Below are 51,671 nucleotides of genomic sequence, written 5' to 3'. Positions count from 1 at the left end.
CGAGGCTAGGGACGACACAAGCACTAAGGCTGAAAAAGATGCGTAAAGATGAGTTTTGGTACTTCTTTAAGACCCTTTCTTTTGGAAGTACAAACCCAGATGAGCATAAGGAGCTAATACCAATAGCCATGAAGATTGCGGTGCTGATCAATCGTGATTTTATTGGTGCACATGTATTTTCAAGGTTACTACGAACCAACCGTAATGCGCAGTTCTGGCGCCGGATGTTGTTATTTCTCAACAAAGTAATAGAGTGTAACTTGCATGTATTTGGAGAACATGTATCTGACAGTGTTGGGAGCAACCGTCCTTACTATGTGTTGTCAAATCGTGATGATGCCCCACACATTTGGTGTACCAGCTCGAATACAATTCCAGGGCATTTGGTGGATTGGGGCTCGACGATAATAACCATGGAAGGCATAATGAGTGAGAGTGTCGCTCTCCCTACCGAAGGAAACTTTCAGGTGATAAGGTGGCAGTCTCCAATAGCCCCCTATTACAGCTATATATCCAATTGTGAAATTAGGAAAGTTTCCCAGGTTGTTTCTGAAGAGAAATGCCCTAAGAGAAACAGAAGGTTATAAAAGAATACGGAGTATGTTATTTTGTAAAACTCTGGTTCAGAATAAAAATCGCTTGGGCGTTAGTAAACATGTCATGTTACACTAATTTTTGTTTCGTGCATTTGCATGCATGTCTGTTTCTGATTGCATTGATCCTGAGGCGTTCTCTATTGGGACAATGTTCTTGTGCCAAATGATACTAGTAGTAGCAACTTCACCTCCCGGAAATTTGTACTGCCTAATTGATACTCTAAATGATATCAAATAAAAATATCATTAATAGATATAAAGTTGTATATCTCACCGAGCTCTAGAACTTGTAACGAGGTTTGGGAAAAAGTTTAAAAGTTTGTTTTTAAGATAGATTTAAGAACTTGTAACGAATATTTGTTTCCCTATATGATCTCAAATAAAAAACATTCAACTGCAAAATTTTAAATCTCATTAAGGACCACAATTTTCATAATTATATTCCACAAAGATTGTCTATAGAGGAGATTCTTTACACCTGTACTAGTTGATTAGTATGCATGTGGAAACCATTTTTCTTATTTTTTGAAAATGACTAAGCTTTGAAATTCATAGAAAGTTGACTGTAAGTCCGATTGAGGTGAACAAAAGTTCTCAGTGATCGTTACAATATTGACTTTAATTAATATGCTTAGGTCAATATTTACTTAGAATACTTTGTTTATAATATTTCACTTATCTCAAGTTGTCTATATGTAAGTTCACATGTTATGCAACGAAATTGAAATTAATGAATGGCCATATTAAAGGAATTATTGTAAGAAAATATTAATGTCACCATATTATAGAAAATTCTTTTTCACAAAGTCAACTGCCCTCGCCGGGACAAAATGGCTGGTGAGTGAAGGCCAGGAAAAAGCCGGGTCATCGAAATTTCCTGTCATAAATATGCTTGTCATGGTGTAGTACTGGAAGATTAATTTCTTTGGAGGAATTTTGGGTTCATCGATCCAGTACAATGTCTTGAAGTTCAAATGCATTGAATTTGTTTCTCGAACTCCAAAAATACCTAGCGTATATGCATGTACAGTTACATATTTGAATAAAATTGTCCACATATATTTCAGAGAAATTAAATCACACTTGATAAGGACAGCTTTACTGTTCAAATGAAAAGATTCAAGCATTCTATTCAATTAGTATGCCAAGTCATATGCCTTGCTTTCGGGACTTCCTCACCTTCTTAGCTTTATATTAATGTGACTTAGCACCAAAAAAAAAGGTGAAATGATAAATTCCCCAAACAGAACTTCTAGCTATCGTCGTACTTTAATTTCTTTCTTCTGGCAATTTCTGTATCAAGTAGACATGGATATATAGTTGGATAAACCGTGTTATTGCAAGCCATACGTGTCATCTCCTTCATTGTTGCAAAGTATCAGAAGAAGGCCACCATGGACAGGTTGCAACTTACATCTTGTATCAGCTGCACCTTAGAGCCCACACAATCATTGAAGAAGTTGATGGTAGGTATGTCTCCAACCAAACTAACCAAGGGATGCTCTGGCAGCTAAAAAATGTTGTATATGAGGGTCATCATGTGCTTGACACCTTCAGGCAACACCCCGAGGAGAGAAAAACTTTCAACCTGAACAAAATCCATCAGACTATAGAGAGTTTATAATCTAACATAAGTCTATGGGCTTCCATTGCAAAGGTTTTTTCTACAACCACAAGTTTAATGTGTTGAATAGTCCCACATTGGTTGTGGAAGAGTAAAGGACCTAAGATATAAGTAGAGGAGCCCCTCACCTCAAAGGCTAGCTTTTGAGGTGGGAAAGGCCCTTTACGATCCTACAATTGGTATCAGAGCCAAGCTAGGTTAACATCTCTGGCCCAATGGACACGTGTGAAGGCCTGATGGACCGTGGGTGCCTGCGGAGCCCGTATACCCGATGGACCGTGGGCCGGTGGGGGCCCGGATACGGTGAAGGGGCGGTGAAGGGCTAAGGGACACCAATGTGTGAAGGGGGAGATTGTTGAATAGTCCCACATTGGTTGTGGAAGGGCAAAGGACCTAAGATATAAGTAGGGGAGCCCCTCACCTCAAAGGCTAGCTTTTGAGGTGGGAAAGGCCCTTTACGATCCTACAATTGTAAAATCAAAGGTGTTTTTGATTATTATTCTGTGATGAACAATTGGGCATTGGAGATTATTGGTTTTGTTATTTGGAATTTATTCACGAAGTGGTTTTGGAGATGATTGGATTCACAGGTGATCGCAGGATTCATTATTTCATGTGACCGGTCAGACCGGGCTCTGGTAGCCGGTTAGACCGGCGTGTAATGCGCGGTCAGACCGGCGCAGCCCGTGGTCTGACCGGCCGACACTGTGTCGGTTTCAGTTTCGGGTTGTTTGTTTGGATATCCGTGATTACTTCATGATTATGACTTCTAGATGGATACTATACGTATGTAATACTGTTGTTTGCTACTAATGAGTCAAGTTGGAGATAGTTTGGTCTCGGAATATGGTTTCTTTGTTTATTTCATGTGTAGGTGACTCAATGTCTCGGGAGAGTATTCGTGGTGATGGACTGGGAGTCGGCTTGGGGATAAGACGACGTCCGTGGTGGTCTGAGATCATGCGGGATACTTAGGCTAGAGTTGATGCACGTGGTTGATGGAGATTCCATATGGCATACGATGGAGGTATTGTGTGCGTATGGGATGCGGAGTCGAATTTGGAAGGAGTCCAAATTTGGTACGATTGGTTATGTAAAGTTTCTTTCTTGTACTAGTGGGTTTCCTAAGGTGTTTAGGACTCCTAGTATGAGTTTGGTTCGTGGCTTTAGGCTGCCTACCTTATGTATAAATAGAGGGGGAGCGTGAGGCTTCCCGGTATCGCTTTTGAGAGCAATTGAGTTGAGTTTTGAGTTAGGGTTTCGAGTTTAGTCGAAATTTTTGTAAGGAGTGCTGTCAGTGCAGTTTGTAAACATAGAGAGAATCAATAAAGTTATCATCTACTTTAAGAGTTCTTCGATTTGTGTTTACCGGGTTTCGGCGGTCAGACCGACAACGAGCAGCAGCTGATCTCAGCGGTCGGACCGGAGATATAACCGCGGTCAGGCCGACGGCAACCAGGCGGTCAGACCGGCAGGACAACTTCGGTCAGACCGCGATCCGTCGATTTCGAGGGTAACTTTTATTTCCGCTAAAAGTTTTCGGTTTTTGGGTATACCAACCATTCACCCCCCCTCTGGTTGGCTTAGTTCTTATGATTCGATCCTACAAGTGGTATCAGAGGCTTGTTTTCTTCTTTGGATTTTTATCGATCTAGAGTTTTTGCCATGGCTACTCCCGCTAGGTTTTCAACTAAGCCTCATGTTTTCAATGGAACGGATTTTTCTCATTGGTGTAGTAGGATGCAATCTTATATTATGGCTGAAGATTATGATATTTGGAGAAAAGTTTCTCATCCTTATGTGATTCCTGAAGCTATTAATACTGCTGCTGAAAAAACTGCTTTTGAACAAAATTGCAAAGCTCGCAATATTCTTTTGAGTGGTATTTCTCGTTCGGATTATGATTGTGTTGCTCATCTTGAAACTGCTCATGAGATTTGGACTGCTTTGAGTAATTTTCATCAAGGAACAAATAATATTAAAGAACTTCGTTGTGATCTCTTCAAAAAGGAGTATATTAAATTTGAGATGAAACCTGGAGAAGCTTTGGATGACTATCTTTCTCGGTTTAATAAAATTTTGAGTGATCTTAGATCTGTTGATTCTTCTTATGATGCTAATTATCCACAATCTGAGATTTCTCGCCACTTTTTGAATGGTCTTGACATGTCTATTTGGGAGATGAAAGTTACATCTATTCAGGAATCTGTTAACATGTCTACTTTGACTTTGGATTCACTTTATACAAAATTGAAAACACATGAGATGAATGTTCTTTCTCGAAAAGTTGATTCTAAGTCGATTGCTTTGGTTTCCTCTTTGGATGTTGATGCTTCTTCATCTAAGTCTTATTTTCTTGCTGTTTTTAATGCCACATCCGATGATCAACTCGAACAAATCAAGGAGGAGGATTTGACTTTGGTTGCTAACAGAATTGCTCGAGCTATGAATAATGCCAGGAACAGGAAAAGAGGTGGTCCAAATCGTTGCTTTGATTGTGGTTCAATTGATCATCTTCGTTCGCATTGTCCTAAGTTTGGGAGAGGCAAAAGAGAAGACAAAGATGGTGAGAAGATCAACAACAACAAGCCCAACAACAACAAGTCGAAGGGTTCATACCAAGGGAGGAAGATGGAGAATCTTAGGAAGGCTTTTCAACAAGTTTGCGCCGCCTTCGAGCCACTAAGTGATGTAGATGGTGAAAGTGGAGATGATGATAAGGGAAAGAACATCTCCGATGTTTGCTTCATGGCGCTTGCTGAATCTGACACAGAGTATGAAGATAATGAGGTGAGTGCTTTTGAGGAAGCTATTAATATTTTGAGTGCAAAAAATAAGAAGTGTGAGAAGATGTATAGAAAACAGGAATTTATCATTGAATCTCTTAAATCTGAAATTGATAGATTAAAATCTCTTATTCCTAATGATGATGATTGTGAAAATTGTGAGGTTTTAATGAATGAGATTTCAAAAATTAGAGATGTTAATAGTGCACATGATTTGAAAAATAGATCTTCTCTTGCTTGTAGTTTTGCCTTGCATACACGCACTTTGGATGAATTGTTTTTAACTAAAAAGATGTTGGAAAAATATCAAGTTGCTTTTCATACTAGTTTGATGTTTAACATGATTTCTGCTAAAAAGTTAAAACAACCTCATGATGTTTTGGATTGCTCAACATGTAATTTGAATAAATTGAAATTGAAAGATGCTTTAGGTCATGTTGAGTACATGGAAGATGTTGTGAAAAACAATGAAGTGCTTTCTTGCCCTAAATGTCGTAAAAGCAAAGGTGTCATGGTAGATTGTGAAAATTGTGCTAATTTTGAAAAAGAGGTCTCTTATTTGAAAAATTCTTTGCTAAGATTTTCTGATGGTAAAAAGAACCTCAACATGATTTTGGATCAATCAAAGGTTAGCACGCATAATCGTGGTTTAGGTTTTAATCCTTATGCTCATAATTCTAGATATCCTCCTGTTGTGTTAGGTGTTGGTGCTAGAAGTGGTGAGATTTTGGTTAAACCTGATACTAATAAAACTGTGTTTAAATCTGCTGGTATCATATCTACTATGAATGCATCTTCTTCAAAATCCAATGTTGTGCATGCAAAATCTCCTATTGTTGCTTGTGTTGTTAAATCTTCTAATTCTACTAATGTGTCTAATCATCGTGAAAAATATACTTGTTCTTTTTTGGCAAAGATGGACATATTGTTGGTTTTTGTTTCAGATTAGCTCATAAACATAAAAAGGAGAGAGAGATTGCTTTTGCAAAATCAAAGTGGCAAAAATCGGGTTTTCCCTCGAGGAAACCGGTCAGACCGCAGTGGGTCCCGTGGTCAGACCGGCGACCGGTCAGACCGGCTACTGAGCGGCGGTCAGACCAGTGGTACAGAGGCGGTCAGACCGGCCCCGGTCAGACCGGCCACTGTACCTCGGTCAGACCGGCCTCGGAGGAATTTTTCTGAAAATTCTAAAATTGATTTTGCACGTGGATATATGCCTATTGGATCTTCTGGTCGTGTGTCTCAGTACTGGATTCCTAAATTTTTATTGTCATCTAACCCCAACACTGAGGCTTCGACTTTTGCTTGTGTGTAGGCTTTGGTGGCAAGGAAGGAGAACGTGTGGATCGTGGATTCCGGTTGTTCGCGGCACATGACCGGTGATAAAAATTGGTTCTCCTCCCTAAAGAAGGCATCTAGGACTGAATCGATTATTTTTGGTGATGCTGCTACAAGTGCCGTTCTCGCTACAGGTATGGTTAAGGTAAATGAAAAATTTGAATTGAAGAATGTAGCTTTGGTTGAGGACTTAAAGTACTATTTGCTTTCAGTTTCACAAATTGTTGATGAAAATTTTGAGGTTCACTTTAAGAAAACTGGAAGTAAAGTTTTTGATTCTTGTGGTGATTCTGTGTTGAATATTTCTCGCTATGGAAGAGTGTTTAAAGCTAATTTTGAAAATCCTGTTTCACCTGTGATAACATGTTTGGTTGCTAAGTTTGATAAAGATGTGATGTTATGGCATCGTAGACTTGGACATGTTGGTTTTGATCATCTCACTAGGTTAAGTGGTTTGGATCTTGTTCGTGGTTTGCCTAAACTTAAGAAAGATCTTGATTTGGTTTGTACACCGTGTCGTCATGCAAAGATGGTTGCTTCTTCACATGCTCCTATTGTTTCTGTGATGACGGATGCACCGGGACAGCTATTACATATGGACACTGTTGGTCCAGCTAGAGTGCAATCTGTTGGAGGAAAATGGTATGTGTTGGTTATTGTTGACGATTTTTCTCGATATTCTTGGGTTTTCTTTATGGCAACTAAGGATGAAGCTTTTCAACACTTTCGTGGTTTGTTTCTTCGATTGGAGCTTGAATTTCCTGGTTCTTTGAAAAGAATTCGAAGTGATAATGGTGGTGAGTTTAAAAATGCTTCATTTGAACAATTTTGCAATGAAAGAGGTCTTGAACATGAATTTTTTCTCCTCGTGTTCCACAACAAAACGGTGTTGTTGAAAGGAAAAATCGTGTTTTGGTTGAGATGGCTAGAACGATGTTGGATGAATATAAAACTCCTAGAAAATTTTGGGCTGAGGCAATTAACACAGCTTGTTATATTTCAAATCAGGTTTTCTTGAGGTCTAAACTTGGAAAAACTTCTTATGAACTTCGATTTGGACATCAACCCAAAGTTTCACATTTGTGTGTTTTTGGTTGCAAGTGCTTTGTTTTGAAATCTAGAAATTTGGATAAGTTTGAGGCACGTTCTACCGATGGATTGTTTCTTGGTTACCCCGCACATACTCGTGGCTATCGTGTACTTATTTGGGGACTAACAAAATCGTGGAGACTTGCGAAGTTTCTTTTGATGAGGCTAGTCCAGGTACTAGACCCGATATTTCAGGTACACTGTCACAGGTTCAGGGGGAGGATGGTCGTATTTTTGAAGACGAAAGCGACGACAACGACGACGACGAGGTCAGCTCGGCCGATCAGACCGGGCGCCAGGCCGGTCAGACCGCCGGCACACCTCCGGTCAGACCGGCTCATGAGGAGCGGTCAGACCGGCCAGGTTCGTCGGGTTCCGGTACTGTTGATGCTGATCGAGATGGTCCTCCGGAAATTACTACTTCGACCAGTACTGATACAGAACGTGGATCAACTTCAGAAGTTGTTGCTCCTTTGCACATTCAACGACGACATCCGCTGGAACAAATTATTGGTAATATAGGTGAGCGGACTACGAGGTCTAAGGTAACGACTCATGATGTTTGTGCAAATTCTGCGTTTGTTGCTTCTTTTGAACCCAAAGATGTGTCACATGTATTAACTGATGAATCGTGGATTAACGCCATGCATGAAGAACTTGAAAATTTTGAGAGAAACAAAGTTTGGACTTTAGTTGAACCACCTTCTGGACATAATATTATTGGAACCAAGTGGGTTTTCAAAAATAAACAAAATGAGGATTGTTTGATTGTGAGAAATAAAGCTAGACTTGTTGCTCAAGGTTTTACCCAGGTGGAGGGTTTGGATTTTGATGAAACTTTTGCTCCTGTTGCTAGAATTGAGGCAATTAGACTTTTGTTGGCTTTTGCTGCTTCAAAAGGTTTTAAATTGTATCAAATGGATGTGAAAAGTGCTTTTCTAAATGGTTTTATACAGGAGGAAGTTTATGTCGAACAACCACCAGGTTTTGAAAATCCTGATTTTCCCAACCATGTTTTTAAATTGTCTAAACCTTTGTATGGTTTGAAACAAGCTCCTAGGGCATGGTATGATAGGCTTAAGAACTTTTTGCTTGCGAAAGGTTTTACAATGGGAAAGGTTGATAAAACGCTTTTTGTTCTTAAGCATGGTGATAATCAACTTTTCGTTCAGATTTATGTGGATGATATCATCTTTGGTTGTTCGACTCACGCTTTGGTTGTAGATTTTGCTGAGACTATGCGCAAGGAATTTGAGATGAGCATGATGGGTGAGTTATCGTACTTTTTGGGATTGCAAATTAAGCAAACAACTCAAGGTACTTTTGTGCATCAAACGAAGTATACGAAGGATCTTTTGAGACGGTTCAAGATGGAGAATTGCAAGCTAATTTCAACACCAATTGGTTCTACAGCTGTGTTGGATCATGATGAAGATGGTGAAGCTGTTGATCAAAAGGAGTATAGAAGTATGATTGGATCTTTGTTGTATCTAACTGCTTCTAGGCCAGACATACAATTTGCTGTATGTTTGTGTGCATGCTTTCAAGCTTCTCCTCGTGCTTCACATCGTCAAGCGGTCAAGCGAATAATGAGGTATTTGAATCATACACTTGAGTTTGGAATTTGGTATTCTACTTCATCTTCTATATGCTTGAGTGGATATTCCGATGCTGATTTTGGAGGTTGTAGAATTGATAGGAAGAGTACTAGTGGAACATGTCATTTTCTTGGTACATCATTGATTGCATGGTCTTCTAGGAAACAATCTAGTGTTGCTCAATCAACTGCTGAATCTGAATATGTTGCTGCTGCTAGTTGTTGTTCATAGATTCTTTGGCTTTTATCTACTTTGAAAGATTATGGTCTTACTTTTGAGAAAGTACCTCTCTTTTGTGATAATACTAGTGCTATCAATATTGCTAAGAATCCTGTTCAACACTCACGCACAAAGCACATTGATATTCATTTTCACTTTTTGAGGGATCATGTTGAGAAAGGAGATGTTGAATTGCAGTTTTTGGACACAAAGTTGCAAATTGCTGATATTTTCACTAAACCTTTGGATTCTAATCGCTTTGCTTTTCTTCGTGGTGAATTGGGCATAATTCATCCTTTTGGCATGGTTTGAGGGGGAGTTTGTACCTCATGGTTTTATCAAGCAATAATATGACAATGGAAAAATTTTGAAAAGAGAGCTTTGTTTATGCATATGGTATTTTCTTGTGCATGCTAGCAATACTTTGAAGGTTTATTTGTCTCTAGCATAGCTTGTATGTATTCTAGTCTTTTCATGAGATTTAGATTTTGCTTTAAGGGAGATGATGCATGACACTTAAATTCTATACTTGAATTAAGAAAATATGCAATGTTGATGCTAGCATATGGTTTGATCTATAAATGCTCTATATATATGCTTTATTGAATTGTTATTCCTCAAATAGCTTTAATTGCTCATTGTGAAAAAGAGAATAAAATATGAAAAAAATGAATACCGAATCCTTGGAAACAGTCTTGACAACAAAGACGTATTCGATGTGAGCAAAATAATGGGTGCCGAATCCCTGGAAACAGTCTTGACGACAGGGACGTACCCGGAATAAAAGAGAAAAATATGAGCAAAAAGGCTCAAGAAAAGAAAAAATTGAAAAAAAAATTCTCTTGGTTATTTTGTGCTAAAGGTTATTTGAGAAAGAGTGATAAATGCAATAGGTATATGTGTTTAGTGTTTATTCTTCAACCTATGTGCTTGTTAAGATGTTGCATTATAAATCGTATGAAATCATGAATTTCGATTGTTGATTCAAGCTTAATTGTAAAATCTTTGGTTCATGGTTCTACTTTAATGCATGCTTGTTCTGTTATAGATGGGTTCATCTTCTTTTTATTGCAACACATGACTTGATATGCTATATGTATGCTAAGCTCTTGAACATTAATGAACATAATTCCTATGCTTGATGAAATCATTGTCAAAAGGGGGAGAAGTAATGTGAAAATTTTTGGATTTTTGGAGAGGCAAGGTGGATTTTTGGAGAGTTGTTGAGAAGAGCATGTTTTTGGTTCAATTGGGAATTTCTTTCTTTTAAAAAGGGGGAGAAGTTTTCTTTTGGATTTTTGAGCACGATGTGTACGTTTGTACGAAGTGTGCTTTTTATCACTTTTGTTTTTATTTTTCTAAACACCAAAACATTTTTTATGGGTTTGCCAATGTGTTCATCAAGGGGGAGATTGTAAAATCAAATGTGTTTTTGATTATTATTCTGTGATGAACAATTGGGCATTGGAGATTATTGGTTTTGTTATTTGGAATTTATTCACGAAGTGGTTTTGGAGATGATTGGATTCACAGGTGATCGCAGGATTCATTATTTCATGTGACCGGTCAGACCGGGCTCTGGTAGCCGGTCAGACCGGCGTGTAATGCGCGGTCAGACCGGTGCAGCCCGCGGTCTGACCGGCCGACGCTGTGTCGGTTTTAGTTTCGGGTTGTTTGTTTGGATATCCGTGATTACTTCATGATTATGACTTCTAGATGGATACTATACGTATGTAATACTGTTGTTTGCTACTAATGAGTCAAGTTGGAGATAGTTTGGTCTCGGAATATGGTTTCTTTGTTTATTTCATGTGTAGGTGACTCAATGTCTCGGGAGAGTATTCGTGGTGATGGACTGGGAGTCGGCTTGGGGATAAGACGACGTCCGTGGTGGTCTGAGATCATGCGGGATACTTAGGCTAGAGTTGATGCACGTGGTTGATGGAGATTCCATATGGCATACGATGGAGGTATTGTGTGCGTATGGGATGCGGAGTCGAATTTGGAAGGAGTCCAAATTTAGTACGATTGGTTATGTAAAGTTTCTTTCTTGTACTAGTGGGTTTCCTAAGGTGTTTAGGACTCCTAGTATGAGTTTGGTTCGTGGCTTTAGGCTGCCTACCTTATATATAAATAGAGGGGGAGCGTGAGGTTTCCCGGTATCGCTTTTGAGAGCAATTGAGTTGAGTTTTGAGTTAGGGTTTCGAGTTTAGTCGAAATTTTTGTAAGGAGTGCTGTCGGTGCAGTTTGCAAATATAGAGAGAATCAATAAAGTCATCATCTACTTTAAGAGTTCTTCGATTTGTGTTTACCGGGTTTCGGCGGTCAAACCGGCGGGAGCACGGCAGTCAGACCGACAGCGAGCAGCAGCTGATCTCGGCGGTCGGACCGGAGATGTAACCGCGGTCAGGCCGATGGCAACCAGGCGGTCAGACCGGCAGGACAACTTCGGTCAGACCGCGATCCGTCGATTTCGAGGGTAACTTTTATTTCCGCTAAAAGTTTTCGGTTTTTGGGTATACCAACCATTCACCCCCCCTCTGGTTGGCTTAGTTCTTGTGATTCGATCCTACATAATGGGTAAGCTCTCATGGAAAGTATAGTTTGCTCCAAAGCAAAGCATGCACTTTGTTAAGGTGATAGTGCTGGCTCGATTGGCGATGCAGCAGCCGTGCTCTTCTGGTGATGGTGAGCAATGACAACAGCATGGAGACAGAGTACAAGCGAAGTGGTGGAGCTCCAATCCAGCAACATCTCGGCGTGCGCTAAAAGAACGGTGGACGAAGCAGTAAGGAGACAACGTCTTGAGATGAATAAAAGGAACATAAGAGAGGGATCAATAAAGGGGTGGGTATATTTGCTTGTGATTTGAAGAAGGCATCAATTTTTTGGAGACAAAACGCAGCAGTGCTATAGTTTGACAGTGGACGGTGACGTTTAAGGGCATGACGTTGGCGAGCGTCGATGGGAACAGAGAGGACAACAAACTAGACAGACACCGGCTTTTATAGAGGAGATGGGAGAGGTGTTAGGGAGTATGAAACATGGACCCATCTCATCAATTTGATTCAATTTTTGCTATTCAAAAAAGAAGTTGATTCGGAAGGGGACGACAATGGATGGTGAAAACCAGGAACTCACCTGTGAACAAGGTCTCAACATGAGGATGAAATGGTAACAGCAGCTCAAGTACCCCGACGGCGACGCCTCCTCTGCGTGCATGTGATGGCTACCGCACATGGAGGGTGAGTCACCACCGATGATGATGTTGAAATGGTGGCTGTCTCAAAAACAGAACAATGATGATGCGATTTGTGATCTGCGAATGGAACCAAAATGACATGCTCACACTAGATGATGATTAGGGAGGAAGAACGACGAGAATGTGGAAGCAGCGCAGGTGCTTACCACGATAAAGAGGTGGAAGTAACGCCGATTGGTTGACATAGAGTCGATTGCGACGGTGTTTGGCTTTACGAAAGATGGCGCATGAGGCAGGGAACAGTGGCGGACGCAACTTTAAAATATAGATGGGGGCGGAGAATAGAGATGTTCACTTCATAAGAGCAATCGAATATAACACATATTCGTATTAATAGTTCAATCGCATAACTGCCTCAATCTATTGTGCGTTCACACCTTGTTATACCTAATTTTGATGGCCCATGACTAATATATAAGGGTAGGAGGTCTTGGGGGTGTGGAGCGACACGAGTCATAACTGGGTTTTGGGTCGGTCGATCCACCCTGCCTAATGGGTAGATTCGCCCCTGCAGGGAAGACGACGAACTTGGATGGCAAATGGTGTGACAGGTTTGTGCTCATTCGGTTCTGTGACCAGGGTTTGCAATTTCGAAACCCTAGCTTTTGCCGGTGGGGGCTGGAAAAACCAAAATCATCGAAAATTTGGTATTTTTTTGGCTGTTTTTTTAACATATTTTGACTGAATTTGAACAAATTTTGACCAAATTTATATTTGACAAAAAACTGAAAATTTCAGGGAGATTTGTGATTGTTGGTGGAGGCCGAAATAACCGAAATTTCAAACACTGTCTGTGACAACCGCGTCTCCTCGATGTCCCAAGGCAGCAGCCCGTGCCCTTCGGAGGCCGGAATATGGTGAGCACTAGTAGCAGCAAGACGAAGACGACGTAGTTCACGACAGCCCAGTGGATGGCGATGGAGAGAGAGGCGATGGTGCAAGTTCGCTGCGAACGGCTGGTGGCGGGGATGCGGGGCATGACACCGGAGGTGAGGAAGATAGGAGGTGTGGCATGGACGGTGGTGTGGTGAAGGTGGCAGAGGAGTTGATGTCTTAGTTGAGCGAAAAGAGAAAACGAGGAGGGAACTGCTACTGCTTTTCGTAGAGGAGGACAAGGAGACTGAGCAGCTAGGAGATGAGGAGTCACCGGTTGCAAAAATGGATCATGGTCATAAGGTGGTTTAATTTTTGGTAAGAATGTGAGGGAGAGATTGATTAGCGGGAGGAGGAACTCGAGGAGACAGCTCGGTTTCCTGGAGGAAGATAGAGAGTCGAGAGAACTGACTGGGAATCGGAAAAACAGATTTGTCTGTGATCCCATTGGAGATAACGCAGTGGAATATGATTTGGCTCTTGGTCTGCTTTAGAGCAGGTAAAATAGCAGACTATAAGCCAGCTATAAACATATTATAAAGAGATAAAAGAGAAAAGAGAAGAGCAGCCAGCTATAAACAGGTCTGTAGTCAGCTATAGCACGGACTCCAAGATATAATGTATGTATGGCAGGTGGGACCAGATATTAATAGTATAGTAAGCATCTATTGTATGAATTGGCTATAGATTATTTGTAGCCGGTAGTTGGCTATACTATTAAACTTGCTCTTAGTTTCTTAGCCGTTCCCGTGCGCCGCCGCCGCCGCCGCTCCTCCTCTTCTCACTCCACCGCCGACGCCGTGCCACCGCTCCTACACAGACACAGTACAGGCCCCAAATCGTCATCCTCAAGGATATCTCCCCGTCCGCTCGCCACTCCGACTGAGTTCGCCCCGCCGCCCGCCGATCCCCCCGCCGCATACTGGTGAGAATCCATCCGTTCCGTTTACCCACGTCGAGTTTGTGCTAAACCCTAGCTTCTGTTCTACAAATTTTGCCTTCACCTTAATACTAATACTAACAGTTTTCTTGGTTTGTTCCTAAAATTTTTTTTGAACCCCCCATGTCCCATGTTAGATCCGCCCGTGTCTGAAAACTTGTCCGTTATGTGTGAGAAATTTCAGATTTTAAGAACATGAGCATTATTTTCTTTCACTGCTCAAATCCAATGCGCTAGCTTCTTGACAGATAAACACTTTGAGGGGGAATAAATCCAAGAAACATATGGCCAAGAAACGCGAATCCTGCACCCCGGACGCCAGAGGTACTCCGTGGAAGGGGCGGCTACGTTCTCACCACCCGGCGCTTCCCACCTCGCCCTCATTGCTACCCTCTTCCTCAGCCAAGAACCAGAAGAAGAAGAGGGAGCAGGAGGCCCAATCGTTCAAGAGGCGAGCTGCCCCGAAGAAAGCCAAGGATACGGGTAAATGCGGCAGCCGGAGTCAGGACGCTGCAGAGAAGCCCCTGTTGCCTGCTCCTCCCCGTCGGTCCCCACGCCTCGCTGGCAATCCCCCGGCTTTGGTCGACGGGGTGTGCAAGGTATCCTCCATTGTCTCCTCATGGTTGTGGATTTGTTACATTAGGGCATGTATAAAGGTAGAGTCAGATATGAGCTCTACGTTATCTAGAGACTAGCATCCTACAACAGTTAAAGACAATATGGTCTCTAATCATTAATGTATAAAAATACTTTTTCTTACTCTTCTTTCCTTTCTTTCACCACCATCGACTCTGAGCCGTTGTCATGCACTAACAACCATACTCCTTTCTCTTTCTTCCATATCATCAAATTTACTTGCATGACAATAGAGAGAGACCACTAATAAAGACCGTTGTACATGCCCTTAGTTGTGCCATCTGAAACAATAATAAACCAGTAGCAGTTTGTTTGAAATAGCCATCAAAGTATCCAACAAATTCAATATTCAAAGCTCTTCATTGAACTTATGGCTAGGTTATGTCCATTTTTCAAATAACGGAGGTAATCTTGGCTAGGTTATGTTAATGGTTCAAAACTTGTTTTGAAATTGCTTAACCAGGACAGTTATTTTGAAGTTAATAGTATATGGGAGATATATGGGACCATGTGAGATATGTGACATTGTTGCTTACTTCCTGATTTTTTTTGTTCCATGTTTTATTCCCTATTTTCTGACTTGATAGACAGAAAACCGCAATTTCCCCCCCCCCCCCCCCCCCCCCTAAAATTTGTCATTATCTCTTGTTTTGAGCATTTCATCAAAATTGAACACTGAATAGTAACATTCTCCAGTAGATCATGCCTACCAAGCAAAATCTTGTTCTACCCTACCAATTATCATGTTCCTGTGCTTATTTCTTAATTTCTACTTTAGATTGGTTGGATCCTTATGCCTGTCCAATCCTAATATTAATGGTAATTGGAATGCTTAAATCATTTTATGTACCATTTATGTCTTCAGAGAAACAGTGTTGTGATTTCTACTACTTTCAGGAATCTATGGTAAGGGGAAAGCAGTCAGCAATTGTGCCTTTCCGAAGATCCCTACGGCTCCGTCATAATCAAAACAGTCAAAATGCTTTTAGTATGGACCAGAATCATGAGAGTTCATCAAGAAGGAGCCAGAAAAATACCGTGGTAAAGCTTTCTATGAGGATGGTAAGCCACAAGGATTCACAAAAAATATTTTGTCAAGATTCCCAGGGCATTCCTCCCAGGATAAGGGTTCCAGATCTATCATGCAAAAAGACTCAGAAGGAAGAGCTGAATTCCAATTGTTGTGAGAAGCTGGCAAGAAAGAGGAAGAGAGGAACAGAAGAAAGAATGTCCTCATCAAAGAGGCAGAGTCATAAGGATCCCAAATCATTGTCCCTAAAATGCCAAGAAAGTACACCTACCAATAAGCCTAGAAACACCAGTCACAAAAAGGGTGAAAATAACTCTTCTTCAATGCCACAGCCTAAATTTTGTGATGGAAGGTTGATGAATGCTGAGAGAAACAATAAAGAGCTAAATGGGAGTGAAAGACGAGAAACACAATGTGGTTTAAATAACTGGACAGAAGAGCAGGACATGGCATTGCACAAAGCTTACTTCACTGCTCGACCATCCCCAAATTTCTGGAAGAAAGTTTCAAAAATGGTATTGCCAATCCTTCTGTTTTGTTGCTTTAGTGCTTCTATCATTTATTTGTAATTGCAACAGCTGATTGATAATAATATGCAAAGAGGTGCCTGAAGAAACATGATTCTTTACTGGAGTTGAAATGCTGCACTCAAAATCATTTTATATTTTCAGGAATGATTCATCAATGGACCTTAGTTATTCATGACTCATTACGTGTCAATTCTGTTGCAATTTGCCTTCAGTTCTCCCTTCTTACAGAGACTGCCGTACGGCAGACATCAAATAAAAGGGTAAACACATGTTGAAAATCTACCATAGTCTCCAACACACTATTGGTGGGTGATAAATAAGCTAAACAATAGACTATGCATTTCCTGATTATGTGATGGGTTGTTACAGGTGTAGAGTTCACTTGTCATTTGTTTCTTAATTACTCCCAAATTCCCAATTGATCTTGCACTGTAGGAAAAAGCAGTAATGATGTAGTAGTTTTTTGATCCATACAATATCTAAGATGCAAAGTTCATGTCAAATAACTAGGTACACAGATTTGACAATTGTTAAATAAGTAAATTGTATATGCTGGTCCGTAGCCCAGTAACACGGCATGCATTGCAATTAATAGCACTTAGAGGAGATTGTTAGTATCTCCTTTGTTTTCAGTATACACTGACACTCAAAGGAATGTGGCAATTAAAGTCATACAGCAAGGATTTTTAGTGTCAAACTATTTTTTTTTTCAGTACTTCTATCTAGTGTTGTTGCAACTAGATTTAGTACAACTTGTTTTGCTTTCAGTTAATTTTCCAGTGCTATTTAGCTTATGTTGTCATAAATGTGGCAGCAGTGCCCAGTGGACAATCCTAGTTGGACTTCTTTGAAATACTTCAGTGGCAAGCTTAATGTACATTTCTACCTTAATCATTTATTAGTTCAGCAATCGCTGACTTAAACCATTTCAGGTTCCTGGAAAATCTGCTGAAGAGTGCTTGAGCAGAGTTCATGCTGATCTTTCAACACCGACTCCAATTGCTCCTCGTCCTAGAACAAGTAAAATGAAATTTTCTCCTCTTGGACATTTCACATTGTCTGATCCAAAACATCCAAACGTCCTGGAACCTTCCTTCAGAAGACGGACTGCCAAGCAGAAGAGCCTAGCAGCACAGAAGACAGTGAGACATTTACTGAAGAAGCAGTGCCTCACTGACCAAACTCAAGAGGCTGATCACTTCTCAATTTTCGAGACATCACCAACTGTTCTACCGGTGGAATTCTCTTTTGAGGATTCTCCTGGGACTCCTAACAGTTCAGGGAAAAAACTGTTAGCAAGGTTGGAAACTGTAAAGAATGTTGGCATAAACCCCGCTGAACCGAGCCCAGCAGTTCTGAAGCCTATAAAAAATGTTATCTTACATGAGAAATATGTTGACCGATTGTCCCGCAGAGAAGGCACAACAAGGCCTCGTAAAAAAGCTGCAGGGTCCAAAGCTCTGGATTCTGTCAAGACTCAACAGGCAGGTGGTGTGAAGGCTGCAAGGAATGCTCTCATCACAGAAGCAACAGACTTTATAAGCCATTTCAAGAAGATGCAAGCAAATCCCCTTGCGCATGTTGTAGAAGACGACGAAGATGATGAGATTGATGGTATTGAGTGTGATACTAGCAATCATTGATACTTGATTCGAAGCTGCCTGTTGTACATAAAGTTTTAAAACTGCAGCTGGATAGCATCTTATCAAGCTTTAGTTCTGCAATGATATGCATATGTTTTGCCTCAGCTGTTTTATATGCTCTGGATCAGAATAGAGTATCTCTCTTGCAGCAAGAATCCTATTTTTCTTGGCGGTTGACTGGTCATCTCTTTGGATCCATCCAAAGGCTACTGATAAAAAGGTGGTCGAGAGGAAAGCTTGGAGGTGTGTTGTTCAAGTAAGGTCTGATTTTGCTATAAATTTAAGGGAATTGCTATATATCACTTGTGAAAATTTTCAGGTTTTCACTCGAATTTCTGTCCCGTTGAACTTTTTGGGTATGATTCATATCGCTTTTCGGGTCCACACCCCATTCGAGTTGAGAACCATTTTGTCTTTCCAGATCGGAACAAGCCCCAAAGCTGAGAGGTGAGAGCTAGTTCCACTAGCAGAGCCCCTTTTGGGGTAGCATTTTTAGTATTAGAGTGTTTGGTGATACTGGTAGTACTAGGAAGCATCTAAATTCAATTCGCAGTGACCGGGTTAGGGATCTACGGCATGTTTTTGCATCTCCAAGTCAGTCTCTGTGTCATTTTAAGAATTCGTTCGGCACGTTTGCCAGACTCGAACTGAGGGGGAGATTTTTCAATTTTGTACCCCGGGTCACTAGTATCTGTCGCTATTTTGAATCACTGATATATCAGTAGATGGTGCCATCTGTTATTAGTTGCTGAAGAGGAAAAGGAAATACAGTCTCTTGCTTCTGAATATTTTGTCAATGGCTGAGGTTCATCTGGATCTTTGTTATGGGCAGGCTGATTTTTGCTTTGCCATTTAATTTGTGCAGATCACAAGCTGTTAGGCAGCAAAAAGCTATCTGAAGAAATCAACTTTTTCTGCCTTCCTGTAGATTAGTTTGCAGCATGCATACATATGATATGCCCTTTTACACTTCTTTGACACCTTGGTAGTATGTATGATTGGTCAGTAAATTTTCAAACTCTGTCTACCAATATGTTTTATCTATACAGGTTGGGTACATGGAGATTACACTGGTAGATTTCCTTTGGAAAAATACACTGAAATGATTCAGCATATGCATGACTGCACAGTTCCTTGAATGCCATACATGTATAGAAAGCTAAACAGAGGGAGTGACTGCTACATCTCATGTGTCTGATCCATCTGCTGAAAACTAATGTAAGGTGACACTTAGTTTTGCAGTTCTGCTTGTTTTCCGTCCTTACCTGTCAATCTTCTTTGTGACCATTCATTGTTGTCAGTCATGACTTGTACATTATGTCCAAAGCACAATTTTTAGAATTTATAGCAGCCAAAGCAATTTCTCCAACTGAAGTCTATATCTACAGCAAGTTCTCTAGTATCTGTCGATCTATGAATGTGTTGTTCATCAGTCAGAATTGGTGCAGATATCTGGTGTGTGCCTTTTCAGTTTGGTGTTTCCTGATGAATGCGGCTTGATGCGGAACTGAATCCGTTTGTAGCTTGCTTATATTTACAGTAAGTAGCATGCTTGGCTCAGATTTTCAGCAGTTTGTAATGTATGTACTTACCAGGTAGTAATATCTAGCAAGAATGATGTTTGCTACAGGACATCCAAATTTTGTGTAATTGGCTGGGGGACATCGCTAGATCGTGTCAATGCCGGAGGAAAAAAAAAGTGTAATTAGCTATAGGATACCAAAGACATTATTTTATAATTACCGAACAAAAATTGGAGAGAATTTTTTTAAGAAAATACAAGTTCACCCCTTCGTATTAATTGCACAGCATAGACATAAATCCAGTGCCGTGGAAGTGGGTGTTCCACGTATGTTTGTTATCCACATCGTGCAAACCAACTAACAAATGTAAAAAGAAAATCTAGAAAAATGTACATATACTTCCAATAGTTATGTATATATGTGTGTAAAGTACCAGTTTTAAATTAATTATATTTTAGCCCTAATAAAAAATAAAAAATATAACAATTTTAATAGTATAAATATGTTAGAATTTTATCTCTCTCTGAATTTGATGCTAAGACTTCATACATAAATGTAATATTGTCAGAGTACTTGTGCAAATTTAACTAGGTTTTTTCATGATATTTGCTAGGTGGGTGTACTGTGAGTGCACCCGAAGCTTATGTGGAGTATGTTCCCAGCTAATGTGGAGTATGTTCCCAGCTACAAGAAGAGGAACAGATAAGTGGCGGAGCCATCGCCCGGCTAGCCCGCGCTCACCGGCGAAAACTCCATTAAATTTATAAAATTGAATATTGATGAATAAATTGATGGTGAAATTTATATAGCAAATGCTATTTATATTGAAATTTGCTCGGGCTCGAAAATCTTTCTAGCTACACCTCTGGAACAGATAGTGATGATGCTCCCAAGTTTCCTTCCGTACAGTTTGTTCAGGGTACCCGGCTACCCGCCTTCTAACTACAAGCATCAAAATCTCAATGCAAATAATTCTAGAAAGCTTGGCATTGTTTTTTCTTAAAAGAAGGTAAAAAATGAAATAGGTGATTTTTCAGAATAATTTAGGTAGATTTTTTTAGTGATGTTTTTAGAAATCATGAAAAGCAAGGCTGGGCGATAGAAGTGGCAAAGAACAAAACCCTAAATTTAATTTTTTAAAGATCAAATTCTAAATTTAAAATGAGATGCTGCTTTTCAAGGAAAAGCAGTGCCAAACATACAATACCGCTCTAGGTTCTCTTAAGTCTCATTCGGTTAATCCCTTTCACAAGGGGATTAAGGGGATTGTGTGGAATTATTCCTTTTCAATTCCCTCCAATCCCTCATTCTTGGGGATTGACTAAGCAAGCCATTAGGGTGCCGGTCCCCATCAATTACTAGAACACATACTTGCATTAATTATTCAACCCCCATACTACTTCACTTCGAATAAAAAAACTGAAAAAAAATCTGTAATGTCCATTGTTAGTCAAGTTCTATATGTCAAATCATTGCCATAAAGCATTATTGTCATTCTTTGATGTTGACAAAACTTTGACCAAAACGAGACCATGCAGCAATCAACCCCAATCAAACACATGCTTTACTATATATTCATATATTGCTCGCTCTCAAAGCTAGGATTCGAACCTATTCCCATCAAGGCATCCGTTTAACTTCGAATCGATTTGATTTCCACTAGAAATGGACACACTCTTATCTGTAGTTGCCAGTGACATTATCAGCCGCCTCATCTCCTCCCTCATCACGAAGTACAGCAACCAAAGCACCGCCGATCATAAGCTTGAGCGTCTGCAATGGCTGCTCCTCAGAGCAAGAACCATCGTCGAGGAAGCCCATGGCCGGCAGATCTCCAACCAAGGTATGCTCCTACAGCTCAGGCAGCTAATGCAGAGCATGTACCAAGGCTACTACATTCTCAACGCCTTCCAAGAACAGCACATCACCGGTAAACGAAGGCGATCATCATCATCCCTCAAACTGAAGAAGCTTCAGGCTGCCATGGAGGATTTGGAAGCTGCCACCGATGACTCGAAGGAGTTTGTTGTGTTCTTGCTAGGCTGCCCATGCTTGCCTCAGCGACCATACGACACTCACCTGTTCAGGGAGAAGTGCATGTTTGGTCGGCACGAAGAGAAAGAGCTGATCCGTGAATTTCTGCTTCAACCTTGTGATTCTCCTTTGCGTGTTCTTCCAATCATCCGCCCCCGAGAAGTCGGGAAGAACACGCTGATCGAGCACGTCTGCAACGAGGAGAGCGTGCGCGAGCATTTCTCACGGGTTGTTCGTTTCAAGAGCGATGATTTGAACAATGAAGAGAATCAAGAAAGTTTCTTCAAGACAAGTGAGCTGGTTGCTTCTAGTACCATGTCTCTGGTTGTCGTTGAGCTTGTCAACGACGATATCAGTGACGAGACATGGAGAGGATTCTGCTCATCCATTGCAAATGGTTGCAGCAAAATGATAGTCATCAGTAGATCGGAGACGATCTCAAGGTTAGGGACAACACAAGCACTCAAGCTCAAGAGGCTCAAACGCCACGAGTTCTGGTACTTCTTCCGAACCATTGCCTTTGGAACTGCAGATCCGGAAGAACATCCAGAGCTACTGCGTATCGCCAGGAGGATTGCAACACAGATCAAAGGTGCTTCCATAGCTGCTAACATATTTGCAAGATTGCTACGAGCTAACCTGAATGTAAAGTTTTGGAGTTACACATGGAGGTTCATCAAGAAAGCAGTGGAACTTCAGCTTCTTGCCTGTGGTGAGTACTCTTGGGAGTTGGGACATTGTTAGCAATAGCCGCCACTACTATCTGTCTGGTCACAGTGATGGCCCTCTCCATCTGTGCAATGATGGGTACAAAACTGTTGCAGCTGGTTGTTTGGTGAATGAACTACCAAGAATAATAGCAGATGACATGCTGATCAGAACCAATGCCTTTTCTGAAGGCAGTTTTGATATCCTACGATGGAAGTCTCTAATACCCCCCTATTATTGCTACATAGCAAACTGTGTTGTTAAGAAGGCTCCACAGATTGTGCAGCCTAAAGATAAATCTCTGAAGAGGAGGAGAGGAATATGAAAGTTTAGTATCACTCTATGTACACAACAATTTCTGTATTTGATGTTGACTATAGTGATATTAGCTTGGTTATTTGTACTTTTTTCACTTTTACTTCTACACTTCTACTCTTAGCACTCTGAAACTGATACCAAGTGATGACAGCATTAATCCAGTGGACTCTAGCGAACCAAACAGAGGCTGAGTTTGTTTCTTTAGAGTTCCCAACTCCCCTCCTTGTTTTCCACGTGTACGCTTTTCAAACTACTGAACGGTATGTTTTTTTACAAAAATTTTCTATAGAAAAACTATTTTTTAAAAAAATCATATTAATCTATTTTTCAAGTTTTTTAAGTTAATATTTAATTAATCTCGCGTTGGTTGGGAACCCTGCAAACTCAGCCAAAGCAATGTTTCATTCGGAAAAATGATCTCTTTTTTTTTCCTTTTGGCCCCACGTGCCAAAACTCAGTACAAGGGGTTTCTGGAACCGGCTCCTCGCATCTAAAGTCAGGGAAGCACAGTATTTTAAGTCTTGTGCTACAATGCAAAACAGTATCGTGCATTTTATTACTGTAGCAACGGTATAAAGCAGTGGATTTTACTGTACAGAGATATTGTTCACCAAATTACTGTACCGATCGATCTTGTTCGTTTGTGGTGGATCGGACGGCTAAAAATAGCTCTAAAGTTATGGCACTATAGCTCTCTAACTTTACATGAAAGTCAGAGGATCTCATCTCGGGGTTTCTTCTTCTAGGTCATGGGAACTTCAAATAAGGGCACAAAGTTCAATGCTTGCTCGCATAATTTAACAGGACAAGAGTGGAATATAATGGGAAAAACTAAGTATGAATAATGGTAAGCAAGTAGACTGGGTAATTGTGAGTGGCAAATAATGAATTTTCTCGATTAAAATTTGGTACGGTGAAGCACTAAAGTCACCCATAAATTAACTCCATTATCTAAAGAAAAAACTCCATAAATTTTCTTGCCCGTGAAATAAAAGGGAAGAAAATGTGTCTTTACTTATGCTAACCGGAGGCCCGCCTAGAAGCTTCCTCAGGATTATATGGATCAAAGACACTCACGAGTCAACACTAATAGTTGTAATCTTGGACGATTCAAAAGAAAGAAGAAATTAAACATCCATGGCTGCGGATGAGATCCATGCATGAAATTTGGATCGAACTACCGGACAAAGCAAAGTCAATACCATAATATTTAACATGGTGAATTACAGAGATAATTGATACTCCCTCCATATTTTAATGTATGACGCTGTTGACTTTTTAACCAACGTTTGACCACTCGTCTTGTTCAAAAATTTTATGTAAATATAAAAATACTTATGTCATGCTTAAAGAACATTTGATGATAAATCAAGTCACAATAAAATAAATTATAATTATACAAATTTTTTAAATAAGACGAAATGTCAAACGTTTGTCAAAAAGTTAACAGCGTCATATATTAAAAAACGGAGGGAGTACATAGGAGGGAGGCAGAGTTGATGAGTACAATCAAGAGAATCATGAAAGTTTCATCAAGGGAAGGGAGCTAGTCGCTTCTAGTGTGATGATGTCTTTGGTTGTAGTTGAGGCTGTCAATGACGAGATCGACGATGAGTCTTGGAGAGGATTCTGCTCATCCATTATTGACAGTGGTTGCAGCAAAATCATAATTATCAGCAGAGTGGACACCATCTCAAGGTTGGGGACGACACAAGCACTCAAGCTGAAGAGGCTCCGTCAGCATGAGTTCTGGTACTTCTTCCGAGCCCTTTACCTATGGAAGTTCAAATTCAGAAGAGCATCAGGAGCTAATACAAATCCTCAGGAGGATTGCAACGCAGATCAAAGGTGCTTTCCTAGCTGCAAACATGTTTGCGAGACTGTTACGAGCTAACCTTGATGTGAAGTTCTGGCGTTACACATTGGAGTTCATCAGGAAAGCAGTGAAATTTCAGCTTCTTGTCTGTGGTGAGCATTCATGGGACGTTTCCAGTGATGGCCCTTTCCATCTGTGCAACAGTGGGTACAAGACTATTTCTGGTGATTCGGTCAAAGATGGGCTGCGAAAAATAACAGCAGATGATGTGCTTAATAAGACTAGTGCCTTTTATGAAGGCAATTTTTAGTTTCTACGATGGAAATCACCAATACCCCCCTAGTACTGCTACATAGCAAACTGTGTTGTTAAGGCTCCACATGTTATGGTTAAGGATAAATCTCTAAAGAGAAAAAGAGGAATATGAAAGATTAAGGTCAGCCTATGTACTCAATGGTTTCTTGTACTTGATTATGACTATATTATGGTATTAAATTCCTTTTGAAGTTAGCTCTAGCACTTTCTGAAAACCTTACTCTAATTATTAACACAAATATATTCCATATTTGTTTGTTGTTTTGCGATAGAGTTCCAGTGAGCTAAGGTACTTGGGAAATTGGTACAGTATTTTAGCGATTCCCTTTTAAGTAAAATTGCAGAAAGTCTGGTCTTCATTCCACCACATAATCACTTCTCCCAGCACATGCCCTTCAAATAGAGTATCCAGAATGCCATCTCTTAACACTACCTTAGATTATGCTCCATGAGAAGTTGCTAGAATTAAATGGGCTAGGCTCAATTTAATCCTAGTAAATTTTATGAGCCATAATTAATGTTAAGAGAATAATACCATTTTGAAAACCAACATGGGGGACCTTGATTTAAATAGCTTGCTAATTGAGAGCACATGCTGAGCGTTTGAGGTGGTCATGGGACTGCTATGCGTGCGCGCACCGAGCCGAGCTGGCCGTGGCGGGGCGGGGGTTGGGCTGGCTGCTCTCCTCCCCTTCCGAGCGTTGCATTATTGTGAGTAAAGATGATATAACTGACGGGAGCCATTACGACTGTAACATATAGAGCAATTAAGCGTCTCAATTACTCCTGAAAAAATAACTGATGGATAGTCATTACGGCTCTAATGTATGGAGCAATTAAGCATCTCAATATTACTGCCGAAACGTCTCTCTGTTAACCTTCCATCACCGAGATAGACATAGATAAGCACTCTTTTCTTTATTCGTCCTTCTCGTATTCCTCTCTTCTCACGGTACACATCCCACCCTTTTGTTCCTCAATCCATCTAAGAACCTGCACGGGTAAGTAGGCGATCAAGATTTTGGGGAGTGGTTCTTCGCGCGACTCCTCTCGGCACTGCATCCTCTACACCACGGTCTTCTTCCTCTGCATCAACATATCGTCCAACCCAATCACAGGCAATGGAGGAGGAGACAGCATTGGCAATGGAGAAACAAAAAACGTCATCAACGGAGGCAACAACAACAATACCTCATCATCATCTGGAGCGTTTTCTGGGTATATGATTATCCTCATCTCGGTGTAAAACATGTTTTTAGATGCTATTATTCCTATTAGCATATTCATGTTTATCACCATGCTAGAATCACTCACTTTAGCATATGTCATGTTTAGGGCCCCTTTGATTTGGAGGAAAAACATAGGAATTTTGGAGGATTTCAATCCTATAGAAAAAATTCATACGTATGCCTTTGAATCAATGGATCGAATTATATCCAATACTTTGAAATTCTTATGGAATGGACAATACTATAGAGATTTTGGAGGAAAATTAGCAAGAGCTCAAAGCTCTTGGAAAATTTTCTTTGAGTCTATCCCTCTCATCTATTTCCTGTGTTTTTTTGTATGATCGAATCAAACGGTTATTTCTGTGTTTTGCAATCCTCTGTTTTACACTTCAAATCATGTGTTTTTCCTATTCTTTGTTTTTCATTCCTGTGATTCAAATGGGCCCTTATTGTGTTATATTAATTTCTAGATTAAAATATGCCGAATTATGACTATATTTCTATCGATCCAAAAATTTGATAGATCTTTTTTAGTAGCTGGCTTTGCTGCATCACTTAAATCACATGCATTTAGTTTGTGTTTGGCAAATGGGATATGGGAGGTGGGATTGGGAAATGGAAATGGATGAATGGTTAGGATTAAATGAGATGTGAAGAATAGATGGCAAGGATGCAATATTGCCCTTTTGATGGTGGGATATTATTTCCCAATCCCATTTGCCAAACAAAGTATTGATAGTTCAAAGTATAAGTCTGTCTCGTTTGACCGTGGTCTTGTCTACGTGGCACACCACGTGGCGCTGACGGGAGGGAGGGGGACGGCGGCGCTGACGGGAGGGGGGGGGGGGACGGCGGCGACTCAAGGAGGATGGTGGCGCTGACGGAAGAGAGGGGACGGCGGCACATAAATGTCCTCCTCGATCTCCTCCAGGGTGAGCGCCACCAAGAACGGCGCGCGCTTCTGGCGTCAGGATGAGGATGACACGGGCACTGCCGCCACCCACGACATGGAGGCGGTTGGGCGCCGCCACGTCCGATGTCGCAGGTTCCACAGTCTCGCTGCACCGTCCGCTTGCGGCTGTGGCAGGGGAAGAAGTGGAGGCAGAGGCGGCGCCTTGAGCTCAGGCTCGGAGTCCATCTCCACTGTTAGGCTCTCGGGCTTCGTCGTCGTCGTTAGCGGCGGCGGCGGCGGGGGTGGGGGGCTAGGCTGGGGCACGTAGAGACGGTCGGCGGGTCCAAAAAACAAGGGAGAAAAAATTCCATGCCATTGTCCATGTGGCGTGCCACGTAGGCAAGACCACAGTCAAACGTGGTTTTGGACCAGGATGATACAATAAACTAAGTTTAGGGACATTGACGTGTACTTTGCAAGTTCGTGGACCTAAGTGAAACCTCCTATAAGTTTAAGGACCGCGGGTGCATTTTACTTTTTTTTTTAATCTTTCTGCTGTATAACCAGGAAAAAAGAATCATTCGGACACCTCTCAAAATTTTGAGCGAACCACCGCAGAACATGTTAATTTTTTTTGTCAACTATACAAACACCAAGGTATTTAAGGATTTACACCGACAAAAAAAGGACCGTAAATGTACCGTGTGAATTCCACCCTCTCCTGTGACTCTAAAATAACTGACACGGCCTCCCGCTAGCTTAGCTCTCCGCCGTTCTCCACGACGCGCCCACCACCGTCGGCGAGCCGACGTTGTCCTGGGCGTGCGCGGCGGCGTCGGCGGCGGCGGCGCTCATGCGCGCCTCGTAGGCGTGGCCGAGGTTCCTGAGGCGGTTGAGCTCCGGCAGGATGACGGTGGCGAGGTCCGGGCGGTCCCTCCGGCGCATCTCGGTGCACTTGAGGGCGAGCTTGGCGAAGCCGATGGCGTCGTCGACGGGCCAGTCCTTGACGGTGACGTCGAGCATCTGGGCGAAGGTGCCGGCGTCGATGGCCTTCTCGACGTGGTGGGTGAGGCCCATGGGCGGCCGCGCGGTGAGCACCTGCAGCAGCAGCACGCCGAGGGAGTAGATGTCGGACTTGACGCCCAGCTTCCCCGTCTGCTGGTACTCCGGGTCGATGTAGCAGAAGGTCCCCGCCGTCGCCGTCAGCCGGTACTGCGTCACGCTGTCCGCCACCGCCGGCGGCACGAGGCGCGCCAGCCCGACGTCGCTGATCTTGCTGACGTAGTTGCGGTCGAGCAGGATGTTGGCCGGCTTCAGGTCGCGGTGCACCAGCGGCTCCGGCTTGGTCTGGTGGAGGAACAGCAGCGCGGTGGCGATCTCCGCCGAGATCCTGAACCGCTGGCTCCACGGGATCGGCGGCGTGCCGCCGCGGCGGAACAGGCGGTCCTCGAGGCTGCCGTTGTCCATGTACTCGTAGACGAGGCAGCCGTAGTCCGGGCAGGCGCCGAGGAGGAGCACCATGTTTGGGTGGCGGATGCAGCTGAGCACCTCCACCTCCTGCTGGAACTGCTTCCGGCCCTGCTGCGCGTCGGGGCGGAGCACCTTGATGGCCACCGGGGTGTGGTCGAGGGAGGCGCGGTAGACGGGGCCGTAGCCGCCCTCGCCGATCTTGAGCTCGTCGGAGAAGCGCTCGGTGGCGAGCTCGATGTCGTCGATGTTGTAGCGGCGGTAGCGGAAGTCGTGGCTGGAGATGGCGTCCAGGGCGCGGACCTTCTCGTCGGCCTCGCGGCGGGCGCGCACCTCGGCGTTGCGCCGCCGCTGCGCCTCCAGGTCGGCCAGCCGCTGCGCCGCCTCGGCCGCCTCCATGGCCGCGCGGCACTTGGTCTTCTCCATCTCCGCCATCGCCAGCGCCGCCTCCTCCGCGTGCCGCGCCTCCTCCAGCCGCCGCGCCTCCTCCAGCTTCAGCAGCTGCAGCTCCTTGGTCCGCTGCTTCGCGTTGATCGCCTCCCGGCACGCCGCGTTGTACATGTCCATCGTCTGCTTCAGCTCCAGCCTCAGCCGCCGCATCTCCACCTCCACCTCGCGCTGCGGCTGCACACACACCCACGTCAGCAATGGCGTCGCAGCAATGGCGTCGCAGTCGAAGTGGTCCAAGAACGCACGGCGGAGAGAGGCGAGCTGCTCTCCCGTGGGCTGGCGGAGAGCGACGACATGTCGAGGCTGTCGCAGAAGTCCATGGAGGAGAAGCGCGAGCTCTGGCCGAAGTCGAGGTCGCCCACGAAGGACTCGTTCGACACGGACCGCCTCGTGGAGCGGTACGACCCGTCGACGCCGCCGCCGCCGCCGCAGTCGGGCGCCGCCCTGCTGGACAGCACGACGGGCTTGGACGACGAGGACGGGAGCGAGCGCTCGCGGAACGGCGGCCGCGTGGTGAGCTCCGGCAGGGTGCGGCTGTCCACCGACCGCCTCGACGAGTCCGGCGACGGCGTCGCCGGCGGCAGCTTCCCCCTCGAGCACCTCCTCGTGTACAGGCTCCTGATCGATGAGTCGCCCTCGTAGCCACCACCACCGCCGCAACCGCCATCGACGCCGCACTTGGCGAGCCTCACGTTCACCGACTTGCCCTTCGCCACCACGTAGATGTTGCAGTAGTCCGGCGCGCCCTTCATCAGGCTGGACGGCACGTCGGCGTTCTTGAATTTCCTGACCATCAAACAATGCAGCACCACCATCACCACCAAGAACAACACCTTAAAATTGGATCGAAATCGGATCAAAATCAAAACGAAACTAATTATTGATCTTTGATTGATTTACTTGGTGAATGCATTTCTGTTGGATGCGCCGAGCGCGATGCTCTGGATCTTGTTCACGGTGATGAACTCTATTAAGGCCTTTGACACGTCTGCCTCTTCCAGTACCAACTCCGATACATGCACCTGATCGATCAACAATGGAAAACAAAATGCGTTCTCGTAATTAAGTATTTTTTTTGTTCATGTCTTTGATCTGAAAGAATTAATTTCTTGTGTTGATCTGAAACTAAATATTTGATTACCCCATTCCTGGTGCAGAATCCTCTGAAGGGGACAAAGATCTCCCTCATCTCGGCCTCCAACGCGCCATGCGTCGCCTCGGCCATGGCGAATCCATCTACGTCACCAAAAAAAAAAACAAAAAATGCACATCAGTTTTACGATCTCTTGCAGTTGCAGCAGAGAGACACATGGCAATGGCTGATCCGGCGATCGACGTACGGTTGGCGGCAGGGGGGTGGACGGCGATGTGGAGGAGGATGATGTTGGAGGCGCCGGTGAGGAGGTGGTCGACGACCCACTTCACGGCGAGCTGGCTGTTCCGGTCACGGTCCACGGCGACGACGATCGTCATCGCCGGCTGGTGGTGCATTATCCCCGGCGGCGAGGTGGCCCGGTGCTCGTCGGGGCTGAGTGGCCCTCCTCCTTGCATCCTGCCCGCCTGCACTTCTCCGGTGAGATCTCACCCGCCTTCGTCGTCGCCGCCGCCGACGCCGACCGTAATGTGATGGATGGATGGAGGTGATATCGCCGGCCGGATCAGTGGATGATGCGACGGTGAGTAGGATGGTGGTGCAAGGAAGGAGAAGAAGAGAGAGGGAGAGAGAGGCTGAGAGAGAGAGAGAGAGAAAGGGTTTTCCTTTTCCCTCTCCTCCTGCTCTTCCTTCTCCTCTGTCTCTCTTCCTTGCCTCCAACCTTCCTCTCAAACTCTCTGCAATGGCCTCCTCCTCCCTCCCCCCTGCTTCTGGGACCTAAATGCCATGGCAATGGAGCAAGGATAGCCTCAGACTATTCTTGCACCATCTCTTTTTTTTCTCTCCTCTTTTCCATTTTGTTCCTTTTCTAAAATGTTTGTGGAACATTTTGGCCGAGCTATCTAAAATAGGGTGTGTAATCCGGCATGTCGAAAACCGGATAGAGGTAAAAATGGAAAGGGGAGAGAGATGATAAGACCTAAAAATGGCTATAATGCAACTCACTACAAGATCCATAATCCATGGGTTTTATTCCTCCTACTTGTTGTTCCAGCACACGCATCACGTATTCACGTGTTCCCATTCTGCATAATCTATTCCATTTGCCAAATTCATGCATAAAATTCTTGCAGTGTTTTGTTGTTCTAGCATGATAAGTAACCCCCCAACCCCCATATCCTCTGGCTCTCACTATGTTATGTACAAACTACAAAACTGTACATTTCCTAATATTCTTGTAGACTGCTGAAATGGTTTTACAAGGTCAGGTAGGTCTTGATCATCGTTGAGCCGGTCGGATCAGAGAGGAGATGTCTGACAAGGTTCATTCGCATTTGGTTCGGCGCAATTGTGAACATGTAGAATGCAAAGAGTATGAGATCCACTGAAGAAAGCGTCGAACCAAGGAATCCTCGCCACATCCTGATAGTAACAAAGAACAGTGATGAACACTTTGTTGGGTGGCAATCTTCAGGTCATACATAATGGTATTTGTAAATAGACTGAAAACAGAGGCAAATGCAATCAAGAGTAGAATTACCATTTGGGCAACCGGAAAAAGGTTTCAAAGAATGTCTGAATGCCTTCGTTATTCAGTTGGATTATCAAAGCCAGCCCAAAAAGGAAGAATGATCGTTGACGTTTCCGTTCTTGGGGCCATAATGTTCTCCATGCTGCAACACCGCATAGCAATTAGTACCAGAAAATGTTCCTGACATTTCCAAAATTATACTAAAATACTGCCCTCATCTGAAGCAATGTACTCCAATTTGTAATACTGGTGTGCTTGTCAATAAAATTGAATAAATATCAGAAGAATGCTTACCAAGCATTGATGGACTGGAACTTTGAGAGGTTCCAGGCAAATATTGTCCAGGGTAGACACGGTTTCTCAAGATATCAGATATCACAGATGCATATCTTGGAGCTTCAGACAATGATCTAACCACCGAGTATCCTATGTTTTTGACAGATAAATATTATATTATTGCCTGTAAATACAAGAGAAATTGAAAGTACGGATTGAGGATTTGTTAGTACCGGTTGCAGGATGCACCATACTTGCTGCCGCACCAAATGCGAGATTTTTCTGGTCTGTATTTGGTAAGGACCCTCCAACAGGAATGTAGGACCATTCCTGAAATCAAGAGTTCAGCATTTAGGTTAAGTTTCCACTTCACCTATGCAAGAGAAACAACTAGTGACACCAAGCCATAACTTGTTACCTCCTCGTATACTTTTCGAATATGAACCCCCATTGCATCCAACCGAGACATCAACCGCTTCTTAAGGAGGTCAAAGGGCATTGCTTCTTTAGAAGCTAGGCATGTTTCCTGTCTTGAAATAATTATCATCAGCAACACAAAAGCATGGGAAAATACTAGTCGGAGGAATAAATTGTGATAAAGTTTCTCATATGGACCTCAAAGAAAATTCGTGTGGATGACATGGGCATGGCATAGAGGAACGTTGGATTTCCTTGCTCAGGATGTGAGAATTTGTCTTTGAAGCAATCTCTGTAGTCCATGAAAACCATTAAGCTGGGATCATATGGATTGTTTTCCACCTGCAAATTTTCAAATCATTGTGAAAGATGAATGACATGTGCCCAAATAACATATCTAAAATTTTCAGCTTGAAACAATATGAATAAAATGCTCGTAGAAACACGACGACAGAAGGGAAACTATTCTAAACTCTCGAGAGGAGTAAGTTCTATAGGAGTTGTGCATACCTCGACTTCGACACCATATGCAGTCTGCACACAAACACGCGGACCACCAACCTCGTACTCTAGAAGCCTACCAGATGCTGCCCCAGATGCAACAATGGCAAGCCTGCAAAGTACCTCACGATCCCCTTCACAACAGACTACCCGATGTCCATCAGGAGATTCCATGATCTTGTCCACCTTCGAGCTGAGGTATGTGACGCCAGCGTCATAGCATCTGACAGTTTTTAGAGTATAATTTTTCATCAATATTTTTGTATCACTTTGCCTGACTCTGTTTACTCTCAAGATTGCTAACTGAAAATTTACCTTCTCAGCAACTCCTCGTGCAGCAAGTCCCTGTGAACCCTGCCATACGCACGGCCAATCATTATTGGCTTGTTACCGTCTAGGTACACGATAGTATCCTTCCAGACATGTTCAATGCAGCTCTCCAGGCCCAGGTCTGGATAGCAAAAGATTAAGAGCCATAAGTCCATCATGTACCAAATTATGATGGCAACAATTTTATTCAATGCTGAAAATAGTGTGCTACCTTTGAATTCATCCTCCCACACACCGTAATTGTTCGTGAAGGGAAGATCAGGGCCAATGAGACCAACATTGAGCCCTTTCTTAGCTGACTCTGCTGCTAGGGATAAGCCAGCTGGACCGCAGCCAATTATGACCAAATCAAGAACTGAATTTTCATCGGGTATGGGCAGCAGCTGCACACAAAGATTCATAACGCGTGCTTTATTTTCTTGAGACACCCTTTAACTATTCGTTCCAATGCAGAGTTTCAGGAAATAAACTAAAAATAAACCTGATTGGGCTGACAAAAATGTTTCAAAAGTTCAGTACAAGTTATTCGCATTCCTAGCAGTCTAGAAACTTTGAACAATTTCCAGGATGTCCATGTGTCAAGAATAAATGGCATGATTTCGGGGAACTGCGCTTGTGTTTAGCCTAGCACTCCACATGTTGCTTGAATCACATCAAGTCAAAGGTGTGATGATGGAGTGCAAATGCGACGCACGTACAGTTCATCAAATTCAACATAAGTCCCAAAATAAGTGCAGCCGTGGATAACCGTGCCTAACGTTTGACCATCCGTCTTATTTGAAAAATTTGTGAAAAAATTGAAAATATTTAGTCACACATAAAGTACTATTCATGTTTTATCATCTAATAGCAATAAAAATACTAATCATAAAAATTTTCAAATAAGATGAACGGTCAAACGTTTAATATGAACAGTGCAAAACTGCACTTATTTTGGGACGGAGGGAGTAAGAAATTTGCAAGCAAATAATAATTAATGCAACAGTAGTATGTTCCAAGTTGCATCCCAAGGTATAATTAGTCAGCAGTTGAGTTGAGCACAGTATGAGATACTCTTAACTTATCCCCTAATTAACACCTTTTGTACAGGCGAGGACGTGAGCTCCGTTACGAGCAATTCTACGGTCCTTAAGAAGATACCATGAGGTATCAAAAGTAGCAAGAGGTACCAAATTAGAGGACATGGAGAATAGTCCAAGCTCCACAGAGATATGGCAGGCAGCAGCAGCAAGCATGGGCAACCAGAGGCTGCTCTTTGTTTTTTTGTTTTGTTAAGACATGGAGTGAATGCGTGATAGCATCACGTGCATCAACATTCCACACCCGTCGTCGCAGCACACGCGTGATCAGGGCGATGCAACAGTGTTTCATTCATACTGTTGATGAATTTCGTGTTTGATTCTTTCTTGTAAACGGCAACCATGGCAGCAAGGTGGATTGTGGGTTTTGTATAAAGCTAGATCTCGACCTTGCATAATGCTAATTAACTGCTAAAATCAAGATCATCTAGGCATGCATAAACAAAAACAAAAAAAAAATTGTAGTGATATGATTTATTATTACTACTCCTCCTACCTTGGAGGAGATCTTGGACTGGCTGTCCATGGACTTGGACGCCTGCATTTGCACGTAGAGCAGCTCGCCGCCGCCGCCCTTGACGTAGTCCTCCTCGTCGGCAAACTCCACCTCCACGCCGCCGAGCCGCGCCGCCGCCGCGTCCTTGTGCTTCTCCGTCGCCACGCACCTCACCATCCACCGCCCGCGCCGCCGCGGATCCACCGCGCGCGGCACAACCCTCCTGCTCCTTCCCTCCGCCGCCGCCGCGCCCCACGCCGCACGGCAGCAACCGAACGGCGCCGACACGGTCGCGCCGCCGGAGAACTCCATCGCTTGGTTCCGCACCGTCGGATGAGGAGGAGGAGGAGTGCGTCGCCGGGGAGGAGGGGGAGGAGGAGGAGGTGGTGGCTGCCGCTGCCGCCGCTGCGAAAGCTACTGGTCTCTGCGTCTGCTGCTGGCTGCTGCTGCTGCGGCCATTGTAGGAGGAGGGAGAGGGAGAGAGGGAGCGGGTTTGGAGGGAGGCGGTATCCGGGAAGGGGCACGTGGCGGGCGGCGATTGGGCAGGGCCCCACGAAGCAAGGATATGGTTCGCTTTTGGGGGCAGCGCCGAGGGCGTGACTCACCCCACCCGCCCAGCCACGGCGCCACCGCGTTGGGCCCCACGTGTCAGTCACCGTGGTGCGTTGCTGGATATGGGCTGCTATGGGCCGGATGTGAATCGCTCAAACGCTGTTACTAGTGAATGTTGCTGTTAGGTCCCTTAACTTGTCAACGAATCCGAATTTTGTCCCTCAACTGAAAAACTATACACCAACGGGTCCTTCAACTATCAAAATCGGTGCATATGAGGTCCCATGGCGTTGGCGGTTTGAGGGTGGTTTTGGCTGATGTGACGCCTACGTGGCTAATTTGACTAGGTCTTCATCTGACGTGGTGCTTACGTGGCAATTTGATCTGGAAAAATAATAAAACCAGTAGGACCCACTTGTCAGTTCCACACAAAGTAATAAAAAATGGTGGGACCCACGTGGGCCCCACATGTCATCCTCACTCCTCCCTCTTCTCTCTATCCTCTCTCCCCTCTTCTCCCTATCCCTTCTCTCTCTTCCCCCGATGAAGCGGGGCAAGCTGCGGTCGGCAGGAGCAAGGCGGGCAGCGGCCGACGACAAGCTAGGTCAGGTCCGCGGCGCACGGGGCCATAGAGCGCAGACAGCGATGACTACTGACATTGTGGAGAAGGGCGTCAGCAGCATCGGCAGGAGCATCTCCTCTGGGTACTAAAACCACGACGCCGACTCATCCTCCGCCATCGCTGCCGCCGTCGTCGCCGTCCACTCCGGCCTCGGCGGCTTCCGCGACGCCTGTATGATGACGACGTGGCCATTGCAGTGCTCAGATCAACAAGGAAAAAGCCAATATAAGAGAGATATTTTTCTTTTCTTTTCTCAAAAGAGATTCACCATCAGGAAGGATGATCACTTGAGCACTAGCACTATATACCAGTATGCATGGATGGACGATCAATCGATAAAGAAGAAGAAGAGAACTGAACAGTAAATTCAGGATTCGGGTGCCAAAATGTGTGGTGGATGAGGGACTCGTTGTGTCTGGTTTTCTGGTTGAGGGACGGAAATTAGATTCGTTGACAAGTTAAGGGACCTCAGATGAACTTATTCCTAAGTTTGAGGAATAAGTTCACCAGAGGTCCGTCAACTTAACAGCGAGATTTTTTTAGTACCTTAATAACAAACCAGAAAAGTGTACCACTAAACTCACACAAACCGTGCACTTAAGGTCCTATGGCAGTATGTATGGGAGGTTTCGTCAACGTGGCATCCTAGTCAGAAAAAAATTTAAAAAAAGTACGTGGGGCCCACGTGTCAGCTGCACATCTCTTTTTCTTCTCTTTTCTTCTCCTTCTCCTTCTCTTCTCTTTTCTCTCTTCTCTCTTCTCTTCTTCAGTCAGGGAGGCCGGCAGCCGGCGGGCGAGCGCGGCGGCGATCCACGCAGCAGCGGAGTGGCGGCCGCCGAGCGCGTCGGGTGAGCGCGGCGGAGCAGGGGGCATGGTCGGCAAGCGTGAGCAGCCCGGCGCCGCGCTCGCCTGCCTCCGCTGTCGTCGGCCGTCGATTCATCTCTCCCCCTTTCCTCGTCATAGTCCCCGACACACCAAGCTACGGCAGGGGCAGGCTCGGACAGGCTCGCCTGCCGCCAACCCCTCCCTCCCAAACCGCTCCACCCAGCACCCGCCGACCGCGACGACGACGAGGAAGATGGTGACGAGGAGGACGCCAGATTGCTCGGCATCGGCCGTGTCATCCCGTGCGCGTTCGACAGCGCCGACCGCCTCCTCTCCTTTTCTCTCGCCGCCGCCGTCGCGCCGGCCGGCTCTCTCCCCCTCTCCCACCGCCGCCATCACGCCGCTGCCATCACGCCGGCCACCTCCTCTCCTTTTCTCGCGCTGGCCAGCTCTCTCCCCCTCTCCTGCCGCCCCCGCTACACCGCCGGCCACCTCTCTCCCCTCTGCCGCCGCGCCCATGTTGGTATTTAATACGGTCACAGATAAAATTCGCAAGCGCACGGATATACCGATGTAGCACTTCCCCTACAGAGTATTCCAAGGGTATCGAATACAAGGGAACATGTGTGATCAGATCTTCCTCCGGTTCATCCAAGGACACCAAGCAAATGATAGGCCATGATAGAGAGGATTTACTAGTGAGAAACAATGTCTAGGGAAAGCTTAACTTTAATCCTAATGCAATACTTCAGGCACTGGCAATCCGCTGTTCCCAGATGTCGCTCTATTACGTACCCGGACAGGGAGGACTTAAGTGATCTCGAGGGCTGTCACCACCTCTACACCCACCTTAAACGTACTATGGGATATGCAACAATTACTGGATAACAATTACCTAAACACCACATCTAAGCAATTAATATCCACTTTAGTGTTTATAACTCACCAAAGCAATCACTATATTTTAGTTGATTATAGTGAGCAATAATCCTGTATGCTATTTAGGAACTAACCAAGAGATAATTCTCACAAGATAAATCTAAATTACTCAAGAAGAATATTATATTAAATTCAGAGTAATAAACAGAATAAAAGAAATAGGAAAAGATTATCGACAACTCTGGAATTCTTCCGACTCCTTCTACTCTACTCTCTTACTATTCTAGTATACAATATAGTACAATAGAGCCTCTTATAATTCAGCTCAAGCTTGGAAGTGTGTGAGTGAAGTGAGGGAGTGAAGCCTTTATATAGAGGTAGGTATGACGGTTGGCGAAGGGGAAATGTCCGAAATGCCCTGCAACCGCCATTAGGAGATGATCAAGACCGTCCATGCCAAACCCCAGCCTGGATGGTTGAGATTGTGGTTCGGCCGAACCTGGGCCGGGCCCATCTGGCCTGGCCTTCGGTCGGTGGACTCCATGGACCTTCCTCTATCCATTTCTCGGAGTTTTGGGTTGATTAACTGATGTTTTGATGAAGTTCACAACCCCTCCTTGTATTGATACATAATTCTCCTCACTTTAGTCTAGATTTCCTCCCAACATTGGGGTTTATCACCTGCATACAAATACACACCAACAATATGGAATATGTGAGATTAAGCACCCATCACTATGTTGGATGTTTTATTATCCGAACTTTATGCAGATGTTGGCGGTATAGAATCGACATTTAACAGCCGCCAACAGCCCACTCGAGAGAATCTGGAGAGAAGAGAAGAGAAAAAGAAAGGAGAAATGTGGAGCCCACACCATTTTCTCTCACTTACATGTGGGCCCCACATATTTATTTATTTTTTTCTGACTAGGATGTTACGTTAGCGAAACCGTGCTGCTATACTGCCTCGGGACCTTTTTTGGATGGTTTTATAAAGTTCAGGGGTACACATTTCTGGTTTTGTGGTTAAGGGACCTCAAAAAATCTCGGTGTTAAGTTGGGGGACCTCCGGTGAACTTATTCCTAAGTGTGAAGAGGTAATTGGGCCTTTTTGTTTAGCTTGAGCATGGAGTTCTCGTTCCCTCCCAAAGGAAAAGGAAAGGTTCGATTTGAGTCCCTCAATTATAGGTCGGATCTAATTCATATCTCTCGATGTAAAACCTAGGTATGCCATCTCTTCCAAATTCAAAACAGGTGTAAAATGACTTCCTTGACCATTTTGAGAGTGGTTTTTGTTAACATGCATCCACGTTACAAACCCAGTCATCACATATATTAAGAAAAGAGTGGACTCACATGTTGTCCTCTCTCTTTCTGTACCCTTTTTCTCGACCCCCAATCTTCTTCTCAGCTCGCCGCCACTAAGGCTTGAGGAGACGAGGCATGAGAATAGCTTCTCCCTCCACATCAAGGAGCTACCCCACCCTCGATGCTAGCAAAGTTCTCCCAACCCCACCGATGAGCTCGAGCTCTGCTCCCATCTTCATTGAGGAGGATGTTGAGATGTTTAATGGTAGAAAATTAGGTAAATTGGTAAAATTTACTACATGATATTTAAAGTTTGTAATCTTTGCTAGTAGACACCGTAGAAACATGGCAAGGTCCAAGGATACTCTAAAGACTTTGTAATTTGCTAGAAGACACCGAAATGATTATTTTATTATTTCTAGGCTAAATGGAGAGATAAATATGTTAAAAAGACAAAAATGCCCTTAAGTGCCACTAGCATGTCAACTGGCTCTCACAATCTTTCTCATTGCTCACTGTAAAATTTTGCTTGGACATTCTTTCCTGTGCGGTGGCAGCAGTGACGCTCGTCGGAGGTGGAGCAGCGTATCGAAGGATGGAGTCTTCTTCTTGTGTTGGTGCCGGCTACTTTGGTCTGCGCCATGCGCAGGCAGCGGTGGACTTGGAGCCCTAGGTTGTGTTCCGTGCAGTGTCGTCGGTGGCCTTGGTTCTCCGGGCGCCGATGCGCTTTGCGGTGGCGGCTTCTTTGGAGTTTTGGGCGACGGCCTTGGAGCTCCGAGCGTTGCTGCTCCGTGTGGTACCCCTGTAGCTCCAAGTGCCGTTGCTTCGTGTGATGGCCTTGGAGCACTCGGTGCTACTGCTCTGTGCGGCGGCGGTGCCCGGAACTACTGCTCTCCTGCAACGGTGCAAACCTTGTGTGGCACCTCCTTTCTTCGATCGGAAGGCTACTTCTTTGTTGGCAACTTGCTCCTCTTCGTCTGTCGTACTCTGCTTCAGTACTACAAATCTTCAGCAATCATAGGCCTTCTATAAATACAGAAGTTTTATCGCAACCATCTGATTTCCCCTGTGATGTTGACTAATTGTTCTTCTAAATTTTACTTCCTTTTGTTTCAAAACTACAGTATCCATGCAGGGTCTATCATTCGGTTTGAGCAAACTCTGCTCCTCAAATCTAACGACTGACTCCGTGGAACCAATTTGTTGAGTCCGGTGATACCTAGACCAAAATCTATGGCTCAGCATCAAACCTCCGATTTATGTCGTTTCCGTGATGACAGCTGTAGGAGTCTTCCAGTTTGTCAAGCGGCGAGCATGTCAATGGAGGCCAAAGGATTCAGTCGTCGCGGCTTTGCCGCAGAACTCTATCAATCTGATCCTCTACTATTGTTTAGTTTCATCAGGAAGTTTGCTTACTTAGATTGGTTAGCCTCTACCCTGTTAGAGATGGATTCTTAGCTTAAATCGTATCCTTTTGTGATGTACTGGGTGTATCCCCTAAATTCTGTCTTGTTTAATAAACTTTTTCCTGTTATCTAAAAAAGAAGACTTTCTTTCCTGTAGAGGTAGATGTCAGTTAACAACCTCTCTCCTCCAAAACAGTTAGTGGCCTGAGAGGCATTTTCATCTTTTTGGCATGTTTCTTTTTATATTTAGCTTAAAAGTAATAAAATAATTTTGCTAATAGATTAGAGTGACAGTATTGGATAACCACACCTAACACTGCTATAACTCACTGTGTTTTTCGTCCTCGATTTAACGAAAAATTCCAAAATCAGAGTTCCAATGACTGGGCAACCTTTCCTACTGGCGAGGTGGGATTATTCTAGCTACAGTACCGCGATGGCACTGTAGCACTGCTGCCGCTGCGCTACTGCTGCTGCTGTTTTGCTTGTATGGGCCGGCCAAGGCCCAAGGCCTGCTGCTGCTGCTGGGATGCTAGCTTTGCTCTTTTTTTTAATCTCTTCTTTTCTTTTCTTTTTTTCTTTTTTCTCTAATTATTTGTGGGGCGTTATAATTACCAAGTTTTAAAAGTGTGTTAAAGCAGTGCCACCTTCTTACGGAGTCCACCAACAAAGCTCATAAATTTTAGATATATATCTTATAGCAAATTTTACCTGAATTTTATTTTTATGCTGAGATTCAAATTGGTGCACAATAAACTTATCTCTCTTAAATTCAATTCCCAACAAATAGTGCCCCGAGGTCAGTGTTTACAAAACGAGGTAGTAATTTCTGTGTATGAGCTCTATATAATTTTGGTACAATTCATACATTCGAAAAAAGGCCAAGAAAACTAAATTTCCAAATTTACCAAACCAGAAACACAATACGGATGAAACTAAAACCGCAGCAAAATCCCAATAAACAAAAAAATAGTGCGGTCATATTAGTTATTTGTCCACACTTATGACAAATTCGCACGATCATTGAACACGTAATGATTATCGGCTTATATCAACTACTCCCTCCATTTTGGGTTATAAGATGTTTTGATTTTGGTCGAAATCAAATTGCTTCAAGTTTAACCAGGTTTATAGAAAAAAATAGTAATATTTTTTACCCAAGATAAAGTTATTATAAAAATATATTTAATTACTAATTTAATAAAACTAATTTGGTAATGTAAATAGTACTATATTTATCTATAAACTTAGTTAAATTTGAAGCAATTTGATTTTAACCAAAATCAAAATATCTTATAACCTGAAACGGATGAAGTACAAATTTTCATCATTGACAGAGCTATATACTGAAAATGTTTAAGTGTTGCAGGTCAAGAGTAGCTCAAGTTTTTTTCTCGTAATGGAAATAGAGAAGATACTTTTATTTCCCGGAATAAAAAGAAGACACGTTAATTAGTTTGGCTAATGTCACATCTTGGTTGGAATAAGAATCTACTTGTAAATTAACTTGTCGACTCAGTAATGATGCGCACAGTGCTCATTGACCTCACCATATATCCAATAAATACTTCAGTTTGTGCAACACCCATATCTGGTTTATTCTCTTTTCGAGCCGCCAAATGGTTGGTCATGTCTGGAAACTTTGAACTGTCTGTCACAAGTGCAAATAAAAAATTCATTAAAAAATAGAAAGAAAAATACTAGTATTCGATTCTGGAAGAAAACTTTCTACGTCTAGTCTCATCAGGGGTGCATATTGGAACAGACAAAGTGAGCTTCAAAGGAGAAACGACCAATATCTATACGACAGAGCAGAGAGAAACAAAGTTAATTACCAAATTAAGAGACTGAGCACTAATTCTTCATCCTTTCTACAATTCCACTATCTCCTTTTCTTTTCTTTCCCTTTAAAAATTTGCGCTGCAAACCGAATGCATTTCGGATGAAGCCAGTCCTCTTCCCGTTGCTACTAATAACAACTTCAACATGACCCTACAATCGAATTAATCTCAAAACGAAATCGAGTCCCTATTTTTGTCATTATATACATCAACAATCTAAAGTACATACGCTGTGGCAGTTTTGATGTTATATGAGAATGCAAAATCATCGTAAAATCCTTGGGAAAAAATCATGATAGCATCCTTGTTTCTTTGTCATGTACGTTTATCGGTTGGTTTTTCTAAATAACTTATAGTCTGACCTTTGTTGATTGAATCATGGCAACGGCTACACGTTCACGTTTATTTAATTTTGAAGGCGTTGTTTTTGAAGGGTATTTTTATCATAATTTTTAGTGTTGCTTCGGTGGAGTATGAGGATAAAGATCTCTGTTGATTGTAGCTCACTGTGGCATAACATGTGTTGCCATATCATTTTTTTTAAAAAAAAATTTACGTCGTGCGTATCCTAGCTATGCAGAGACCGAATGTAGCCTTAGGCCGTGTTCTTTTCTATGGGTTGAGAATCCATCTCTTGCACACGGAAAACAGAACGGTCCATTAGCGCGTGATTAATTAAGTATTATCTATTTTTTTTAAAAAAAGATCAATATGATTTTTTAAACAACTTTCGTATAAAAACTTTTTTGCAAAAAATACACCATTTAGCAGTTTAAAAAGCGTGTGTACGGAACACGAGGGAGAGGGGTTGGGAACACTGAACAAAGAACACAACCTTAGAGTGATTGTATCATCTTGATATAATTATCTAAGATCAATAAAGATTCCTTTATTAAAAATATAAAGGAAGGTGCAGTGGCTCGATCGGAAAATTTTCTTGTTGCATGAGTTATATGCATCTTAAATTGATTTATAAGTAAATTATTTACTTGTGTGGTGTGTGCTGATATGTTAAAAAACAAGCAAGCTAGTTTGTACAAACCTGAGCACAAATGATCCATGCAAGCAAAATTGATTTAACATAACGCACACTGATATGTAATTATTATTACACGTCAAACTTAGGCTGACAAAATATGCAATAATTACTATTCGCATGATATTTTTAAGATTTAGACTGACCATAAAATTCGATGAAAATGGAGTGTTTATACATAAAAATCAAAATGTTTTTCAAGACTTACTTGTACTGAGGCATGATAAAAATTGTATCGGTCTTCTACACAAAAATGAGCATCGGACAAGTTATATATGGGATCAGAATTCCCAAAGTCATAAAATAATTTTATTTTATTCTCTATCCAAAACATGAAAAAGAAACAGTTAATTTATCTTTTTATTCGATTCTAAATAAGATCTTCAAAACATGGTCGTACCTGCCATGCCATCAATGTTCACCTAGATCAATTTTGTGATGACCGTCTTGGCTTATGCTCTCACGGACTAGCTAAGTTAGCCATTGTATCGGAATAAGTAATTTGTAAGTTGTATATATTGAAACTCACCATATGCAAGTTTTTATACCAGGAGTGCGATTTAATTTTGATTTAAAATCAAAAGTATAGTTTCGAAGGATGACAAGATTAAAGGAAAATTGCATAAGCATGACGAAGGCAACAACGGCTCATGCATGTTGATATATTTATGGGCTCCCTTGGAATGAATACCCTTGCACAACCTACTCGATAGAATTTAATTCACAAAATGCTTTCGAGCGCGAATGGTTCGAGCTTGGGAATAAATGTGAAATAATTGGGGTATATGTGAATCTTAATACTATACTAGAAAAAATGCCCGTACGTTGTATCGGGTGAATCTATTTTAATCTTATTATTGTTATACGGCTTAGCTAGGATGAAATTAACTTTGGGAATTCGCTTGGATATATATTTTTTAGAAAATCATGAACTACAATTAGGAGGCCGACTATCATCTCAAGTTAGCATGCGAGTTTTTTAAAGATATTTCTTATATGACTTCTTTTATATTTCCAACAGCAAATAAATTTAAAATCCGACTCAAACACGAATTTGTATTTCCAAAAGTGAACGGACTTAAAAACTAACTCAAATATGGAGGGCGTATCAAAATAAAAAAAATATCTTCAATTTTTATAACAGTAGAGATAGAGATATATATCAAAAGAGAATCACACCCAACCATTACTTTAGGAATGATGATGACTTCCGATGACCGTTATATACTTATATACTTAAACACCACTAATTAATCCTAGAGTCCTAGCATATGCTATGTACAAGTTGAAGACTAGTATATTTGTTGTCAAAAAAAAGAAGATTAGTATTTTAACAAGAGGACATAAAAGAGAAATAACTTTTCTCTAGCTATATATAAACCCCTTCGATCATCCATTTATAACTAACAAGCTAGACCCCTCAAATGTATGTCTAACCATGCACATATGGATATATAGATAGGGGAATGATGTAGCACGGGTGCAAGGATATATAGTTCCATGAAAGGTTTGATATCTACTCGTACTAGGAGGGTGACAGAAGAGAGTGAGCACACGTGGTTGTTTCCTTGCATAAATGATGCCTATGCTTGGAGCTACGCGTGCTCACTTCTCTCTCTGTCACCTCCACCCCTTTTATCTCTCTCCCTCCCTCTCATACTATATCTAAATTATATCTAATTTCTTTGTATTGGAATAACATAACTACACCCTTCGTAATTCCTGACTATAAATCTAGGTATGGACTATTGATTTTTTTTCTTGACGGAAGAGTATGATTTATATCTTCGTCTCTCTCTCTCATCACTCCTCCTCCCCTCTCCGTTGGCCAAGTGAGAGACGGCGGGTGGAGCAGCATCCGGTGGGTGGCGGTAGCGGCAGGCGGGGGCGGTGTCGGCTCCCGCGGCAGATCCGGTGTCGGTGGCGTCGGCGGTGGGCAGGGCGGTGGTGGCGGCTGCCACGGCGGATCCAGCAGTGGCAGGAGGCGCGGCGTCGACGGCGGTTCCTTCGGCTGATCAGACAACATCGGCTCCCGTGGCGTGCAGTTTGGGCTATGTGATTTGGGGATGTTTTTTTGGATCGATCGATTTGTGCTATGTGAAATTGTGTTTTGTAATTTGTGTTGTGTTGATGGATGGATCGATGGTGGTTTGTGCTGCTTTGGGGATGTTTCGGGATCGATGGTGGTATGGGTGTAATGAGAAGCGGCTCAATTCGAGTCGATGCATCGAGCTGTTTTTTTATTTCTAGAATCTCAAAGGTGCTAGTTCCTAAACTAGCACCTTTGAGTCCTCGAAGGTGTCGCCTGTTGGGTGCTTGTTGGGAAATCCAATACCCGATAACCTTTTTTGAGTAGTGTGATAATCAAACTAGCCTCAACAATGTTGAAAATTAGGGATCTTTCTTCTTATCTCATGCTCCCCCCTAAACAAAAATAAACATCACCTTTAAATTATCATCCTTGTTTTTATAGTAAATTGAAGAAAACCCCACATTTTATGGTTTAAGTTGCAGAAAACCATAGGTATCACTAGAACGGATACCCTCATCTCAATCGGGCGGTAAACTCCATTTCAATCGGGCATGGCATCCGTCACAGGCTAGAAGTCACTGATGTGAAGAGCTATCTCAATCGGGCAAACGGCCGTCACGGATGATTCTATCTCAATCGGGCCCTAAGTAAAGCCCGTCACCGATAGCTTTGACCCAGACGACCAGTCAAACTATAGCCCGTCACAGATGACCTATCTCAATCGGGCCGACGACCAGTCAAACTATAGCCCATCACAGATGACCTATCTCAATCGGGCCACAACTATAGCCCGTCACAGATGAGTCATCTGTACTTCCCGGTCGGTCACCCATCCCGAAATTACTCGGGACCAAGCACACTTAACGTCAAAGTTCTTTAGAGATTAGCTTCCAGAAAAGTAATTGTAACATGTTGGTACGAGTATTCTATTAATCCTATTATGCCCTAGGGCAGGATGTCAAATTGGAGTTACTAAATGATTTCAAATGGAAAAGTCACCAAAACCAAAGTTGTAGAACTCATCGAGGTGCAAAATTTTTATTTTGGTCATTTCTCCATCTGACTCTATTTAAACAATTTGAAATTTGAAATTCAAAGTTTGAAAAGTTCAAATAGAATTTTAGATCAGTGAACGACTTCAACTGAAAAAGTCATCAACAACAAAGTTGTATAACTCATCAAAATCTATAACTTTTATTTTGGTCATTTTTCTATATAACATTTTTTGAACCGTTTGAATTTGAATTTGAAAATATGACAAATTCAAACAACATTTTCAAATACTAAATGATATCAACTGAAAAAGTCATCAACAACAAAGTTGAATAACTCATTAAGATCTAAAACTTTTATTTTGGTCATTTCTTCATACGACAAAGTGATAGTAACATTGTTCACAAAATTGACATATCTCTTATCTGGTTTTATAACTATAACACATATATGTAAACTTTGTGAATAATATTACTAACATTTCGTCAGATGAAGAAATAATATAAATAAAAGTTTTAGATCTTGATGAGTTATTCAACTTTGTTGTTGATGACTTTTTCAATTGAAATCATTTAGTATTTGAAAATGTTGTTTGAAGTTGTCATATTTTTAAATTCAAATTCAAACGGTTCAAAAAAAGTTATATTGAAAAATGACCAAACTAAAAGTTGTAAATATTGATGAGTTATACAACTTTGTTGTTGACATTTTTTCCATTTGAAATCATTTACTACCCGTAAAATTATTTTGCTATAGTCAACTTACAAATATAAACATTTCATATGAAAAATGAAAAAATAGTCATCGATGACGGGCTTTAGTTAATGCCCGATAGAGATTAAGTATATAGCCCGTCACTGATGAGTCATCTGTGACGGGCCTAGTTGTTATCTCAAACGGGCCTCAAGTTGGTGCACGTCACAGATGATGGTCATTTGTGACGGGCCACAACTTGAGGCCCGTTTGAGATATGGAATGTTATCTCAATCGGGCCTAAAGTTGTGGCCCGTCACTGATAGGTGTCATCTGTGACGGGCTTAAGTTTTATACCCATCTAATATGTCTGTGCGACCATATCTCAATCGGGCACTTTTCGGCCCGATTGAGATGACTTCCTTGTGACGGCCCGCTATTTCTAAGCATATTAGAGCCTGTCACAGATAGAAGGATTTGTACTGGTGTATTATGACGTGTGACACAAAACCATACGTTTTTATGGTCTAAACTTTTCACAAAACCCCACCTTTATTGAAATCCTGATTAATTTCAGCATATCTTAAACAATTTTTTAAAGTGGTGAAGATTTAAACTATCAAACCAAGTCAAGAACTTAATGACTACAAATTTCATATAAACTCTACGATTTAGAAATTTTGAGTAAATTCACGCCCAAATACACAAGGGTGGGGGTTTGTGAAATTTTAAAACCATATATATTAATACCTGAGGTAAGTCTCATGTGTCATAATACCTGTGGTTTCTTGTAACTTTGATCATAAAAAAATTATGGATTGGGCACCCGATTTTAAGCTAAAAATTCAAATACCACCTTAGCCTCTGTCACATACGTAGATGCCCATCTTAGCCTGTCACACACGCAAGTATAGATGGCCATAGGGCTCGCCCGGCACGACCTGGCCCAGCCCAGGCAAGGGCTAGGCACGGACCGAGGCGATCGGGCCAGCACGGCACGATCGGCACTTTAGGTCAAGCCGTGCCGGCCCACGGGCTGCACCTCAGGCCCAGGCACGACCCACCAGTAGTTGGTTGTGCCATTCCGGCCCGAAGGCACGGGCAGCCCATCGTGCCTTCTTTGAAATAAGTCTATTTCCCCTCCCTCCTCTTTGGGCTATGACATATATAAAGCTAAATAAGTCTATTTTACGTCCATACTCTTTGGGCCATGCCATATAATACGTCTATTTTTTCTCCCTATTCTTTGTATTGTGCCTTACATATGGTTGAAAATAAGTTTGTTTTGCATCCCTAAACTTCGTGCAGGGCCGTGCCGGCCCAGCGTGTCGAGGTAGGAGCCCAAGCAGGGCATGGCTGTTGGGCCGGGCTGGCACGGGCACGACCCGAGTCGGGCCAAATCACCGGGCCCTGCGCCGGGCCATCGGGCCTCGAGCCATATGGCCATCTATACGTGCAGGCGCAGCAGACACAGAGACGCTAGTTAGCCACATAGCTAAGTCTACATGCATATGCATGCGTCTAGTACAATATTAGTATGGTATGTATAAGTCTTTTCAAGTAATTTTTAAATTTCTCTTAAATTGTTTCTCCAATTTATGATCCAATTACTCCATTTAATTCGTTGCAATTAAATCTTTTTAAAAAACACCACACATGGTTATATTTTGATGAAAAGAATATTTAGCTTTTTAAATAGATTTATTTCAAATGTTGCACATGTTCTATTTAATGTTTCAGCTAGTATGATGTTTTACTAGTTAATTTATAAATGTTGAACATGGTTTTCTTGGAATGTTTCAGCAAGTATTTTATAATATTTCAATATTTACAATTTGATATTCATATGTGATATAAAAATATTTCAACAATATCAAGTTTTTAAAATATATTATATCTCTCATATGACTTTTCTTGTTTCACTCTTTGAGACTCAATGTTTCATATAGGTGGTTAGGTGTTGCAGTTGATATTTTCTAATGTTGTATTTATGTGAAATATTTTATATAGTGAACAAAAACAATTTTCTTTAAGGGGTGAAACAACGTTCAATTTTTTTTATCAGAATGTAATCATGTGATATCTTGTTACAAAGAAATTGTAAATAGTACGATGGTGTAAACGGGTCATAGAACGGATAATTACTTTGGAAGAAAAAAAACATTTGAAGAAGAGAGAAAAGTTGCAAATGAGCCAGCAAGACATGACATGACATGCATTTGCCACATGCACCGTGAATCGGAAAAGGAGAAAAATAGTGAGAGAGAAGCTGACTCACTGATAATATGCTGGTTAGGAAAGAGCGAAGCCAGCGTCCGATTTTTTTTTCGTTTGATCCGGCGCACGGACTGAATCATTTTCGTGGCACCCCGATCTTTTTATCGTATATATATTTTTTGAGAGATTTTTATCATATATGGCATCCACAGTATTGATTAGTATAGAATTGACCAAATTTTATAAGTTTTATAGTTCATTCAGGTCACAATATACAGTTTTTTATGCTAAGGGGATGAAATGAATTTATTAACTGGTACAGTTAAGTTTACATATGTAACATAAAACCCTCAGATGAAAAATAAAAAGCTCCGATGACAAGAGGACATGTTATACAAATCTGTAATTTTTGGAACTTTCTGCAGACTTGCGGCGAGTTGCACGTATAACTTGATTAAAATAATGTCACAGGTAGAGGAAGCACAAAAAGTATTGGGCTGGGGTCAGTGATACATGACTCCATCCCTTAAGTATTTTAGATAGTCGACTACTGGAGAACAGTTTTTTAAGTCCCGGTTCATAGCCCCATTTAGCCCCAGGTTAATTATGAACCGGGATAACTATTCCGGGACTAAAGGTACTCAATTAAAATAACCGAGAGTAAAGATGGATCTTTAGTCCCGGTTGGTATCAATCAGGACTAACTTTAGTCTGGTTAGGCTTTTTTTTCTTTTCTTTCTTTGTTTTTTTTGCTTGCATTTATCGTCACCCTCAAATCCCCACAAAGCATCCACAAATCATGCACAACAAATCTACAAATCATGCACAACAAATCATCCACAATTCACATGCCAATCCACAAAGTCATTCACAGAATCATCCACAAAATCATCCCCCAAATCTAAAACAATGTATAATAAAATTTACAAATCATTCCAAAAATTAAAAAAAAATCGCAAGTCGCCACCGCCGCCCGGCCTCCCCTCCCGCCGGATCTGGCAGAGGGAAGGCCGCCTGACCGTGCGCTGCCTCCCCTCCCACCACACGGCCACCGCCGCAGGGGAGGCCGCCGCCCGCAGCCTCGTCGGCGGCTTCTGTCGGGCTGCCACCCGCTGTCTCCATCGCCGTCATTGGAGGAGGCCAGGAGGGGGGAGGGAGAGGAGAGGGGAAGGGGAGGAAGGGGAGGAGAGAACGAGAGAGTGGAGGAGAGGAGGAGGCCATGATAAGGATGAGGCGCGGGGAGCACGAGGCAGCGCGCACGTCGGTGAAGGGATTTTCACGATTTTTTTATTTTTTTTTGTCCCGGTTGGTATAAATAACCGGGACTAAAAATGAATCTTTACTCCTATAATAAGGGTCTGACATATTTTTGAACCAGGACTAAAAATTATATTTAGTACCGGGACTAAAGATCAATAAAGTATCTGCGGTTTTTCAAACTGGGACTAAAAATATTTTTACTCCCGGTTTTTACTCAAACTGGGACTAATGTGATTTTTACGTGACCCATCAAAGATATTTCTCCAGTAGTATCACTGATCTTTTTAAAAGCGTATGTTAAGGAGTGCATCATGGATGTTAACGCAATCCAATCAGAAAATCAATTGTGTGTACGCGGAAATAAGTCTTCCATGTAATGTCTAAAGATATGTTGCGAGGAGTAGCTAGCTAAGCATAATTGGCTCCAAGATGAATCCTCACTCTTCTCTATCTCCTCCCATTCACCTTCCACAGATGTGGCCGGTGGCGCTTCCTTTCCAGATGCGGCTAGCAGCAGATGTCAAGCTCGAGTGTCGTCACCGTCTCCCTCGAGAATAACCCCTCCCTCTCCCTTGGCTGCGCGTGACTCTGGTGGTGGCCGGCGGTGGCTGCTGTGGGCGATCGGCGAGAAGGAGGCTCCAACGTCAACGAGGGAGTAGCTGAAGAGGAGGAGGCTAGGCGGAGCTCACGGAGGAGAAGGGAAGCACAACGGAGGCTGAATCGGAGCGTCACCGGCAAGGGCAGAGATAGAACGAAATAGAGAGCGGTGCCACTTACTTAATTTACTCTACTTTAGATCCAGTTTAAGCCAATGCCAATGCTATGTTTGTATTACGGGAGTGCACACATGGTGAAAATAGGTGACGTATAGCTAAAAACTTTTATTGATCGGCCCTTGGGCACCCCCCCCTACATACTATAGCTCTGCCCCTGGTCACCGGCCTGGCCTCTTCGCGCGCTGCACTTGCCGCCACCGATAAGCCCGCAGGCAGCGTGCCTATCTGCTTGCTTCTAGTCCGTGCACGAGGTGCCTCGGCGCACCGTGAACCCTGAGCTGGGAGAGGGGAGGAGCAATGTGTGTCCTTGCTGTTGTTGTCATCACCGCCATGGCCGCGCGATACAAAGGTGGAGGCAAAGGGGGAGGAGGAGGGCAAGGTGTTGGAATCGCGCTTCGCACGAGAGTTGTCTGAGTTGGCAAGGAGCTTTGAGGTGGCGGTGGCATTCCTCTTCCTCGCCCTTCCATCAAGCTGCTCGCTAGCCTCCTCCACCACCGCCATCGAGCACATCGCACGTTGTGCCGCTGCACGTGGCGACCGTGCTGCTATCCAACTAGCCGTCGCTCCTCAGGGACGCCTGAGTGGCAGGGCT

General features: G+C 42.9%; 3 protein-coding genes and 1 pseudogene across 4 annotated transcripts; 2 read left to right on the top strand and 2 right to left on the bottom strand.

Annotated features, from left to right (window-relative positions):
* Positions 1-14,127: 14,127 nt before the first annotated feature.
* On the top strand, positions 14,128-18,268 carry LOC127760690 (uncharacterized). Of its 2 annotated transcripts, none has more exons than XM_052284988.1 (4): positions 14,128-14,310; positions 14,574-14,924; positions 15,859-16,506; positions 17,454-18,268. In XM_052284988.1, exons 2-4 carry the CDS (start codon positions 14,610-14,612, stop codon positions 18,162-18,164), a joined length of 1,674 nt encoding a protein of 557 aa, XP_052140948.1. In that variant the 5' UTR covers positions 14,128-14,310; positions 14,574-14,609; the 3' UTR covers positions 18,165-18,268. The 2 variants fall into 2 exon arrangements, with proteins under 2 accessions (XP_052140948.1, XP_052140949.1); XM_052284989.1 differs by having other exon boundaries at positions 14,563-14,924.
* Positions 18,269-21,309: 3,041 nt separating this feature from the next.
* LOC127760216 (disease resistance protein RGA2-like) lies at positions 21,310-22,882 on the top strand (annotated as a pseudogene).
* A 4,703-nt stretch (positions 22,883-27,585) lies between these two features.
* Positions 27,586-30,799, bottom strand: LOC127782298 (U-box domain-containing protein 35-like). The gene is made up of 5 exons (XM_052309447.1): positions 30,257-30,799; positions 30,058-30,152; positions 29,817-29,938; positions 29,162-29,702; positions 27,586-29,090 (listed from the first exon to the last, which is right to left on the bottom strand). The coding sequence occupies exons 1-5, from the start codon at positions 30,465-30,467 to the stop codon at positions 27,759-27,761; spliced, it is 2,301 nt and encodes a 766-aa protein (XP_052165407.1). The 5' UTR covers positions 30,468-30,799; the 3' UTR covers positions 27,586-27,758.
* A 119-nt stretch (positions 30,800-30,918) lies between these two features.
* On the bottom strand, positions 30,919-35,105 carry LOC127782304 (lycopene epsilon cyclase, chloroplastic). The gene is made up of 10 exons (XM_052309458.1): positions 34,640-35,105; positions 33,276-33,447; positions 33,050-33,185; positions 32,744-32,957; positions 32,432-32,575; positions 32,235-32,342; positions 32,050-32,146; positions 31,835-31,966; positions 31,550-31,682; positions 30,919-31,431 (listed from the first exon to the last, which is right to left on the bottom strand). Exons 1-10 carry the CDS (start codon positions 34,949-34,951, stop codon positions 31,266-31,268), a joined length of 1,614 nt encoding a protein of 537 aa, XP_052165418.1. The 5' UTR covers positions 34,952-35,105; the 3' UTR covers positions 30,919-31,265.
* Between the last annotated feature and the right edge of the window lie 16,566 nt (positions 35,106-51,671).

Source organism: Oryza glaberrima, chromosome 1 (assembly GCF_000147395.1).
Source record: "Oryza glaberrima chromosome 1, OglaRS2, whole genome shotgun sequence".
In the NCBI taxonomy this organism is placed as follows: Eukaryota; Viridiplantae; Streptophyta; class Magnoliopsida; order Poales; family Poaceae; genus Oryza; species Oryza glaberrima.
This window is presented reverse-complemented; position numbering and strand designations above follow the sequence as displayed.

What these genes read in the sequence shown, in the direction of transcription:
- LOC127760690 (XM_052284988.1), top strand. Translation starts at nt 14,610, where the DNA reads ATGGCCAAGAAACGCGAATCCTGCACCCCGGACGCCAGAGGTACTCCG. An exon ending in TGGTCGACGGGGTGTGCAAG is followed by an intron (nt 14,925 to 15,858) that starts GTATCCTCCATT and finishes TACTACTTTCAG; the next exon opens with GAATCTATGGTAAGGGGAAA. An exon ending in GGAAGAAAGTTTCAAAAATG is followed by an intron (nt 16,507 to 17,453) that starts GTATTGCCAATC and finishes AAACCATTTCAG; the next exon opens with GTTCCTGGAAAATCTGCTGA.
- LOC127782298 (XM_052309447.1), bottom strand. Translation starts at nt 30,467, where the DNA reads ATGCAAGGAGGAGGGCCACTCAGCCCCGACGAGCACCGGGCCACCTCG. An exon ending in CCACCCCCCTGCCGCCAACC is followed by an intron (nt 30,153 to 30,256) that starts GTACGTCGATCG and finishes TTGGTGACGTAG; the next exon opens with ATGGATTCGCCATGGCCGAG. An exon ending in GCAGCTCGCCTCTCTCCGCC is followed by an intron (nt 29,091 to 29,161) that starts GTGCGTTCTTGG and finishes GTGTGTGTGCAG; the next exon opens with CCGCAGCGCGAGGTGGAGGT.
- LOC127782304 (XM_052309458.1), bottom strand. Translation starts at nt 34,951, where the DNA reads ATGGAGTTCTCCGGCGGCGCGACCGTGTCGGCGCCGTTCGGTTGCTGC. An exon ending in GTGGGAGGATGAATTCAAAG is followed by an intron (nt 33,186 to 33,275) that starts GTAGCACACTAT and finishes TTTGCTATCCAG; the next exon opens with ACCTGGGCCTGGAGAGCTGC. An exon ending in TTCGAAAAGTATACGAGGAG is followed by an intron (nt 32,147 to 32,234) that starts GTAACAAGTTAT and finishes TCTTGATTTCAG; the next exon opens with GAATGGTCCTACATTCCTGT.